Raw genomic sequence first — 72,089 nt, forward strand, 5'->3', positions numbered from 1 at the left:
AGGACATATAAATTCTAATTAAAAAGTATGATGAATATTATAAAGTAACTAAATGTGTTATTAAATTACCAATATTAGCTACTTTAGGAAAACGTGAATAAGGTTCTAATCCATGAAATTACACTTTACACTTTGATTAAGTCGTTAGTGGAGCGTGTGTGGTTAACCGACACACTAACATGGAATTACCAAGGTAGGTAAAGGGTGACTTAAAGTTTATCATAGTATCGGTGGAACGTTTGTGGTTAACCGGTGTAACATCCCGAAATATCAAGAGTAGAGTTGAAGGGCTAAAAGAGTAAATTGGGAAAGAGCGACTCGGCGAGTCCATGTGTGGTCTCGGCGAGTAGAGTCGCGACTTGGTCGCGTGTTAATTGGCCGACTCGGCGAGTCAGTGTATTGGACTCGATGAGTAGGCGTTGAGTGGAGAAAACCCTAATTCTCGGGGTTGAGCCTTATATAATGATCATTATGTCTTCCTCCCAGCCTCTTTATCACCCCTTGAGCCCCAGAAAACCCTAAATCGCGGAGAAGCACCATTTTTGAGTGGATTGGAGCTTGGAGAAGTAATGGTTGAAGGAATTTTGGGAAGATTGAAGGCTTGGAGCAAGGGGCTTTGCTTGGATTCGAATTGCATTGCAGTTGGGGCATCACTTAGAGGTAGTATCTCGTTTTTGACCTGTTGATTATGTTGTTTCTTCATTTTGGGGTTTGTGAGAAATTGTCTATGGATGAAATGGGAAGTCTAGAGGTTAGATCTGAGGTTGCTACCTCAGATCTGGAAGGGAGAAGAATCAGAGAGCATGAAAGTCCCTGTGTTGGAGTGTTTAGTGAAGCTTGCATGTCCCAAACCCTAGCCCCAATGTGCAAACAGCTTAGATCTCTTTGGATTCACGTAAAGTTTGCCACTTTACGTGATGGATGAGTGGTAGGAGGCTAGATCTATGTCTTGGAGCAGTTGCATGGCCTGGAATGCTTCGGAATGTATTCAGACCGGCGGTACTCGGCGAGTCACATGGGTGGACTCGACGAGTTGGATGAAGATGGCCTGGAACTCGGCGAGTTGTATGAACAACTCGGCGAGTAGGTTGAAGATAGCCGTAGACTCGGCGAGTCTGTTCTTGGACTCGACGAGTCTTGACGAAGAGTCCCAAATATTTCCTGGTTGAGTCGAGAATCGGTGAGTCAAGGGATGACTCGGTGAGTTGGGTGTGAGTGGACTCAGAGTTGTGGGACTCGGCGAGTCTCGTGGTGACTCGACGAGTTGAGTCGCGATATGGGGAAGTTCTGATTATGGGAACTCGACGAGTCACAGGGTTGACTCGGCGAGTAGAGTCAGTCAAGGGTTGACCTAGACTGAGGACTTTGATTTCGACCAAGGGTTGGCCGTTGAGTTTTAGGGTTTAGACAGCGATGTGGCCTTTGGGCCAAGAGAGAGGTAAAATAGTCTTTTACCCATAAGAGGGTGTTATGAGAGGATTTATTCTAGCCTCGAGAGTTATATTCATGAGAGTATTTGCCTTACGTGTTAGGCGGTGGCGAGTTCGAGATTCAAGTGTGGGGATATCTGCTTTCTGCTTGCCAGGTGAGTCTTCTCACTATACTTTACCTTGAGTAGGTAACCAGAGTTATGTGATTAGAGTATTTGTATGCTATATGTACGTGATGTGTTGTACTGCATTATTTCTATGTGATTTATGTTGTGCATGTTTATAGAGTTGGAACCGGAAGGTTCCCAGAGTTAGAACCTGAGGGTTCACAGAGTTTGGGTGCACGGACCTACAGAGTTATAGCCTCGAGTGGCTAATATGTGTTATGTGTGGTATTTTGGGGAACTCACTAAGCTTTGTGCTTACAGTGTTTTGTTTGATGTTTTACAGGTTTCTTTCAGTATCACGGGACGGCACCGGCTTGATTGTACACACCAGAGAAAGAGTCATATTTTGGAGGATCTTGGTTTTCTATGCAAGTGAAAATGGAGTTATGTTTTGTAAATCGACTATGAATAAGATTTTAAACAAGTGATTCTAAGAGTAAAATGATTATTTTAAATGAAAATTTTGTCTTGAAATTTACGGTGTTACAAGTTGGTATCAGAGCCTTGGTTTGAGGGATTCGGATGCGCCTTCGGGTAAATCTGGACTCAAACTGAGGAAGTACGAAAAGTTTTTAAAGAAATAATTTTCTAAAAGTGAATAAGAGTTCAAAGAGAAAGCAAGAAGGAGCAGTGTGTACAATCAGCCAGAGCCCGAACGTTGATTTCCCAAAATACCCTTATTTTTGTGTTATGAGATATGTATGATGCACTTTATGAGATATTATTGCATGCTAGAGACATGCTAGGTATTTCATATGTTAGGACTAGAGTGGCCTGATTTGTGATGCCTTAGCCTAGGACTCATTGTTATATGTGTTATGTTTTAAGTATGTGATGAGTGAGAGTATCCAGTTAGAACCCATGAGGGGTAGAGTTACAGAGTTCGGTGGTACTTTCGAGGATGAGCTGAGAAGGTGGAGTTATCACAGAGAGGGAGTCCTATGTATCCTTCGATGCTCGAATGCTGCTTGCTTTGTGCTTTGTGGAACTCTCGATGATGGGAGTCAGCTACCAAGTGAATATGACGATATTCAGGAGGTAGATGGCTGGCATCATTAGGAGCTCTTCAGCAGCTGATAGCAAAGAAGTGGGAGGACGACGGAAGAGCCTAGGGAATAACCCTATCCAGATGAGTGCGCTTGTAGAATAGAGAATTTCGCTGGGGAGCGAGCACGCGCGATGGGATTGGTGAAAGAGCAGGTCGAGCAGCTATTTAGAAGCTCTGGGATGGTCCGTGTAGAAAGTATGGGTAGATGTGGCAGGTAGTATGGGCCCATACTACTGAAAGCAGAGGACCCATACTTGATACAGGGAGTATTCTGAAGGTTCTAAAGAGCAGATTGAGGAGTGATGTTATGGTTTGAGTACCATACATCGGAGCGGATCGAGGAATGATGTTATGGTTCGAGTACCATACATCAGGGCAGGTTGAGGAGTGATGTTATGGTTCGGGTACCATACATCAGAGCAGATTGAGGAGCGATGTTATGGTTTGCGTACCATACATCAGAGTGGATCAAGGAGTGATGTTATGGTTCGGGTACCATACATCAGGGCAGATTGAGGAGTGATGTTATGGTTCGGGTACCATACATCAGAGCAGATTGAGGAGCGATGTCATGGTTTGCGTACCATACATCGGAGCGGATCGAGGAGTGATGTTATGGTTCGAGTACCATACATCAGGGCAGGTTGAGGATGATGTTATGGTTCGGGTACCATACATCAGAGCAGATTGAGGAGCGATGTTATGGTTTGCGTACCATACATCGGAGCGGATCAAGGAGTGATGTTATGGTTCGGGTACCATACATCAGGGCAGATTGAGGAGTGATGTTATGGTTCGGGTACCATACATCAGAGCAGATTGAGGAGCGATGTCATGGTTTGCGTACCATACATCAGAGCGGATCGAGGAGTGATGTTATGGTTCGGGTACCATACATCAGGGCGGATCGAGGAGTGATGTTATGGTTCGGGTACCATACATCAGGGCAGATTGAGGAGTGATGTTATGGTTCGGGTACCATACATCAGGGCGGATCGAGGAGTGATGTTATGGTCCGGGTACCATACATCGGAGCGAATTGGGGAGTGATGTCATGGTTAGGGTACCATACATCGGGGCATATTGAGAAGAGATGTCGTGGAAGGAGTACCATGGTTCGTAGTGAATGATGTTTGTGGTTCTCCGGTTATTCGGTCACGAGTAAGTTCGAAGAGGCGTCCCTTGAGAGGGAGATCGAGAGTCCCTCAGAGTATTCTAGTAAGGAGTCAGTGGAAGGGAGAATTTCGATCTGATTTGAGTGATCAGTCGATAAAGGAGATGTCACCTCCTATGATCGGGGAGGTACTAATTATGTAAGTGTGAGAATATGAGAAGCATGATGTTTTGGTTTTGGGTTTAGGGGTAAACCCTGCAGGTCGTCATTGATGATGATTTCCCCCAGAGTATCAGGTAACATGTGTGCCGCGAGGCAGGGATCTATCATGAGCAGATAGTCAGTTGGGGCTAAGATAGTCGAGGGCCACGCTATACCTAATTGAGTATAGTCGGGTGTATGGTAGTGGTATCAGTGGGGAGTTCAGTCGAGTTTAGCGGTGCAGAGAGTTTTCTATCCATGGGGTGTTGAATATGGGAGTGGGTCCTTGTTCGTGGGGTGATCCCGGTGTTGGAGCGTTGGTTGATGAGTTGAGGTGAAGGGTACGGTGATTTTATGGTTCAGTCTATGAGCCAGGGATGTTATTGAGCAGTTGATTTGTTGGTACTAGATTGGTAAGATATTTGGAACGATTAGAGGCAGACGTGACGAGAAGTTCTTGAGGAGTTCATCAGAGGTTCAGAGTATATGAAGTCGATTCATTTCCGTAAGGGGGATTATCGGGCGTTGTGTAGCACTTTCCGGGGGCAGGTGCGATTTTGCTGGAGAATATAGTTATGGAATAGTTATGTGCTATTTGGTGACGGTTTGAACCCTAAGTGGGGGAGAACCGGGTGCCGTATGTAAGGAAGCAGAGATTTGTCAGGAGCAGTTATAAGTGGAGTATAGAAATATGCGGTAAGAAATCATGAGACCAGAGATGTCGGTGATTGAGGAAAGGGTTTCGGAGAATTATCAGCGTATTTCGTAGCGTTAGCGTTTCTTCGTATTGCAGTTGGAAAATTGAATACACCGAAGTTGCAACTTGGGAAAGATGAAGATCTAGTTATGGGGTTCAGAGGGAATGTATTATTGCATCTATATGGTGCTTGGGGTAGGAAACCTGTGGTTGTGGCAGGATCTTGTGATGATCGGTGGGGGTGTTCCGAGGTATCCGGGTATTGATATCTTTATTTCGAAGTTATTCGTGAATCTTGAGTTGAGACGACTTGTGGTATATCAGGTATCTATGGAACTAGTGATAGCCCTTCGAGTATGGGCATCCAGGGAGATTACTTGGGAGAGTGGATCTTCGCAAGGGTGGGCATCTGTTATGACGATTACCTCCAGAGTCTGTGATGAGTATTCGAGACGAGTATGGGTAGCCGCCTATGATAGTCTGTGGAGCACGAGCTAGTGGAGTCAGAGGGTGTTGTGATACTGCGGGGAGCCGTAGTACTCACTAGTCAGAGGGTGTTGTGATACTGCGGAGAGCCGTAGTACTCACTAGTCAGAAGGTGTTGTGATACTGTGGAGAGCCGTAGTACTCACTAGTTAGAGGGTGTTGTGATACTGCGGAGAGCCGTAGTACTCACTAGTCAGAGGGTGTTGTGATACTGCGGGGAGCCGTAGTACTCACTAGTCAGAGGGTGTTGTGATACCGCGGGGAGTCGTAGTGCTCACTAGATGGCAAGAGAGTGTGATGATGGAATGTTCTCCGATCAGTGTATGATGTGGAAGAGTTTTGGGCTTGAGTAGCCCTAGTATTGAGTTTTTGGAGTCTGGATGTTGGACCGGGGGCGAGACTGGGGTCCCCGTCTCTGTCGGGGAATGTGGTGAGATGGCAAGGGATATGCGCAGCAGAAACCAGAGATCAGAGTGGAGACGATCCTCGGTTGGATTGTACTTTCTTGCATAAGGAAAATAGAATTTCGTGACTTGCGTGTCACGGGGCCGGGTTAGTGGTCACGGGGAGGAAGTTAGTGGGATATTTGGATCATGATTTGGGTGACCTTTGGAGGCTCAGCTGTGGAGTCAAAAGCTGACCTGGTGCTCAGTCTCGAAGAGGGATATGTGATGAGCTAGAGCTTATCCTGATGATGTCGGAGGACACCTCAGAGGGAGTGAACGATTCAGACGCTCAAAGACATGCTTCGGGCATGTGTATTAGATTTCGGAGGGTGTTGCGGCACGTATTTATCCTTGGTTGAGTTATCCTATTTCAACAGCCATCATTAGTGCATTGGTATGCCACCCTTTGTGCTGTTGTATGGGAGGAAGTGTTGGATCCTCATTTACTGGGGAAAGTGTTGATTCGCGGAAGTGAAAGTTGTAGTGAGAATGGATGATTTGGAGTATGGTGGTCGAACATTGTGTCTGTGACAGTGGTATGGAATGACATCATGATGGGATGTCTGCTGAGGACGCGGAAGGATTCCGCGGGTGTAGAGCCAAGAGTCTCAGGATGGATGTAGGGATGGAGTCTGGGACTCCCAACTTGATTCTGATCGAGGGTTGTGTGCGTAGTGGTGGTTTCTCCTGGGGATGTTAGAGACGTCATCATTGTGACGGGTTTTCCTAACCCGAGAGTGCGAAGGTTGGTGCGGCATGGGTGTGTGATTGCAAGAAGAGGACTCATGGGAGTTGCTCTGGGATTTAAGAGTGGGTCTTTCCGTCGTCACGAATTGGATAGAGAGGGATTCGAATCGGGGATCCGATGGTTCATGTCTTCTAACCCTTATGGGTCGAGTGATTGTTGAGATTTGGGGCAGTGATACTTCATGGGTAATTCTCGGATCGATGTGTGTGGTCATCAGAGGGTGCATCCGGTGCCCGGTTCGAGACAATGGTCAGGATACCGTAAGGAAAGGGAAAGTGTGTTCGAGTTTCGATGGGTATGCCTTGTGAGATCTGGTCCGATTAAGGCCAGGTGGCACGTTGTGGGAGTAATTCTGGATTTGAGTTACTGTAGGCTTCGAGGGCGAAGCCTAATTTAAGTGGGGGAGAATTGTAACATCCCGAAATATCAAGAGTAGAGTTGAAGGGCTAAAAGAGTAAATTGGGAAAGAGCGACTCGGCGAGTCCATGTGTGGACTCGACGAGTAGAGTCGCGACTTGGTCGCGTGTTAAGTGGCCGACTCGGCGAGTCAGTGTATTGGACTCGGCGAGTAGGCGCTGAGTGGAGAAAACCCTAATTCTCGGGGTTGAGCCTTATATAATGATCATTATGTCTTCCTCCCAGCCTCTTTATCACCCCTTGAGCCCCAGAAAACCCTAAATCGCGGAGAAGCACCATTTTTGAGTGGATTGGAGCTTGGAGAAGTAATGGTTGAAGGAATTTTGGGAAGATTGAAGGCTTGGAGCAAGGGGCTTTGCTTGGATTCGAATTGCATTGCAGTTGGGGCATCACTTAGAGGTAGTATCTCGTTTTTGACCTGTTGATTATGTTGTTTCTTCATTTTGGGGTTTGTGAGAAATTGTCTATGGATGAAATGGGAAGTCTAGAGGTTAGATCTGAGGTTGCTACCTCAGATCTGGAAGGGAGAAGAATCAGAGAGCATGAAAGTCCCTGTGTTGGAGTGTTTAGTGAAGCTTGCATGTCCCAAACCCTAGCCCCAATGTGCAAACGGCTTAGATCTCTTTGGATTCACGTAAAGTTTGCCACTTTACGTGATGGATGAGTGGTAGGAGGCTAGATCTATGTCTTGGAGCAGTTGCATGGCCTGGAATGCTTCGGAATGTATTCAGACTGGCGGTACTCGGCGAGTCACATGGGTGGACTCGACGAGTTGGATGAAGATGGCCTGGAACTCGGCGAGTTGTATGAACAACTCGGCGAGTAGGTTGAAGATAGCCGTAGACTCGGCGAGTCTGTTCTTGGACTCGACGAGTCTTGACGAAGAGTCCCAAATATTTCCTGGTTGAGTCGAGAATCGGTGAGTCAAGGGATGACTCGGTGAGTTGGGTGTGAGTGGACTCAGAGTTGTGGGACTCGGCGAGTCTCGTGGTGACTCGACGAGTTGAGTCGCGATATGGGGAAGTTCTAATTATGGGAACTCGACGAGTCACAGGGTTGACTCGGCGAGTAGAGTCAGTCAAGGGTTGACCTAGACTGAGGACTTTGATTTCGACCAAGGGTTGGCCGTTGAGTTTTAGGGTTTGGACAGCGATGTAGCCTTTGGGCCAAGAGAGAGGTAAAATAGTCTTTTACCCATAAGAGGGTGTTATGAGAGGATTTATTCTAGCCTCGAGAGTTATATTCATGAGAATATTTGCCTTACGTGTTAGGCGGTGGCGAGTTCGAGATTCAAGTGTGGGGATATCTGCTTTCTGCTTGCCAGGTGAGTCTTCTCACTATACTTTACCTTGAGTAGGTAACCAGAGTTATGTGATTAGAGTATTTGTATGCTATATGTACGTGATGTGTTGTACTGCATTATTTCTATGTGATTTATGTTGTGCATGTTTATAGAGTTGGAACCGGAAGGTTCCCAGAGTTAGAACCTGAGGGTTCACAGAGTTTGGGTGCACGGACCTACAGAGTTATAGCCTCGAGTGGCTAATATGTGTTATGTGTGGTATTTTGGGGAACTCACTAAGCTTCATGCTTACAGTGTTTTGTTTGATGTTTTACAGGTTTCTTTCAGTATCACGGGACGGCACCGGCTTGATTGTACACACCAGAGAAAGAGTCATATTTTGGAGGATCTTGGTTTTCTATGCAAGTGAAAATGGAGTTATGTTTTGTAAATCGACTATGAATAAGATTTTAAACAAGTGATTCTAAGAGTAAAATGATTATTTTAAATGAAAAAATTGTCTTGAAATTTACGGTGTTACAACCGGCACATCGATTGAGTGATAAACATTAAGGGTACCAAGTGATTTGCATGGTTACTTCACACCTCGTTTTGTGATCCTCAGTATCCCAGTCACAAAACTTGGAGGGCGCACTCGAGATTGAAACATGCCTTTCAAAAGTCTATTGAATCTCAAAAGAATCTTGGAATATCTAAGAACCAATTAAAAACCTAATAGTTTATATTTCGTTTTTTGGTGGAAATTGGTGAATCGTCATTCACCTACCTTTCAAATATGTTATAGCTTAGATTATGGCATACGTCTTCTAAGTTATAATATATTGTGATTGGATCCTAGCCTTAATATTACATTTGGGTGTTTTATTAAGGACTATCTTTATATCTAAACTAAACTTGTTCTCTTCTTTTCAGATGTGTTCCAACAACACTGCTTCTGGCTCAAACCCTACCGGGTCCTTTTCCCTTATGAACCTATGTGGGAGGGTCATCTTCGATGGTTCCAACTTTACGAATTGGATCTGTAACATCCGGGTGGTGACTCGCTATGAGGACAAGGAATATGTCCTTGATAAGGAGCTGAAGGAGATCGATGAGTACACTGCTACTCCTTAGGAGATCGCTGACTTCTGGACTCATGAAAGAGATGCCACCAAAGTGGCATGCATCATGATGGCCACCATGACAGCTGAACTCCAGAAGTCCTATGAGGACTACTGCCCTTTTGAGATACACCAAGATATGATGGAAAGATACCATCAGAGTGCTCGTCAAGAGCGGTATGAAATAATCTCCTCCATGATAACAAACAGGATAAAGGACAGAGAATCTGTCATGACCCACATGTAGAAAATGCAAAGGTATGTGGATCGATTGCTGAAACTTAATGTGAACTTCCCCGAGGAGCTTGCAATAGATTTCACTTTGCACTCCTTACCTTCATGTTATGATCAATTCCACATGACATACCACATGAATAAGGAAGAAGTCACACTCAGAAAACTTCAGGGACTCCTCAAGACCGCAGAAACAGGTCTTAAAGGTAAGTCGGTTGTTAACACTCCTACTCCTACTCCAAACTCCGCCCCTGTCTTGGCAATCAGGAAAGGTAGAGGGAAGAAGAGAAAGAGCTCTTCGAAGGGTACTAAGGCTAGGACCCTTGATGGCTCTTCTTCAAGTGGAACCAAAAAAGGTTTCGTCACTCCTTCTTCTGACCCAAAAGAGGCTGAATGCTTCTATTGTCATGAAAATTCACATTGGAAGTGGAATTGCCCAAAGTACCAACAAGATGTGAAGGATGGGAAAGTCAAACCCAACCATGCAGGTATTTACACTATTCTATCTAATAACTCACCCTATTCTAACTCTTGGGTCCTTGATACCGGTTTCAGTATTCATATATGTTCTGATTTGAAGGGACTAAGAAGAAGTGAGAATGTGGAGCATGGAAAGATAAACTTGATCATGGGGAATAGGAAAGCTTCACCTATTACCAAGATTGGAGTTTATTCTTTATTGACAAGTAGTGGGTTAATTTCAGATTTGAATAAATGTTGTCATTGTACTCGATGTAAACAATGTATGTTGGTATATTACATGTGTGATGATGATTATGATATGTTTCAATTATATACAATGTGATGATACTACAAGGATGAAGTCACAAACGAGCTCCCGGACGTTTCGTCGTCTGGTTCGGGGGTGTGACAGTAAAATTCCCACTGTATGTCATGAAATCCTTACCTTTATGGATACTTCATCAGGATTTCAACAAATCAAAATGGAACCTTCAGACTAGGAAATCTTATAAGGTACACAATCCTCTATATGTTCATTTTGAGTTTCATTGTTAGAGCATACTTTCTAAATTTTTCTAAAAATACTATTTTTTGGAAAATAGTTACTATTTCCAAACATGTAACCATTCATAACCAATGATTACTTGAAAAATACCATGCTCCCATGAACATACAAAATCCTAAGGTAAACTATTACATGCCAAATAGTTTTCAAAATCTACCATTATCCAGAAATCAACATATTCAGCCTAGCTTAGTAAACCAATTCATTCTTCTCCCGAGGAACTTTCAGTATCTTGATATTCCTATTCTACTACAACCAGTTAGGTTGTAGCAAGGGAAGTGATTGTAAGACTATGGTTTGATCATAACATTCACATAGGTTGAAACATACACATAGGGTTGGGTCCATTGTCATGTATAGTATATGGTATTTTGGGGAACTCACTAAGCTTTTTGCTTATGATTTTATGTTTAAATGTATCAGATACCTCTGGTTCTAAGAGGAAGGGACTGACTTGATCGCACTGCATCTCTTGGAATTTTCCGCACTATCTATTTTATGACTCTACTTTGATGTTTTGAGAATATATTATACTCTGATTATCTTTTAAATGATTGAATGAATGGTTTTGATTGTTTGAAAAATGAAAATTTTACCTTGCGTTTTTGGGACGTTGCAATATTCATAGAATCCCTGTATATGTTTATTCAATATTCATACAAAAAATGAGCAATAAAGCAAATGAATCGGGACATGATATTTTCATAAATGTAAATAGAACCTATAAAAAGCTAAATCATGATCTCTTTTTTTTCTTTCAAAAACACATTTCAAACATATTAACATTTGTAGTTTCTTCTATACTTATTTCATCAATGTGAAGAGAACTCATCAAAACACAATTCTTATTTAAACACATTTCAAAAACATCAAAATTCACAACAATTTTCTTTTAGTACGAAATATACAACATTCACCTAAAAAATTCTCTTTGTTTGTATCTTTTTCTTCCTTTTGCAAACGCACTTTCAAGAGATAACACATCAAAATTGATGACCGTTTTCTTTCGGCTCTTAATATACAACCTTGACATAATTCTTCATCATCTTCAAATACCATAAACTTTTGTATTCGCTCCTATACACAAAAAATTCTAATGGAATTTTAAGAAAATATAAGGAAAAAAGATATGGAAAGAAGAAACAAACTTATTTGAAACTTGTTTATTCTTATGCATTCTAGATAACAAAAATGAAAATAAAAGATAAAACAAAATTAAAAGAGATGAGAAGCAAGTGTTTTTTATATAGGCAAAATATTTCAATTAAATAATCATTTAAGTAGCATATTGTGAAGAGTTTAAGAGTTTCAAATTAGTATTGTTCGATAAAATGATATATCTTTAACCATATTTATGTGAATAACATCCTTTACAAGAGATAGATAAATTTATTTAATTACAACTCAAAAATATCCTATGTGATATCTTGGTTCTTTTTTAGTAACTTGAGATTTCTTCTATAAATTAGCTATTTTCCCAATTTTAACATTGTTTTTGTTCCAATTATTACAAACATACTTATTGATATTTCAAATCAAGTCAAGATTACTAAGCAGTTTGTTGAATATCCTGGGCACGACTAAGAACTCTGATGTATTTTAAGGTCCTAAGCATTTCATAGTCTAATATTTTATTCTAAAAATCAAATAATACTAACTAATTTGGTTACAAAATTAGTTTATCAATTTTTGACAAAACATTTTAACCAATTATTTTGTGATTGCTACTAATTTATTATTTGATAAAATAAAATGTTATTGAATCTACCTAACCTAATAAATAAAACACAAATATGTCACATGTTATCTTTTTAAGTATAATGATGTTATATGTCATTTTCTTAGTATTTTTTTTTATTTCATTTGATATAAAATCTCATATTTTAAGGAGTTAAAATTTTTAAACTTTCAATAAAGGAATAATAAATCGTAAAATTCAAAATTTAGCAATAAATTAAGAATGTGATATATTTTCTTTTTATTCTGATTTGCCAACCGTATGGTACACGAGTTTATAACCTAATATATAATCAAATAAATTAATTTTTTTTAACCGACAAATACGAAAATATAATCTACTCCTAAACAAATATTTAATTTCATCTACTTCAACGACAAGACTTGAACCCTCGACCTAAAAAATGAAGGGCACCACTTCATATCGCTGACCTATAAGTCCTTTAATAAAAAATGACATAGATTTTATACACTTACGAGTGTAAAAATAAATAATATTGAATGAAACCAACTAGACGTACAAAACAAATTTCCAATGTTAATAAATGAGGTAATCCAAAATGCAATAAGTTCTAAAAGCTCTTATGATATAATAAATAAAGATAATATCAAAATCAAAATAAAATACAAAAACGCTTTTAAACCTAAAAGAAAAAGCATAAGGACCAAAATTGTAATTTAGTCAAACTAAACAAATAAAATAAGCATAATTAATCCACCCACACTTCCTCAAACAAAGGATCCTCCAAACTCATTGGAGAATAAACACACCAGTACACTTGTAGCTTTTTTCTCCACCAAGAACCGGAGTTCTAGAAAAAGAGGGAAAAAAAAAAAAAAAAAAAAGACCCACTGTGTGTTTTCGTGTGTGTTTGTGAGAGAAACAAAGAGGACAAAAAGGGCTTTCCATCATGTTACCTGCTCTCCTTCTTTGTGCTTAATTATATGCTTATTTATTGATTCCTCTCTCTAAAATAGAAAAACAAAGACATGGTTATGTATAAAAACCATTAATCCCCATTTCTTCTCGTTTTCTGACTTGGGATTTTTCCATTCTTTCTGTTCTTCATCGTCGTTGATGGATTCACGAGTTGTGTTCTTGATCTAAAAGCATGAATATGACTTTTTAGTGTTTCTAACAAAATTCTGCACTAATGGGTAATGTTAGTGGTAGAGAAGTAAAGAGTAAAGAGTTTGATCAAGCTGATTACTACATGGAATGTGGCCATCGACCGGCGCAAGTTAACAGTAACAACTGCTATCCTACGCATATGCTTCACCCCCCTAGGGCTTCTCAGTTCCCCATGGCTATCGCTCCTCAGGTAACTCAAGCTTCTACATAGTGGTTGAATGGGTAATTTGTATTTATAGGTTTTGTTTCTTGCAAAATTGGGTCTTTAATGGGGTAAATCTTTATATAAACATGAGTAAGAAAAATCATATAATAGAATTGTTTATGCTACAATTGTTGATTTCTAAAAGTCGTTTCTTTCTTGCAAAATATAGTTTTTTTTTTTTTTTTTTAATTCTTCGAGAATTAAGATTCATTTGCACAAGTTACATTTTTGTTGCATGAAGTTGTAATAGTCACATTATGATGGTGTTTAATATATCAAATGCCAATTAATTTTGTTGCAACTATATGTATATACAAAATTAGTAAATTAATAGGTAAAGTAAAGTTATCGAAGTAATATAATCTAAAAATAATCAAAGAGTTACATACAAAAAGCATGTTACGAAAATAAAAACGGATTAATTACCATATAAAAACTTGCAAATGCAGAGTCAAAGAGGCGAATTCAACCCAGATAACAACATAAGCATACCAGCAGTAATCGATTGGACTCATGGTGGAAAGCATGTTGCAATTGAAGGATCATGGGATAACTGGAAGACGAGGTTGAAATGATATTTCTTATTCTCTTTTTTTTTTTTTTTTTTTTGATGAGAAGTTTTATAATTTTTTTTGTCGGTTTTCTTGAATCTTTTTATTCTATCAGGGAGTTATTAGAAGGTTCAGGCACTCATTTCTCAATTCTTAAGGTGCTAAATTCTGGTGTTTACCATTATCGTTTTATCGTTGATGGGGAATGGACTTATTCTCCTGATTTACCACACGAAAGTGATGAGTTTGGGAATATTTACAATGTTTTGGACTTAAAGGTATACTTCTTTAGTCATTCTACTATCATTATCTCTGTCACTGTCACTGTCAGTCTTCAGTGCCAGTAAGTAAGGATGTAACAGTAAGGATGTGAGAATCTAGAGAAACTTAACGTTATGATTTACCGCTCTATGTTGACACCCATGGGGTTCATTTACCTTTTTTGGTTGTGGGACCGGTTGTTAGTTTGGTATTGATATTTACTTTTTTTGTAATGTTGGTTGTGGGACCCGTTGGTAATTTCACCCATGGAAAAACATTTACCTTTTAGTTGTGTGACCAAAATTGCATTTATTTTTCTAGAAAACGTTTTGAGAAAATAGAGTTTGAGTTTTAATATTCAGATTTCAATGAAAATTTAGAAAACGCGTTTGGTTTAAAGTTTAAACTAGTGGAGTTTTTTCTTTTTCCATTTTAGAAATTTAAAAAACTTTGGAAAACTATAAAAATCGTTTTTCTAATTTACATACGATTTGGAAAATATTTTGAAAACTGAATCAACAAAATACGTTTTCAAAATTTTCATTTCCATTTGAAAATTTTCATTTTCACTTGAAAATTTTCCACAACCAAACGCAACTTAAGATTTTGTCTTTTTAATATTTTGGTATTTTTCAGGGTTATTACAATGAAAACGTGGTGAGCGATCAAGAAACCGAATACCCTTCTTCCCCAATCTCAAGCTACAACAATGCATCCTTCACTTTAGATGATTATAGTGAGAAATTACCCGAAATGCCCCCGCTATTACAACATATGCCTTTGAATCAAGCATCTTTTTCCAAGAACTATGAAGGGGTTTTTCAGAAACCTTTATCAGCCAATTTGGACCATTTGTATATTAAGAGAGATGATAGCAGTCAACCCGTTGTTGCTCTGAGTTCTTCCCAACGATTTCGGTCAAAATTTGTGACAACGGTGCTTTACAAACCATTTAAAAAAGCAAGAAAGTAAGAAAGTAAACAATTTTATTTTAATGTTTCGTGTTCTTTTTTTTTTTTGTTTATTTTGGGCTTTTTAGATCAGAATTTGTGTTTTGGAGGCCATTGAGTCTATAGTTAAGGAAAAGGTAAGATCTTGATTTATAAAGATTCTACTATATGATTACTCCATTTTGTAATTGGAATTTTTTTTTAGTATATATGATTAGAACCATTTATAAATCGGTTCTCTGTTTGAAAGGCCACACATAATACCCCGTTTACAAGCCAACATTGGATACCTCTTTTGAATTGTTAAAAGACTTTCAAGCATAATTCGATCTACTTTAATTAAAAATTAATTTTTTTTCTGTTTTGTTTTTTATTTAGGTAATTAATTCGGAGCTGATTGTACCATTTAACAATTTGGATTCCTATACATAAAATTTATAATTTATTAACTTGTATGATAGTTGTAAAGTGTTGTACTTTACGGTGATGGATCAATTTTTTTTTATGTGGAAGACTACCCGATTAGTTTGCTAAACATTGTAATTTTTTATTATATAAATGTATTTATATATTAGAAATCAACTAGTAATTGAGTCTCCCTTTGGCAGCGAGTTTTTATGTGTTTTTCTTGCGTATTAGGAGTGAAAAACGAATGAGTAAAACTGATATTTTACAAAGTTTAAGGGGGAAGGGGTAAAAGTGATATTTTAAAAAGTAAAATGATGAAAAATATCATTTTATGATATACAATGATTGCAAGTAAAAGATTATACGAAGTTGAAGGATTAAAGTTGCATTTTAGGTTGCAAGTAACCATTACACAATGTTAAGGGTTAAAAGTTGTATTTTACGCCAAATGATATTTTTTGTTGAGATGATCAAAGTAACATTTTAAAAAAAATAGTGAAAAATACATTTTGCAAAGTACATGATGAAAAAATCGTATTAATATATACTACGGGATAAGTATGGAAGTTCAGAAAACGAAATGGATAAAAATGATATTTTACAAAGTTGAAGATGCAAAGGATAAAAATGATATTTTAAAAATTAAATGATGAAAAATATCATTTTACAAAATAAAATGATTAAAAAGGACATATTGTATAAAATTGAGAGATTAAAATTATACTTTACTATTAACATGTTTTTACACCATGCATTACAACTTGTCCTATTATTAATAGTAATTTTGTTTCACAACCATAAAAATTGGAATTTAGTTATATTTATAATTACTTTATTTTTATTGATCTTTTAACTAGTTTATATACTATGAGTGTTTTGTTTGGTGGCTGAAAAACCAAAAGTTGTAGCTTTTTATTGTGCAAAATTTGTGGGCAAAAGCTATAAGGTAAAAACTATTAAAAGTTATGTCTTGAAAGATACTTTTTTAAATTACAAATATAGCTTAATCTCTTAATTACTTTGTGAAAAATAGTCAAAAAAAAACTTAAACCATTTGCGATCTTACTTGTCCATCTGTGAACGTATAAATCGTTAAAGCACATTCGTGCTTTAGTGAGTTGTATGTTCGCAAATTGACTAAGTTCATCTGTGATTTCGCGTCCATTTGTGATTTCCCATTTTTTAGGGGTATAAAAACGTAATTTTTTTTCTTTCATTTTTTAAACTCTTTGTTGGAGAACTTTCTCTTTAGAAGCATTATGGACGAATTCATTTTATTAAAGAGGTTTTAAACAAATTTGTTAAAGAAATAACAATTAAAGTGATAATTTTTTTGCAAAACTTTATACATAATAAGGTTGTTTCGTAGTCAAACCCTATTAATGTTTTAGTTAAAAAAAAAAAAAACTAAATTAAAAAAAACGCAAAATCGCAGTTGTGATGAGAGGAAATTGCAGAGATATTATGTACAAGTCGCTATAAAGCATAGTTGTGCGTTAACGACTTGTACGTTCATAGATGGCTTAAAAAATAGCAAATGAGCTTAATCTTTTTTTTTTAAACGACAAATCTAACCTACTCCTAAACTACACATTAAAAAAAACGCAAAATCGCAGTTGTGATGAGAGGAAATTGCAGAGATATTATGTACAAGTCGCTATAAAGCATAGTTGTGCGTTAGCGACTTGTACGTTCATAGATGGCTTAAAAAATAGCAGATGAGCTTAATCTTTTTTTTTTAAACGACAAATCTAACCTACTCCTAAACTACACATTAAATCAACCTATGTCACGATAGAACTTGAACCCTCAACCTCAAGGAAGGAGGATAACACCAAATATCACTAGGCTAAATCCATGTGCAATTTTGGTAGCTAAAAATGTAATTTGAGTTTTTTTTTTTTTTGCTATTTTCCATAAACTAATTAACATATTTGGCTAAATTTACAATTTTCTCAATAATATACATTTGAGATAACATTAAAATGCATGTTTGAGATAACTTTAAAATTCAGACATACGAATTAACTAAAAGATGATATCTAAATTTTTTAAAATAAAGAGATACAAATTAACTTAAATATAGATATATAAACAAGATATACTTTGACACACATACATAATTAAATAAATAAACAAATAAACATATCATTTTTTTCATTTAAGCGTATATTAATTTGCTTTTCATATAAATTTCTTTGCTATTATGTGCTATGACATAGTTGATTTTTCTAATTGCCAATTTTCATTTTTGACATTCTTTGTTAATTTTTTTGACATTATTCTTTTTCAATTTGACCGCTAATTTATCACCATTGATTATTATATAATCTATTAATTAATAATTATTTATATTGTAATTAAGTATAATGATATGAATATATTATTGGGAAAATGATTTCTAAGGGTAAGTAAGTTTTAATATCGCTCCCCTCTTGCTATTTCCTAGTATTACTACATTGTCCGTGTATTGTTTTGAGAGGTATGATGCATTAAATAAAAATAGATTGATATTGCTTGTATATTACTTTTCACATTGTTAAAATGTTTGAAAGAATAGGTCTGTGGTTTTTGAAAGGTATGTATATGCCTTATTCTACCATTTTGTCTCATTTGTTTAGTATAACATCTTACTTCCATTTATTGTTATAACAACAATGTAATTTGAGAATTCTAGAGTATAATGCTATAATGACTTAATTATGCATGCATCTATGTCATATGCAAGAAAGACCAAATTGCCACTGTTTACCCTTTGTTTTTTGGCTAAAATATTTCGACATTTTTTTAAAGAAATTAACCATAGTGCATCAACTCCACTAAAATTAAGGAGCATAAATTAGATGTGAATTACTTTAATGGCGAGATCCCACCAGAATTTATGAATTGTAGCTCTTTAGAACATCTTTGTCTACATGCAAATCCTTCGAATCTTGTTTAATTCAGTGTTTCCTTGAATCTAATTTCATGAAATCTACCTGATTTCTTTCATACATTTCCAAATTTAAGCTATTTTCTGCTACTCATTCGAATAATCTTTTTGGTACAATACCCCCTTCGTTATGTAATTATGGAAGCATTTCTTCGTTTATCTTAAGAAACAATTTGCTCATTGGTTCAATTGATCTAAACTACTCATCAATGATAAACCTTACGTTCCTTGATTTAGCTGATAACAAATTTCTATGTGCTATTCTTGATAATCTTCTTGCTTGCCTAAAATTAAAAATGATCGATCTTGTTGGGAACAATCTCACTCGACAAATCCTAGAAACCTTCAAAAGATTCAAATCTTTATTTTATCTTCTACTCTCAATATGCAACTTGAACAACCTCTCTGGTTCCTAAGACGGAGATTTATACAAAGACCTGAAAAAACGATACTCTATTTTTCGAATCATTTTAAAACAAACTTATCATTATAACTCATTTTTCCTATATTATTATATAAATATTAACTATAATTGATATATATTTTTGAATGAACGATAGTAAGGCACACAACTACAAAACGAGTATAATTGCATTAAGAAGGGATAGGACATGTTAGGTATGTAACTTTTGAGAACTTCAAGCTTTTAACATCTACAAAATACTTCAAATCAAAGACTATTTCAAAGAGCGTTTCATAACTTTGCAAATTGATTTAATTATTTTTTTTTTGAATTTATGTTTCTATTTTATATTTTAGAAAGATGTCATTTTATGTTACTTTATATGTTTTAAAATTTTCTAGCTAATTTTAACGAACACTCATATACAAATAAAAATTATAGCTTCCAGTTTTTAACTACCAGCCGCCGCCCATTAGCTACTACCTATCAGCTACCAACAATAACAAATCTATAATAGAAACACACCTAGTTCCTAATTAAGTGAAGCGAAAAAAACAAAGAGTGAACACTACATGTGATGGACCGAGTCGAACCAATAAAAAAAGATCTAGATTTACAAAAACGCGAGTTCAACATGACTAGTTAAATGCCTTAAAAGGAGTAAAAAGTGCCTACTTGATGCTTAAACTCGGACTTTTGCAAATAATAATAATAATAATAATAATAATAATAATAATAAATAATAATAAATAAAATAAAATAAAATAAAAAATTTCACAAATGGATTTTTTTTAACTCATTTGCAAAAACCATTTTTTAAAACCAACAATATAGAAGGGTTGTGTTGTTTTTTAAGTCTCCGTATAAAACTTTACAATTTATTTTTATAACATCAAACAACTACATCTCTTTCTTTTTATTTCCGATGTATGATGAGTTTTGATAATATTAATCATTTGATTTGCAAATTTAAATATAAGGTTCACCATGTCTTTTATTTATTTGTTTCTTATTTAGTCCAATAATATAAAATAAGTCCTAATTTTTTTTTTTTAAAAAAAAAATAGATCCTGAATTTTTATTATATAAATATCATATAAAATTTAAAACTAAATGGGTAATACACAATTTTATTCACAATTTTAACGTTTTGGGTTCAGTTCGGGCCCAATCAATTTAAGCGAGTCCAATTTTTAAACCGATCATATGACATTATTATTACATCTTAAATGAGCAAGAACTTTAAGACATTGTCATGGGCCTCATGGCCTCATGGGTCAGGGAAACACATATGAGCGTGAAAATTTTGTTTTGTGTATCAACTATTATTAAAGCATGCCTAATAATATACTTATCTAACCTAATAAAATAAAAAATTTCTAATATAATTATCTAACCTAATAAATAAAAAAAATTCTACTTGCTATATATATATATATATATATATATATATATATATATATATATATATATATATATATATATATATATATAAAGTTGTGGGAGTTGTACGTTATACGAGTTGGTTAAAACAAAAATTTTAATATGAAAGTTTATACAGAAATTTATTTAAATTTGAAATTTTAGATTTAAAATTTAAAATTTAGATTTTTAATTTAAAAAGAAACATATTAAATATAATATATGAGTAGTTAAATTGTAATTTGTTTATTATTTTCAGTTAAGTCAATTATTAATTGAGGTGTAAATATTGTGTAGGTGTTGTCATCCCTCATTAAGGTCGAGGGTTTAAGTCTTGCAATGGACATAGGTATAATAATTTAAAAGTAGTTTAGTTTATTTGTTGTTTCGAAAAAAAAAATTAAGAGAAGATAAAACAATAAGAAAATCACACATGGAAAAAATTTTATTCAAAAATATTAGAAAATGCCATGTGTTCAAATAAATGAAAGAATGACATGTGGTAAAAATATTTTGATTTATTAGGGAGGATATATTTCATTCTGACACATGTCATTTAACGCCCTATTCTGAATCGTTACCCTTTTGGGTGTGGGTGATGTATACGATTTTGGTATTCAGGTTGGGTTTTAAACCAAGGGGTATTTTGGTAAATTGGTAGTAGGCTTTATGAATTTGGGTTTCTGTTCGGGAAGTTTTAAGGTGAAGGTGAGCTGACAGAAATGTAGGGCTTCTCGTCACCTTTCTGTGGATATAAAGTTTTAAGGTGAAACAGACCTAAGACGAGGGAGTTATAGTTGTTTAAATAATTGATATATATGACCATTAATGGAAAAGATTTGCAAGTCGGTCGCATGCATGCAAGGAAGAAAACGCGTCTCTGTGCGAGTACGCCCCGCGTAATTGGCAGAGGGCCAAACCCTAATTTTTAGGGTTTGAGCACTATTTAAATATCCTTGTAAGCTCAAGGGCTCTCTTATTTCTCAGCCTCCACTGACCTTTAGCCTCATTTTGGAAACCCTAATCTCTCATTTAGTGTTTGTGTGATCTAAGTGTGCATTTTGGTGTGCTTTTGCTCATTATCAAGGAAAAAGGTGTTTGGTGCTAGCTTGTGGTTCAAAGGAAGACCTATAGATCCATACTCTTGGCTTTATTTCCAGCTCAACTTCATTTCCAGCTCATTTAGGGTATCAAGTTCATACCTTCGCTTCTTGTTTTGGTTTATGGATTTAGGGCTAGATTTGTGCTTATTTAAGGGTGTTGAGTCCTCCTTGTGAGTTTGAGCCACTCCAGGAACTAGGATTGCTAAATCTTGTGCTTTTCAAGTTTATATGTAACACTCAATAATTTCCAGGGTATTTATAGTAATTCGGGTTAATTAATTGTTATGATTTGGACCTTGATCCATTAGATCCTTTCTTATTTGGCTTAGGGGTGCAGTACACGGGCGTAATACCCTATGTACATTGGATGTACTGGTGAGGAATGAACGCGGGTGTCATGCACATACACGCTGCGTACAAAGGAGTACGCACAGCGTACATGGTCAGTCCCTAAAACCCTAATATTTAGGGTTTGAGCATTATTTAAAGAACATTATGACCTAAATATCTTCTTTACCAGCCTCCATCTAGTCCCTAAATAACCTCCACAAAACCCTAACCCTAATGTTGAGTGTTCTTGAGCTTGAAAGGTCCTTTGAGTGCATTTTGGTGTATTTTGTTTCATTTTCAAGGAGGAGAAGTTTGGAGCAAGGTGGTGGTTCAAGGAGAAGCTTATAGATCCATATTTTATGCTTCAATTCTAGCTTGTGCAAGGTATAAAGTCTTGATCTTGATCTCTAGAAAATCAGATCTCTATGTTTTAGCTTTTGGATTCTTTTTGCTCCTATAGATGAGTCCTTATGGATTATTTCAGTTTCTGAAGCTTAGAGTTGCTACTCTTGGTGCTCTTTGAGTCCTAGAGTCATATAAAGTTGCAACCTTTGAAGCTTTAATCCAACCATGCATGAGTAATGGCCATTTACATGGAAGTAGATTGTTATATTTTGAGTTTAGGCCCATTTGGTGCATGCAAAGCCACCAAGATGTCGACTTTATGGGTTAATAGGCCGTATATGATTCAGATATGTGTTTGGGACTCCTAAACTTAAGTGGTTAAGGACTTAATGAAGAAAAGGCTTAATGGGTGAGTATGTTAGGCGTACAAGCTTGTACGCGCAGCGTACAAGCCATGCAGCTTGTAAGATTGGCGTACAACGAAGTACACACCGCGTACTCAAGCAGTTTGGCTTGCCATTGTTTAGGCCTTGGTTTGGCCTAGTTTCTTGGACATTGTTGCTTTGGGCTATAGTGGCCATCTGAAATCAGGTTTTTGGACTATAGATATGTTTGGGCTATAGGGTACAGCCCATTAGAGGGGTTTATGCATATTTGGAAATTTGGGTCATAAGTTGGCTATTAATGGGCTTTGGAAAATTATTTAGTTTGGGCCTTAGTGGTATGTGGTCTTGGGCCTTAGTTGTGGATCAAGCTAGGCCAGGGGTAAAATGATCAATTTACCTCAAGTATGGATTATTGGTTATAGTTGGAACCCATGTAGTGATTGGGTGTTATTTTTCTCTGATAGCTCGAGGAGTCGTCAGGGTAGCAACTATGGATTTCTTTTTGTGAGATTCAGCATTTGAGGTGAGTGTCCTCACTGGGTTTAGTGGGTCTAAGGCACCAATATCGACCCTTATTAACTATGATAGGATACTAGGAGTCTGTGTGACCCTTGCATGTGTTTTTTGCTACTATGTATACCGAACGAGGCTCGATGTCGGGCGAGGCCCGAGGACTAGATCAGATGTTAGTGTTTATGATCATTATATTTATTAGCATGTTTATGTGATATATTGTATGTGTATAGTGGGCGAGGCCTAGTGACAAGAAAGGCCTAAGAACAACAAATCTGTAAACTGAGCGGGGCTCAATACCGGGCGAGGCCCGGTGTCGGGCGGGGGCCCAGTATGTGATTTATTCTGTATGGTATAGGGTAGTTTGGGGAACTCACTAAGCTTTGTGCTTATTGTTTTCAGATTATGTTTCAGGTACTTCCGGTAGCGAAGGGAAGAGCTCAGGTTGACTGTATCGCACACACCATTGGGATTCCGCATACGATATTTTACTCTGATTTTCATGACATTTGATACATTGGATATTTTGAGATGTATGGATGATATTTGGAAATACTATTTTATCTATTTTAAAAATGAAATTTTTGGGACCATATTTTGGGATGTTACACTTAAGGGCAAGGTTTCATTCTTGAGCAACCTACTTCACCACCAAAAGCACACTTTAACACTCAAAATCTCCAAAAAAAAAGGCAAGATGCATTAGGTTTGCTGATAGGGTCGTGAGAGAGGATGGAGGCTAAGGTAGGGGAGGGACTTAGGCCATAATGGGGTTTAAATAGTGCATAAACCCTAAATATTAGGGTTTTGGTCTGAGCCTCGTACGCCTTGCGTACTGGAGTACGTGCAACGTACTCAACCAGGACCAACTACACTAAGTATACAAGGGTGCACACCCCACGTACACGATTAGGACCAAAACTGCGAGATTTTCACTTCGGGGACCTAATGTGCAACAAAAACGAACTTTAAAGGTTCAAAAGAAAATATAATAATTTCTAGATGTTACAGATTATGTCTTATCAAAATCCATTTGGATAACGACCCTCCACCGTACAAGAGAGTGGTGGGTAAGAGTGAATACCAAATGGCAGTCATTTTATAGGCTGCTTCCTTAAACTCCCCTTATAGTATGGTTTCGTAAATAAGGCGTACTAGCGATTTGACTGACTTGTCTTATACATATATTATATTAATATTTTAATTATATATAGTATAAGATGTATTTTAAAACTTTTCTAAAATACTAGGTTTATTTTCAAATTATCAAAATTAATATAAAATAAATTTAATTTAAAAATAAACCAATTTTGATTTAATCTTTTGTCTTTTAATTAAGCAATTAATTAATTTAATTTAATCAATATGGATCAAATAATTATATATAATTAAACAATTAATAAAATAATTCAATTTAATCGTTATCCTAAGCCTTCTAGTTTTCGAAAATAGACTAGGGTTTATCATGTTTTAATTGTTGAAATTTTAAGGCTTTTAAAATAACAAACAAGAAAACAAGGTAAACCCTAAAACGGTTCCTCAAAATTCAAAAATTAGGCAAACAACCTAGGGTGTCTAAAACCCTTGCAAACTTCGAAAATAATAGGGTGGAGGCTAGGGTTTCAAGAACCCTATGAAAATTTCGAAAATACCTCCTTAGGGTTTAGTTTATATAAAATCTAACTTTGATCTATTCAAATTTGTGTAAGATCAATGAGAACAATGAATCTGATACCACTAATGGGTTTTATGTATTACAAAAAAACTATTTTAGTGGAAAAACATAAACCCTAAGTTCACATGCACCCTAAAGGATCTATGTTCTCACTATGATTTACAAACAACTATTGAATATCAAGAACCCTAAAAGTATGTTGCTATTTTCGAAATTACTAAAGCATTCTTAGAAAATACATACCTTAGTTTATTATTGTAAATACACTAGTAATTCTTCCTTGTTGGTCTTCAGAAAGCAAGCATCAGAAGTCTCATGCCTCTAATGGCTCACACTCAATCCCTAGCAAATTGGAGACTAAATAGGAGAGAAGGGGAGGAAGGAGATTTTCGGTTTTCTCTCTTAGGAAAGGGATGGCTGAAAATCATAACCCTTAAAGGGTTTATATAGGTGACTAAGAAATGCTATGATAAGGTAGTGTCCTTGGATAATCCTTATCCTATTTCTACGTCAGACACATCGGAATCCTAATCCCATTTTATTGCCACCAGAATACACCATTGACTCCTGGGATACCTAAACCCACTTTATTTTTACTCATAGAACCACCGATGAAGACATCCACATCCTTGTTCCTAGGACATATCTAAAGTCACTTGGGAAAACTACGATAAAATTCGTCAACGTTTTATGGACTTCTAAGCCAACAACTACTACTTTGATGAATTTTATATGTTACAAAAAAAACTATCTTGGCAGAAAAACGTAAATCCTAACTTTACATGCACCCTAAATGATCTATGTTCTCAATATGATTTGCAAACTATTGTATATCAAGAACTCTAAAAGTAGGTTGCTATTTTCGAAATTACTAAAGGGTTATTAGAAAATAAATACTTTAGTATATTATTGTAAATAAACTAGTAATCCTTCTTTGTTAGTCTTCAGAAAGCAAGCACTAGAAGTCCCGTGCCTTTAATGGCTCACACCTAAACCCTAGCAAATTAGAGGCTAAAGAGGAGAAATGAGGAGGAAGGAGATTTTCAGTTTTTTCTCTTAGAAAAAGGATGGCCAAAAATGATAACCCTTAGAGGGTTTATATAGGTGATTAATGGATGCTAGGATAAGACATTTTCCTTGAATAAGTCTCATCAATTTTGCTTTCCTATAAGGTATCTAAGTTTTCTTAAAGCCCAAGAAAAGCTCTAGAAACCATCAGAGAACTCCTCTAGAACCTCCCATACTGTCCCCCTTATGGGAGGTCCTAGAATTGCTCAATGCTCAACTTTTAAACATTGTCTCCTTTAGTCTTTCCACTTTTAATTAATCAAATTAACCCCAAAATTAATTCATTTAATTTCTGATTAATTTTTAATTAAACAATACTATTTCTAATTGGTATATTATTATCATAATATATTAATAAATTATTTAGTTTGATTTCTAATTAATTTATTAATCATATAAAAAATTAATAAATCTTTCTCTCTCTCTCTCTCTCTCTCTCTTTCTCTTTCTCTCTCACTCACTATCTTTCTTTCTATCTCTCTCTCTCTCTCTCTCTCTCTCTCTCTCTCTCTCCAAATAACATTCCAATCCATTACTAGGTTTTAGGGTAACCGAAAAGAAATTTGCTAATAATTCAAGATTATATTAATTTAGTTATTGTCTTAGACACCTAATCCAACATACTTGACTAAGCTCAACGACGAGTTTGTTGCTAAGGGTGGGGCAATTGATACAAGACCAATTAGTGAATCCAACAGTCCATGAGTAAGTAACCTATTAGATGACAGAGCAAGGCCGAAATGAATAACCTGAAAGCCTGCCAGGTTTCGTGATTGATAATAATAGCACATAAGGAAGAATTAATTAGTCGTATTGTTAGAAGTATTAATTCCTAGTTTTTAGCTTTACATGCATAGAGTAAATTGCATGTTTCCCTTCCAGAAGGTTCATAACCAATTTAGTTTAGTCATGCATGCATATTTAATTGATTATAATGTGTCTTTTTATGATTGAAGGAAGAAAAACGGAAAACTTCTCCAACTCTTTATCTAATTTCTTGGGTGATTTGCCATCTTGAATCGACACTTATCATCCCCTATTTTGTATTATAGTTTTTTTTTTTGTGACAATGTTAGTGTCATGTATTTAGCTTCTAACTCAGTTCAACATCAAAGAACCCAACATATAGAAATCAACTTACATTTTGTTAGGTAACACGTTTCGATTGTACATGTTTAGGTTTTGCATTATCCATCTTACCAATTTGTAGACATTTTTACAAAGGATCTACGTAAACATTTATTTTTGGGCATTAAAAACAATCTGAACATTCGTAAACCTCATGCTCAAACTAAAAGAGATTGTTAAAGTATAGTTCATTATATATTGCTCCTTATCCTTACACTTATATATAATTCAAGGTCCCTTTTATAGCTTATTATATTATTTATATTCAGAATCAATGTTCTAAATAACGTAAAACGTGACTTGGTGGCAATGTCAAACCTCAAGCTTTTCCAAGTCTGGCGAGCCACGTCGTTTGTAAATCGTGACTTAAGGTGACAATTTTATATATAATTTATATTTTATATGTATTTTCAAGTATTATTTATTTTTATACAAATATATGAGTTAATGCGACATTTTGGTAAAGCTTGACGGCATGTACAAGCCTTGAAGCCATGACACGACATGACGAAACCATGACGAACTTTTTAGAACCTTGTTAAGAACTATGCAATGAAATCCTAAGCAGATTTCCATATTTCAACAAAAACGACTACTCCCTAAAGACAAGGACTTTATTCCAACCCTTTCTTTCATAATACCATATCTTCACAAAATGGCCTCTCAAATATAATTTAACTACTTTAAATAATATGCACAAAAATGAAACGAAACAATTTTCAATTAAACCTGGATACCATGAATAATAGGTGCAAGATTTTTCTATATTACCCCAATAAGGAAAAGGAAAAGAAAAGGAAGCCTCCGTGACTCTCTAGTCTTGGAAGGTCCCATGTCTACAATTGTCATCTTATATGGAATACTTTTTAAATTCCAAGTCAACTTTTTACCTTCATACCAAATGTCTTTCTTTATATTTTATGAAACTCTAATGATTAAGTAGACATTTAAACAAATGAAATTAGTTAACTATTTATAATAACAATAAAAGTAGACAAACAACAAAAAAAAGAGAAAGATAATGGACATAAACGAGCCGAGTCAAATCGAGCTTCACGCTAATCCATTAATACGCGTTAAAAGCTATAGAGGCTCGAGCTTGAGCTCATTTAGAGTCTAGTGACTTGAGCTCGATCACGGCTCGTGAAGCATAATATGAAGCTCGGATCGGCTCGTTAATTGATGTTTATCTTTGAAGCTCGTTAAAGATCCGCATCGGCTCCTTATTAAAAGGTAATTGTTGCATTTGTTTGGGTTTGTAGCACTAGTGTATGTCGACTCGATGATTCCAACCTCATTCTTTCTCTCATCTTTGTTATGAATTCCGCACATTTCTTGTTCAATTCCTTTGTTTCTGCTGCTTCTTTCGACTCCACTGTTTCTTGTACATCAATGAAAGCAATAAGACTCTCGGCCTTTTGATATTCAATCTGATCATGCATGACTGAAAGAGAATTACGATCTCCAAACACAAAAACCTCATTCTCAACTTGTTCGATTTCATTATCTTCGTTTCTTATTTGTTGTTGTTGTTCTTCTTCTTTTATAACAGCGGCTATTGGTTCCATGGCTGATGGGACTAGCAGAGGTGGGGGGTTGATGTCACTTGTGACGACTGACTGAATCTCTTTTGGTGAAGAAACGTGGTTAGGATCGAAGTTCATGATGAGAAAAACAAGGATTCCGTTGCAGAGGAGGAAGATGTAGTGTCTATCGAAAGAGGAGAAATGGTGAGTGTAAGAAGAAAGAGACACAAAAGATGAAAAGATGAATATGAAGATAAAGATGGAGAAGATGTTGTTGAGTTTGATAAAATGGGTTTTTGGTGTCCCTTTCTTAAAGTATTCCGACATATTCTCCATTGTTGAAGAAAAGAAGGAGATGATATGATGAATGCGAATAAGCGACGCTGATGATGGTTACTGATGGAATCGTGGAATGATGCTTATATATATATTTTTTCAAGATTTGAGTGAATTTACAAAACTGACCTCAGGGGACATTTTCTTGAAAACAAATTATTGCTACATGCTACGTGTAAGAATCTAATAATATAAAAATTTTAGTTATAAATATTAAATAGTTAGGTAGAATTTTATATTTATTCTTAATATTCATTTTTGTCACGACGAAACTTCGCAAACATTTCTTTCTACCATAAAAAAGAAAAAAAAATCATAAGTATCATAAAAAAATAAAATTGTTACTCCTTGAGTAACGAAACAACAACCAACCCGGAGAAATAATACAAGAAATAACAACAAAATTGTTACTCCTTGAGTAACGAAACAACCAATATAGGAAAAAAAAGGTATACAACAAAAAAACGAACAAGTAACTAAATAAGACAAATGAAATAACACGTTATTTTATTATATTATGATTTACATAATTACATTTGTTTACTACAAAATCATAGACATACATTTTTTTTCCAAAATGTCTAACTTTATATTTCCATAACTGCATGTTACATTTAAAAACAATGTTCCAAAGTTTTGAATCGTTTGGTTGTTTCAATAATTTTTAAGTAAGCATAAGTTGTTATTCAATGAAGTAAACAATTTATCTACCATATGCTAAGTCAAAAGTCTAGTTGGAGTCAATTTAAAAATATTAAAAATTCAAACTATTGGATACACGGTGGGCACAGAGCGACAGTGGGCCAGCGAGACTCGGTTCGAGTAGACGAGTGCCGTGGAGACCAATTTTTTTTGTTCACATTACGTGATTATATATATATATATATATATATATATATATATATATATATATATATATATATATATATATATATATATATATATATACATATATATATATATATATATATATATATATATATATATATATATATATATATATATATATATATATATATGAGCCAATCAAATTTATTTATTTCAAGAAAGTGATTAATATATATATATATATATATATATATATATATATATATATATTATTGAATTAAATATAATTGAAAAATATCATCTTAATTAATTACAAGGATAATGTAATCAATTAATATAGATTTAATAAAGGAAAATTGCATTTTTAAAAGATCATAGATACTATTAATTTTAAGAATCCGATTTTACGAATTATAGTTCTTTAAATTCGAACATTCTGACATAATATGTTTATGACTATTATTAAAAAATAAAAATATTCTTTAACCATAAATAATAAAAATATTCTTGAACCTCTTTGTTGATTATGAATTTAAAAATTTCTTGTAGAATAATAAATTCTTGAACAGTCAATTGAAGAATAAAAACAAAAAAATTCATTATTTTTTATAGAATACGGGTAACAATTGTTAAGAATTACATTTATTGTTAAAGAATAAAACTAAAAAAACTTTCAAAACGGGAAAGAAAAAACATCAAAATCTGACAACGACTACTACATTCTATAAGAATAATGTGGTGCGTTTCAATTTTGCAGCCCATTCTTCAAGCATCAACTTCTGTGATTCCAACATAATTGAAATTAGTGATTCCATTCCAACAGAATTAGAATTCGTGATTCCATTCCAACAGAATTGGAATCTCACCAATATCATCCATTGAATCATCTACATAAACATACTTGATACCTTTTCAGTATTCAACCTTGTCAAGATCATGCACTGTCCATATAAATGAAGTGTTAAATAAGCAAAAAAAAACATATATTAAAATATGAATCAATTCATAAAATGCAGCCAAAAACTACTCATTCTTATATGTATATTAGTCCCAAATAAAATTAAACCACTAAAGGATGTCATCTGTGAACTAGAAATAAAAAAAAAATCATAATCTAAAAGTTAATATTTGTTCTTAACTCTCTTTCAATTGTTGAGTTCATAGCAAAACGATAAAGTTGTGTCAACTGAAACATCATTAATTACTAGTGTGTGTAAAAGAAGGGCTAGTCGATTTCACCAAAATCGGCCAGTAGTGTGTGTAAAAGAAAAATCAACTAAAACATCATTAATTACTAAGCATCATTTTATTCACCAATATCAGCCACTAGTGTGTGTAAAAGAAGGTCTAACCGATTTCATAAAGTGTGGATTTTTCTCTAAGTTATTCCAAGAGCATTTGATGTTGTGTGAGCCATTTGAGATGTCACATTTGAGGCACTAGGCACTCAAGTCCCATGGAGTCAAGCTACACAGAAGAGGTATGTATTCTATCTATATTATTACCCAAGTATTTATGATTGTATGCTAGATAGGGTAATACCTTGGAATATTAGTATTTGCATGTATATTAGAAAAAACATAAATCCAAGGTATTTAGGGTTGCATGTACACCATAGGAGTGTTAGAATGCTCAAAACCCAACAGTGGTATCAGAGCCTAGGCTTGTTTTCTTGTTATACTTGCAAAATTGGCTGAAAAATTGAAGTTTGGAGCTGTCTGCAAAGCAGACTCGCCGAGTCCATGAAGGGACTCGACAAGTCTAAGGGAAAAATCATCCAACTCGTCGAGTTGGTTCATGCACTTGACGAGTTGGACCCTCTGACAGCTTATATTCGATTGTTTTGGCTGGAATTGGACTAGAAACATTACCCTAAGATGTTTTTGAACTTAAAAACTTGTTTTTGATGTGGTAATGTTCATACTAATCCAATTCCAAAGATAATTGTCAATAGATTCATGTGTTGTATTAGTTTAAAAGTTATGATAATTACATGAAAAAGTTTGATGTGTATTGTCTTTATTCATATGAGTTGCTTAGATTAATAGATAAGTTAATTGATCATGTGTTTTCAATCCATTTTAATCTAAGAGAAGATTCTAAAATGTGTTTGTGTAACTTGTCCTCAAGTTACATGAAAGATCACATTTAAGTTTCTTAAAACTCATAAAAGATGGCAAAGGTTACAAAATGAAGAGTCTTGTTTTCATTAAATGGTTTTATGACTCCATAACTTGTCCTCAAGTTATGGAGGTTCAAGAGTTACTTCATTAGGTAATAAAATGTGTAACCTTAATTAATTTCATAAGTTACAAAATAATGAAAATGTACATTCTTTTATTAGTTTAAAGTCTTCCATAACTTGTCCTCAAGTTATGGAACTTGAAGAGTCTTTTAATTAAAACTACTTTAAACACATAAGTTATGGAATTAATTAGTTTTGAATAGTTTCAAAACTTGCCCTCAAGTTTTGGAATTTGAAAAAGTTTTCACTTATGAATACTTTAATTCCAAGTTAGCCCTTAGAATTTTAAAAGTTAAAATTCAACCCTTATACTTTATAATATTATAAGTTAATAGCATTTATATATACGTATAAGAGTAAAGTAAGTCTTACCGTTAGTAGGCCTCATTCACGAAGTCGGTCTATAAGGGGGGTATAAGGTTACTGCCTATAAAATGGCTGTTTAATGGGTGTCCACTCTCACCCACCGCTTCCTTGACCGGTGGAGGGTCGTTAGCCGAACGGGTAGGACAAAGACTATAAATTCTCCCTTCATTAAAAGTATTAATGATAAATACTAAGTAATTAAACCTTTTATAAATACCCAATCTTAGTTACTTAGGAAAATGTGAATAAGTTTCTAATCCATAAAATTACACTTTGCACTTTGTTTATGTCGGTTAGTGGAGCATGTGTGGTTAACCGACACACTAACTCGTATTTAACAAGGTAGGAAAAGGGTAACTTAATGTTTATCATAGTATCGATGGAGCGTGTGTGGTTAACTAGCAAATCGATTGAGGGGTAAACACTTAAGGGTACCAAGTAATTTGCATGGTTACTTCACACCTTGTTTTGTGATCCTCAGCATCCCAGTCACAAAACCTGAAGGGCACACTCGAGATTGAAACATGCCATTGAAAAGTTCAATGAATCTCAAAAGATCTAGGAGTTTCAAATCCAATTAAAACCTAATAATACATTTCATTTATCTTGGTGGAAATTGGTGAATCATCATTCACCTACCTTCAAATATTGTATAGCTTGGATTACAACATCCCTCTCTTAAGTTATAAAATAGTTTGTTGGGTCCTAGCCTTAATATTTTATATTGGGTGTCATATTAAGGACTTTAGATCAACTATGTTGAATATCTCCCAAAAGATGTCTAAGTTCAGACATCTATGATCTTCCCAAATCTCTTGGAACTTTACTTATTTCACCTCCTCCGATTATTCTCCCTAACCCACCAGTTCTTGAAAAGTTTAAGGTCACTCAATCCCTATTTGCAAGCAAGGTCTATGTGTGATCACATCTTGGAGATGAAGTCATGTATTGACAAGCCGGTAGAGTTGGGTGTCAAAGTCTAGAGGAAGTGGATGTTCAATCACTTTCTAAGTCACATAGTGAATTCCTTTGGGACTCCTATGAAATAGATTATGACAAGACCCTTAATGATCTTATCTATTTGCTTGGTGCTGCTAAATCAAAAATGATTTGGTGTACTAGTAAAGCAAATTTGATTAGGAGATCAACTTCCCAAAACTTTATGGATAGGGACAATAGTGACACCAGAAATCCAGAAAAGCATTCCCTTCCCAATGGAAAGGGATTGGCCATAGTCAACTTGGTTAACCAAATGGTAAAGAGAAAGGCTAAGTCTGAGATAGTCCCATGTAATATTACCTAAGGGTCCATATGTTTCTATTGCCAAAGGAAGGGGATTTGGTTATGAAGCTGCCAAACTTACCTAAGGATGGTAAAGTCAATAAGTTTGACTTTATTTCACGTAAAGTCCATTGTATAACTCTATTAAGTTCCTACTTGGAGTGTCACACCCCCGAACCAGACGGCGGAAACGTCCGGGGGCTGTTGTGACTCAATTGAATACCATCACAATGAATATACATGAAACATAACATTATACATCACCAAGCATTGGAATGATACAACTGGTAGCGTTTACCTCCATTACACTGTCTCAAAATATTACATGCCCAAAAATAAATTGTTCATTGTTACTTAAACAACCGCAAAACATCATAGAGTACAATCCTTTCTTCACTTTATCTGTTACCTGAGAATACAAGTATTTTGGAAAAAACGTCAACATATGAAATGTTGGTGAGTTCATAAAAAATGTTTAAAATCCAATGTTTGTATTGTTTTGAAAACCACCAGAAAATCCGATATTTTCTGAAAATAGTATAGCGTAAAAATATGTGAAGATCCGTGAGTATGCTTGTTTGAATTCTATAGATGTAAGCGTACGAGTTGTGAAAATTCGGCATGTAGTTCGTAAGTGTACTAGTTGAAAACCCTAGGAAAACCCGACGTTTTCCTATCACTTTGCTTTACTTAGTTTGTGTACTGTTATTTCGTTGCGTTAGAGGTGTTCGTTGAGCTCCGGAGGCATTGAGTATACAGTGGGTGGTGAATTGTTGTAACGTCCGTTAATGAAAACGTCCATTCGACAACCGTACTAGCGATCCCTTAGGCGTCACTCGCACTTATTCACACAACTCAATCCTCCCGGACTTGTGTAGTCCCACGACCGAGGAGAAAAAGTGAAGGTGCGAAACCCTCGGTATTTCCCTACGTCGTTCAAGACCATTGCAATTGCGAAGGGCCCGAAGCCCAACCCGCAATCGTGAGTTCCCGACTTTACTAGCAGCACTGAAGGACCCTTGGGGACCAGCAGCATGTTTGCCATTGAAAGTCCTTTTACACGCGGTCGAGTCGTATTAGACCCAACTACATGTAAGCAAGTGTCCTTTGGGCCTAAAGATCATGTCATCGGGCTAGCTAGGCTCGACAAGCATGATTTGCAACTTTTGGGCCTAAGGAGTGTACGTCGACGTATTGAGTAATTCCACGAGAGTAAAGAGTTCCAAGAGTTCCATATGTGTATTGAGCGTTGTAGTGTTAGTAGTTTTGGATTTATTATTGATTCGAGACCGAATCAATTCGTTTGGTAACGATTGTTGGTAATATTGTGTATTGTAATTCATCGAGAGTCGTAGTGTCAATCTTTGTTCACAACGAGTGTATTGAATTATCATTGAAAATTTTCTGTTTACAACCCCTCTTTATTGTGTAAATTTACTTTTTCACCCCTTTTGGTAAAATAATTTCCGGTTTAGTCCTTAAACCATTTTTCTTGACATCTTAGCACCAAAAATTATTGAAATTAATATTTTTCAGCATATTTTTCATTGAAAACAGTTTAAGTCCGTGAAATTGCAGTTTTCTCAGTTGTAACCCCTCTTTTTCGCAATTTTTACATTTTTGGCCCAAATTGGAAATTTTTTGCAACTTTGGACCTTTTTAAATTTGAAAAGCATTTTAAACCTTTGAAAAGTACTTGTGACACTAGTGGTCCATTGTTTTACAGAAAAACACAGTTTTGGCCCTCCAAAACAGAAAATTTCGCATAATGGGCCCTATTGGGCCGAAATTGTCATTTCTAGCCCATTAAGCTTGAAATTTATGCTTTTAATCCTCCAAATAGTATATTTTCAGAAAATACTTTATGGAAACTGTTTTGACTCATCTCACCCATCAGATTTCGAAATATTTCATTTTAGGCCCTTCAACTTTGTATTTTTAACATTTTGTGTCAAAAAAATGAGTTTTTAGCCCAAAATAAGTGTTGTCAAGCCATTTGGCTATTTTTCTTGGTATACTTTGCATGTAGTAGTATATTTTATGCTAGTATAAAATATATCTCGATTTTTAGCAATTCATAACTAGATCTAGCATCAAAATCATACAAAACATACATATAAGCATAGAAATCAACCAAAACATACACATAATGATAGATCTACACCTTTGCTTGTATTCTCCCCCACAAAAACTTATAAAAACTGAAAATAAGGGGGTATGAAGCTCACCTTGGGTGTTGATTCGGTTTTTGAAGAAAGGATGGAAGAAATGAAGTGATTTTTGGCCTTAGCACCCTTTGATGAAGATCTCGAGTTTATGGAGTTTTCTAGGAGTATGATCACCAAACAAACTTGTTTAGAATAAGAGATCTCATGTGAGGGGGAAGTTTTGAAGCTTAGACATGGAAAAACTTACCAAAGGATGATGATAAACTTGAAGAATCCTCTTGAAACACAAGCCAAATTTCGAGATTTTAGATGGAGAGGAAGAGAGAAGTCTTGAGTGATCTAGAGAGAGTTTGTGAGAGATTTGTGTGTGTGTGTGTTGCTTACGGCCGAAACAAGAAGAGAGAGAGAGAGAAATAGACATGAAGTGATACATGCATGGAGATATGAGACATGTTACATGGAAAACCAAGAGATAAAAATGAGGTGGCATGGTAATAGTCAACATCTCCTCTTGGGCTTGTCTTGGGCCGAAAATTTGGAAAGGAAAAAGGTTTTTGGGCTTTTTGCCCCTAAGCCCAATATTAGAGTTAGTTTGAGTGAGTTTTAACCTAAAAAAAATATAATATGATTTTTACACTTTGTTGGGCTAGTTTAGGTTAATCATGGTTCATAATTTTGAATTTATTTCATTCTAGGCCCAATATGGCCCAAAATGTTGAAATAAATAGATGTGGGTCCAATTAGAGCCCATTTAAGGGTTCTAAGCCCATGATAGTCAAATTGGAAGCTTATTGGTCCATTTAGGTCCAATAAGGAAGTCCTAGTCCAAAATGGACCTAATCAAGAACTTCTAGGGTTTCCAATTGCTTGATGTAGTGAATTGGGGTTTAGTTTTCCATTGAGTAAGCATCATACATGCTCTTGAGTTTTTGAATTCAACATTTACTTGAGTATAGTGATTACAAGACACAAAATTTCTAGTTGTGACATCATCCCCCCGTTAGAGGGAATTTCGTCCCGAAATTCTGTTTGAAAGCTAGATTTGAGAATGCTAGAATAGGTGAGGGTACTTTTGCTTCATTTGGTCTTCGCGTTCCCACGTGAATTCTGGCCCACGGTTTGCGTTCCACCGTACTTTCACGATCGGGTTGCCACTTTGCTTAGTACGCTTCACCTCCCTGTCCTTGATTTCAATTGGTTCTTCAACGAACAGGAGATTCTCATTGATTTTGATTTCGTCAAGAGGAATGACGAGTGTTTCATCTGATAGACACTTCTTCAGATTAGAGACATGAAACACGGGGGTGTACACCGTTTAGCTCTGCGGGTAGTTGCAGTCTGTATGCTACCGGACCTATTCGGGCGATGATTTCGAAAGGTCCAATGTATCGTGGGTTTAGTTTTCCCCGCTTCCCAAAACGAATAACTCCTTTCCAGGGCGAGACTTTTAACAGTACTCGATCACCGACATGAAATTCTAAAGGCTTTCGCCGTTTATCAGCGTAGCTCTTTTGTCGGTCACGCGATGCTTGCAATCGAGCTCTGATTTGAACGATCTTTTCCGTGGTTTCACGGATGATCTCCGGTCCCGTTAGTGCTTTGTCCGACGTATGTGTTTTTGCTAGCTGGGTGTCACCTACTTCAGCCCAACATAACGGTGATCTACATTTACGCCCGTACAGTGCTTCGAAAGGAGCCACCTTGATGCTCGAATGGTAACTATTGTTGTATGAGACCTCGATTAAGGGTAGGTGGGTATCCCAAGACTTTCCAAAGTTTATCACGCATGCGCGGAGCATATCTTCGAGCGTTTGGATGGTTCGCTCGCTTTGACCATCCGTTTGTGGATGATAAGCAGTGCTCATGTCGAGGTTTGTTCCCATCGCCTTATGGAGTGATTGCCAAAATCATGACGTGAACCTACTGTCCCTATCCGAGATGATAGATGTTGGTATTCCGTGGAGTCTCATGATCTCTCGAATGTATAAACGCGTCAATCTCTCCATCTTGTAAGATTCTTTAATTGGCAGGAAATGGGCAGATTTCGTCAGTCGGTCGATTATTACCCATATGGTGTCTAATCCATCCGACGTTTTGGGTAGCTTGGTCACGAAATCCATAGAAATCCCCTCCTATTTCCACTCAGGGATTGCCGGTTGCTGTAACAATCCTGAGGGTTTCTAGTATTCCACCTTTACCTTGGCGCACGTAAGGCACTTACTGACGTAGGTCGCGATTTCCGCCTTCATGTTAGGCCACCAATAGTGTTGTTTAATATCCAAATACATCTTATCGGAACCGGGATGAATGGAGTATCGCGTCTTGTGGGCTTCCTTCATGACAACATCTCTAAACCCTCCAAGTTTAGGGACCCAAATACGGTTCATGAAATAGTATACTCCATTCTCCTTTGCCTCCAGGTTCTTTTCCATTCCGCGCAATACTTCGCTTGCTCTATTTTCCGTCTTCATGGCCTCTGACTGGACTACTGCAATTTGAGTGGCCAGGTGAGATTGAATGGTTATCGAGAGAGTTTTCGTACAACGATTAGAGTACTCCTTCCGACTTAATGCATCAGCTACCATGTTGGCCTTGCCTGGGTGGTACTTAATCTCACACTCTTAATCGTTTAGCAATTCAACCCATCTTCGTTGCCTCATGTTCAACTCCTTTTGGTTCAAGATGTGTTGGAGACTCTTGTGATCCGTGAAGACGGTGCACTTTGTACCGTAAAGGTAATGCCTCCAAATCTTTAGGGCAAAGACTACAGCTCCCAACTCTAGGTCATGGGTCGTATAGTTTACTTCATGCGTCTTTAGTTGGCGGGATGCGTAGGCTATCACTCTCCCACGTTGCATGAGAACGCAACCTAAGCCCTGATTTGATGCATCGCAGTAGACTACAAAATCTTCCGTTCCTTCAGGCAGAGATAGTACAGGTGTGCTACAGAGAGCTTGTTTCAAGGTTCGAAACGCAATCTCTTGTTTGTCTGTCCATTTGAATGGTACGCCCTTTTGCGTAAGCAAGGTAAGTGGCTTGGCGATCTTAGAGAAGTTTTGAATGAATCTCCTATAGTAGCCTGCTAAACCCAAGAAATGACGAATTTCTGTGGGCGTTGTCGGGATTGCCCATCCTTCTACAGCTTTGACCTTAGAGGGATCCACATGGATTCCATCTTGGCTGACTACATGACCTAGGAAGTTCACACTCCGCAGCCAGAACTCACACTTGGAGAGTTTGGCATAAAGCTTTTCTGATCGCAGAGTTTCTAGGACTTGTCGAAGATGTTGGCCATGCTCTTCCTTGCTTCGAGAATAGACGAGGATGTCATCGATAAAAACAATGACAAAATTGTCGAGGAACGGTCGGCAGATTCGATTCATTAGGTCCATAAATGCGGCAGGGGCATTCGTTAGACCGAAGGGCATTACGACAAATTCATAATGTCCGTAGCGAGTTCGAAAAGCGGTTTTTGGAATATCCTCTTCCCGGACTTTGAGTTGGTGGTATCCGGACCGTAGATCTATTTTAGAAAAATAACTAGCTCCTTGGAGCTGATCAAGTAGGTCATCAATTCGTGGGAGTGGGTAGCGGTTCTTGATTGTGAGTTTATTTAACTCTCTGTAATCGATGCACATTCTAAAAGATCCGTCCTTCTTTTTGACAAAGAGCACCGGAGCTCCCCATGGCGAGTAACTAGGTCGAATAAATCCCTTGTCCAAAAGTTCGCTGAGTTGGCTGGATAATTCCTACATCTCGGCTGGAGCTAGCCGGTAGGGTGATTTAGCGAGAGGAGTTGCTCCTGGAATGAGGTCGATTCGAAACTCAACCTGTCTCTCTGGGGGTACTCCCGGAAGATCTTCAGGAAACACGTCCGGAAATTCACACGCTACGGGAATGTCTCGAACGTTAATCTCCTCCTTGGTTTTATCCACCACGTGAGCCAGGAACGCCAGATTGTTCCTTCGTAGATATTTTTGTGCCTTGATGCACGAAACAAGGTGAAGGTTCATGCTAGATTTGTCTCCGTAAATTACTAGGGTTTCGTGATTTGGGAGACGAAGACGAACGGCCTTCTCGTGGCACATAATTTCAGCATGGTGGGGGCTTAACCAGTCCATGCCGATGATCACATCGAAACTCCTAATTGACACTGGCATTAGATCTATTCGAAAGACGTGTTAATTAAGGGTTAGGGTACATCCGGTGTAGATTTCCCCAGTGGATTCGGTTTTCCCATTGGCCATTTCCACCGTATAGGTTTCATTTAGCTTTTGGGGCAGTTGTTTTAATAAATGCTTAAACTTATTGCTTACGAAACTTCGCTCCGCTCCAGTGTCAAATAAGATGCATGCATAAGTGTGGTTTAAGGGAAACATACCGGTAACAACAGAGGGGTCTTGAATAGCCTCACCCTGACCCATGGTCAACATCCTTCCTGTTCCTCCGTTTCTTAAATTGTTGTTGTTAGGACAGTCTCGGCGGATGTGTCCAGTCCTCCCACATCCGAAGCAGGTGTGGCTAGGCCCTGCGTTATTGCCGCCGACATTGATGTTGTTGTTGCTGCGATGGTTGTTGTTGTTGGTTCCCTGATTTTGGTTATGGGGAGGGTAAGTCCTGCAGTACTTTGCAGTGTGTCCCCTTCAGTTGCAACTGGTGCACTGAAAATCCTTGCATTCTCCATTGTGGTGGAAACCGCACTTGTTGCATTTGGGAAGATTACCGGAATAAGGTCTGGAAGCATTTGAAGTGGCTGAGGTTGGAGCATGTGGTGCGGTTGGAACCGGTGCGGTAACAACATTAACCGCCACTGTCTGCTGCTTCTTGGAGGTGTCGGGGCCCTGGCGCCCCTTCCTCTTATTGTTCTTTCCCCTCTTGCCATCACCTTCCTTCGTTTTCTCAGTCTCCACTGGCTTCTCTCCCTTCTTGTTGTTATGGTCATACAGCTTCTTTGCCAATCTTTTCGCACTGTCAAATGTTTTGGGGTTTGCAGCTATCACATTCCCTTGAATTGGTGATGTTAATCCCCAGATGAATCGCTCAATCTTCTTTCCTTCCGAGGTGATCATACCCGGGCACAACAGAGATAGTTCGCTAAATCTCGATATGTAGGCATCGATATTCGCATTCTGCACAGTGAGGTTCCATAGCTCTTGCTCCATCTTTTGTATTTCGCCTCGTGGGCAGTACTCAGCCATTAACATTTCTTTCATCTCTTCCCACGGCATAGAGTTGGCTACAGGGAGCGTCATGGATTCTACATGTCCGTTCCACCAGGTGAGCGCTTGATCCACAAAAGTGCAGGCCGCGAACTTCACCTTCATGTGCTCAGGGCAGTCGCATATCTCGAATACCGACTCCACCTTTTCGATCCATCGCTTCAGAGTGATCACCCCTCCAGTGCCATTAAAAGTTCGTGGTTTGGCGTTTGTGAAGTCCTTGTAGGTACATGTCTTGGTGGGTCCTTGATTCATTCTGTTGTTCGAACTTCCGGCTCCTTGCCCATTGACTCCTCCATTGTTCCCTTGATGAATTTGCGCAATCGCTGCAGTGACTGCTGCAGATACAGCTGCCTGGAACGCGGCTGAGTCAACTTCAGGTGGGGTTGGTCCTGGGTTTCCGCGAGTAGGTCAGGGAGGCATCTTTCTGTCACAAAACGGAAAGATGTTGAGGGTATATTGTTTCTGTGAGGTCGTGATCCTACTGACTAGGTTCATGGTACGAACTTAAACACTACTACCATTGACCAATCAATCATAATTTCTCAACACATAGCAATTTGTAATATCGTAACAAAACACGTAAAAATTTATTAATATTATCCGCATTTGATACATGAAAATTTTGCTCGTAAGAGCATACATGAGTGATACTAGTTCGACAGCATAACGGCCCTATGAGTAGTGTAGTCACTTAAACATAGAGTCGAGGTACATAGCATAGTTCCTAACGACCTACTAAGATAAGTCTATCCCTAACCGCGATGAGCTGCGTCCTACTATAACGGTGAAATCATATGCCGAAGTGCTGAGCCATCTCAGTCATGTCTACAATGACCTCATCCCTCTCATGCTCTGCTTGCACGGCACGTGCTTCCATGGCGAACAGTTGTTGCCGCAAGTCGGCAATCTCAGCTTCTGGGGAGCGATTCTCCCTCGCGGGATTCACTGGTGGGACGTGGTGATCCTGTTGCACTTCGCTAACAGGAGATGCGACGTGATCCATGTCCGGGGCCTGATCCTCCTCCATGTCATCGTCGGTCTCCTCAAACTCGTAGTCGGTGTCCATGTACTCGTCAGGTTCAACGCCGTGGACTCCCTCTTGATTCCCCTCTGGTTCGTCTTCGAGTATCCCGTGTGCCCCTAGGGCTTGGTGAAACTGAATGCCCTGATGCTCTCCCTCCATGAAGACTGGGAGAAAGTATACGAATAAGCTATCACTTTCCTATGACTCTACCGCTATTGCACAAGCTAAACAGGCGTTCTCTTTTCGGTGGTAGGGGTATAGTTTTAGATTTCCTAGCTATCCTGATCTCATCAGGATGTGTGTTAGTTATACTTTGGAGAGAGTGTAGTTGATCAGGCTACATCCACTCCTTGGTACCACTAAGAACAGTCATGAATTCAACCGAGACACTAGTATTATTTTTGTTTCGTTTGGCGTTATGTTCCTATTCCTAATGCAAGCAAGGGTGTTTTATTTACTTGTTTTGTTCAGAGTTATGTTAGTCCCTCTTTTTGGTTTATAGTTGCATATCAATGTGTGGCTAGATATGCTAGTTCACTATAAACAAAGCTCTGATACCAACCTGTCACACCCCCGAACCAGACGGCGGAAACGTCCAGGGGCTGTTGTGACTCAATTGAATACCATCACAATGAATATACATGAAACATAACATTATACATCACCAAGCATTGGAATGATACAACTGGTAGCGTTTACCTCCATTACACTGTCTCAAAATATTACATGCCCAAAAATAAATTGTTCATTGTTACTTAAACAACCGCAAAACTTCATAGAGTACAATCCTTTCTTCACTTTATCTGTTACCTGAGAATACAAGTATTTTGGAAAAAACGTCAACATATGAAATGTTGGTGAGTTCATAAAAAATGTTTAAAATCCAATGTTTGTATTGTTTTAAAAACCACCAGAAAATCCGATATTTTCTGAAAATAGTATAGCGTAAAAATATGTGAAGATCCGTGAGTATGCTTGTTTGAATTCTATAGATGTAAGCGTACGAGTTGTGAAAATTCGGCATGTAGTTCGTAAGTGTACTAGTTGAAAACCCTAGGAAAACCCGACGTTTTCCTATCACTTTGCTTTACTTAGTTTGTGTACTGTTATTTCGTTGCGTTAGAGGTGTTCGTTGAGCTCCGGAGGCATTGAGTATACAGTGGGTGGTGAATTGTTGTAACGTCCGTTAATGAAAACGTCCATTCGACAACCGTACTAGTGATCCCTTAAGCGTCACTCGCACTTATTCACACAACTCAATCCTCCCGGACTTGTGTAGTCCCACGACCGAGGAGAAAAAGTGAAGGTGCGAAACCCTCGGTATTTCCCTACGTCGTTCAAGACCATTGCAATTGCGAAGGGCCCGAAGCCCAACCCGCAATCGTGAGTTCCCGACTTTACTAGCAGCACTGAAGAACCCTTGGGGACCAGCAGCATGTTTGCCATTGAAAGTCCTTTTACACGCGGTCGAGTCGTATTAGACCCAACTACATGTAAGCAAGTGTCCTTTGGGCCTAAAGATCATGTCATCGGGCTAGCTAGGCTCGACAAGCATGATTTGCAACTTTTGGGCCTAAGGAGTGTACGTCGACGTATTGAGTAATTCCACGAGAGTAAAGAGTTCCAAGAGTTCCATATGTGTATTGAGCGTTGTAGTGTTAGTAGTTTTGGATTTATTATTGATTCGAGACCGAATCAATTCGTTTGGTAACGATTGTTGGTAATATTGTGTATTGTAATTCATCGAGAGTCGTAGTGTCAATCTTTGTTCACAACGAGTGTATTGAATTATCATTGAAAATTTTCTGTTTACAACCCCTCTTTATTGTGTAAATTTACTTTTTCACCCCTTTTGGTAAAATAATTTCCGGTTTAGTCCTTAAACCATTTTTCTTGACATCTTAGCACCAAAAATTATTGAAATTAATATTTTTCAGCATATTTTTCATTGAAAACAGTTTAAGTCCGTGAAATTGCAGTTTTCTCAGTTGTAACCCCTCTTTTTCGCAATTTTTACATTTTTGGCCCAAATTGGAAATTTTTTGCAACTTTGGACCTTTTTAAATTTGAAAAGCATTTTAAACCTTTGAAAAGTACTTGTGACACTAGTGGTCCATTGTTTTACAGAAAAACACAGTTTTGGCCCTCCAAAACAGAAAATTTCGCATAATGGGCCCTATTGGGCCGAAATTGTCATTTCTAGCCCATTAAGCTTGAAATTTATGCTTTTAATCCTCCAAATAGTATATTTTCAGAAAATACTTTATGGAAACTGTTTTGACTCATCTCACCCATCAGATTTCGAAATATTTCATTTTAGGCCCTTCAACTTTGTATTTTTAACATTTTGTGTCAAAAAAATGAGTTTTTAGCCCAAAATAAGTGTTGTCAAGCCATTTGGCTATTTTTCTTGGTATACTTTGCATGTAGTAGTATATTTTATGCTAGTATAAAATATATCTCGATTTTTAGCAATTCATAACTAGATCTAGCATCAAAATCATACAAAACATACATATAAGCATAGAAATCAACCAAAACATACACATAATGATAGATCTACACCTTTGCTTGTATTCTCCCCCACAAAAACTTATAAAAACTGAAAATAAGGGGGTATGAAGCTCACCTTGGGTGTTGATTCGGTTTTTGAAGAAAGGATGGAAGAAATGAAGTGATTTTTGGCCTTAGCACCCTTTGATGAAGATCTCGAGTTTATGGAGTTTTCTAGGAGTATGATCACCAAACAAACTTGTTTAGAATAAGAGATCTCATGTGAGGGGGAAGTTTTGAAGCTTAGACATGGAAAAACTTACCAAAGGATGATGATAAACTTGAAGAATCCTCTTGAAACACAAGCCAAATTTCGAGATTTTAGATGGAGAGGAAGAGAGAAGTCTTGAGTGATCTAGAGAGAGTTTGTGAGAGATTTGTGTGTGTGTGTGTTGCTTACGGCCGAAACAAGAAGAGAGAGAGAGAGAAATAGACATGAAGTGATACATGCATGGAGATATGAGACATGTTACATGGAAAACCAAGAGATAAAAATGAGGTGGCATGGTAATAGTCAACATCTCCTCTTGGGCTTGTCTTGGGCCGAAAATTTGGAAAGGAAAAAGGTTTTTGGGCTTTTTGCCCCTAAGCCCAATATTAGAGTTAGTTTGAGTGAGTTTTAACCTAAAAAAAATATAATATGATTTTTACACTTTGTTGGGCTAGTTTAGGTTAATCATGGTTCATAATTTTGAATTTATTTCATTCTAGGCCCAATATGGCCCAAAATGTTGAAATAAATAGATGTGGGTCCAATTAGAGCCCATTTAAGGGTTCTAAGCCCATGATAGTCAAATTGGAAGCTTATTGGTCCATTTAGGTCCAATAAGGAAGTCCTAGTCCAAAATGGACCTAATCAAGAACTTCTAGGGTTTCCAATTGCTTGATGTAGTGAATTGGGGTTTAGTTTTCCATTGAGTAAGCATCATACATGCTCTTGAGTTTTTGAATTCAACATTTACTTGAGTTTGTGATTACAAGACACAAAATTTCTAGTTGTGACATGGAGATTCTTATTACATGATGTGATTGGGTCACTTGTTGATGTTTTAAGAATCAAAGAAAAGTAAAGAAACTTAAAGGAAGTATATGCTAATTCTGATTGCAAAGATGGATTTCGATCGCATGGTTCGGTGATCAGAATTTGTGATTTGTTGTTTAAGAGTTATGATATATTGCTTAGGTATAGATATCAACAAGGTTTTCATATGGATTGTAAGGATAACGTTTTCCGCAAAGTTTTAAAATAAAAGGAAAATTTTGATTTCATTTATTTTAGGTATCCTTACAATGGCATTTGTGGAAAAATTGTTTCTTATAAGATTCCATTGATAGCAATATTGAAAATGGATTTGATTCTTTCGTCTGTGGTAGTGTTTAATTTTACCAAATAAGGAAAGATTCTCATCACCCAAGTTTAAATTGGACCGAAACTTGGAAACATGCAAGTTGTATAGTATGATGAATGAGAATTTTCATCTTTGGAAAATTAAGACTAATTCCTTGTTCACATGTATATATTAGTCAAGGGAAGGACAAAAGGATCGGGTACACTTGGTTGTGTGCTGGTCAGGTCCAACACAAAGAATATTCATCATGATTTACTAAAGTTTAGTAAATATGGTTATACTTACAAGTTTAAGTATAATTCTGAAACATTGAAAATGCTTCAATGTATGGTAGAACGAATGAGAAGAATCAAATTTGGTAGAAAGATAAAAGTTTCTCAAATCTGAAAAGATGGAAGAGTACTTTAGTATCATGTTTATGATCATCTTGATGATTAAGATACCATTTCACAATTGATCCTCTAATTTCATCTTAGTGCATTCTTATGACTAAGAAGAGGAGTCATGAATTGTTGAAATGGTTAAATCAAAAAGATGAGTCATACTTCGTTCCAAAACAATTCTTAGAGTCATACTCCAAGATTGTAACTTGAGTGATATATCTTAAAAGAAGGTTTATTAAAACTAGTCAGATGTAAGAGTAAAAGGTTATCTACTCTCGTACATTTGAAATTGGTAAGTTGTGATGTTTTGGATAAAACAGAGACCAACTTAGACCAATTGTGTGTAGTGTTTGTCTTGATAAAGAATCCGCACTATCTCTTGTATATTTAGCAAGTGAGTATTATATGTCAAGAGGACAGTGGGAGTCCTAAAGCTCTTGAAATTTTCAAGATCTAATCAAGAATAAAACTTGAAATTCTTCACTAGCACACGACTTGAGGTGTATAACCTATCGTGTTGAAATTTCTGTTCCTATTCAAGTTGACTTTGCATAGTAGTTCTGAGAGTTCTCAATTGGTTGCACATCTACTTGGAAGCTATGGCAGGCTCTTGTGCTGCCATGTGGCAAGAACTTAAGATTGCATAAGTTCAATCAATATGAGTTTGGATTTGTCACTAACCTTGTCTTGTGATTATGGTTTTGACAAATTCATATGGGTAGGAACTCATACACCATAAAAATCTAAGTGTCATAAGGTTTCTCTCTGATTCATGAAAATGATGGTGAGGAAACACTTTCACTAAGTAGATTTTTTTAAATAGATAGCAATTGTGATATTTGCATTCTCAAAGTTGTTAGTGGAGCGTGTGTGGTTTACCGGCACACTAACATAGACTTGTGAGAGGTGGCAAAGGTCTAAACAATTGAGACTATGATTACGACATCCCTTTTCATATTTCTAAAACTGTGTAGACACATCTGTGAGCTATCTAAGATAAGGTGTATGATTATGATAAAGTCTTATCAAAGCAATCTAGTATCAAAAATCGGAACTATGGTAAGAACGTGAATAAAGTATTGATTTCTAGAAGTTCAGTTGATTTATGAGTACATTTCAAGGCTAGTGAGAGCATAAGTGTTATGCTAATACTCATCATGTTAGTGGGAGCATGATAATTATGATTAGTATTGCAAGTTAGCAATGTTAAGTATAGAAAACAAAAGTTCAACTCGTGAGGTTGCAAGGCTTGAAAAAGTTGTTTTGCTATTATTAAGGAGAGGAAGTTATACTTCATTTCAATTCTGAAAGGTTAGATTGAGATTTTAATCATTTTAGTCAAGAATATATATATATATATATATATATATATATATATATATATATATGAATTTCATGTTGGATTGGTTCAACTTATGGAAATTCTATATATTGTGTTCTCAAAATCCGGTTATGATTACGACATCCCTCTTCATAGTCAAAATTTGAAAACATGGAAAACAAAAATTATTGTAGCAAAAGACTGGTCTAGAATCATGTCTTTATGTAAGACATCATGAATCGTGTCCCGTTTGCTTTGGGTACAAGATCGATTGGATGTGCTATAACATTTATCCTTTCTAAATTTTCCAAATGCCTTGGGGCATTAAGGGGGAAAAAGGTCTAGAATTGGATATGACTAAAGTGATTAAGAAATTATCGAGGATAATCTAAGGTTTTACCAAAGATTGGTTGCTCAAGGATAGTTGGAAGTACACTATTAATATTGGAAGGACCATATTGACATATTCTGGAAAAGTGACAACTCTTGTTCAGAAGTAGTAGTCAAAATAGGAATATGGAGTTGTCTCCATAGATGGAAGTTATATGTGTAAGATTAGGAAACTTAAGGCGAGAAGGATATTCAAAGCAATGTTCTTTGAGACTTCGTCTCCATGGAATTGATCTCCATTGGAATAACCTCTAATGACGGTCGACAAGTCTTTGTGACTTTCTACATATTCATTACAAGAGGATCAATGCATATAAGTTTAAAATCTAACAGATTTCGATAAATGATAGGAGTTTTGAATTCTTAGATTTTCGATAAGGATTTGAGAGTGTGAAATTAGAATCATTAAAATTATGTTCAATTGGTTTATTTCACAAAGTAAGGATCATAGACAAACGTAGAGTGCATACTTGATGTGTGGCAAAGCTATTGTTTAGAAAAACATAGTGTACATGCTTGGAGCATGGGACAACTAGTGTTTATAATTCAAGTATAAAGTTGATAAAACCGAAGCAATGAATAATGAGTAATCAATATGGTGATAAATAAAAAGTGTTTTATTTATATTCATAGTTTTGATATCATATTAGATTCATTTATTCTTGTGTTTCATTTTGCATGTTTTGACTTCCAGAATAAACTAGGTTATTCTTCCTGAATGACTAAGTTATTCAAACCATCCACAGTCGGTCATATGTTGGAAGTAGATATGAATCAAGATTGTCATGGGTTGGCTTGTAGAGGTCCAAGTTGGTGGAAAAAGTGGTGCTACAACACTCATGGGTGCTCATAAGTTATGAGTATTGGATTCAACACATGCTCATTGGAATCACTTCATGGATTTTATCACGAGTGATCATGAGACGATAATATCTTATATTCTTCAAACCTAGAGATATGAGTTGTTACTATAAGTTGATAGTACATTGATTGCACGAAAACGCATTGGTAACTCGATGTTATAAAACATGCCTTTGTGTATGACTCAACAAGTAGTAGAACAAGCCATATGAGTCGAAGTTTATTCATTCCTTTTACCTTCGGGATAAAAGCGATATTTGTGTGTCCCTCGATGATGTAGTGATGACACATGTGAGTGCTTGGCCAAGCCAGGACTGATTTGATCTGTTCAATCAGTCAGTCATCATAAATCGAAAACCGGGAAACAATAAATGGACGTATAGAATGATTTATAATCCATGTCTCTCTCCATATGATATCTAGAATGGAGGAATATATGATCCCTTATCTAATGGACAAGTCATTGACAAGGTCAGAGTTCAGTTACAAGGTCAGAGTTCGACAGCAGCTTTTGAGTGCTACGATTGCTAGTTGGGTTTCGAAGTCATACGCAATAATAGTTTTAGACTTATCCAAGTGGGAGACTGTTGGATTAATGTCTAAGTCCATAACTATATTTGGTATGTACTTGACCTAACCCGACATGGTCCATTTGGGTTGCATGGCATCATGCACTTGGATAGACTAAATGAGAGAAATAAGACACTTATGGTTATTAATATATTATAAGTTATAATATATTAATAACAAGAATAATAATATTTAATTAGTATTGATCAAGAATTAATTTAGAATTAATTATGTGATCAAAAGAAGACTAATTAAATATATGGGTTGATTGTGTAAATCATCCATAACTTATATAGTGGGCCAAAGTTCCATGGGTAATCAAGTTGGGTTAAACCCATAGGATTCTCCATGGATGCTCCATGGAGGTTACATAACCCATGGGTCATGGAAATGAAAGGTCATGACAATTAGGGATTACATGGTGTAACCCTAATTGTAACATACTATATAAGCATCATATTATTCACCAAAATTGGCCACTAGTGTGTGTAGAAGAAGGGCTAGCCGATTTCATAAAGTGTGGATTTCTCTCTAAGTTATTCCAAGAGCATTTGATGTTGTGTGAGCCATTTGAGGTGTCACATTTGAGGCACTAGGCACTCAAGCCCCATGGAGTCAAGCTACACTACAAGAGGTATGTATTCTATCTATATTATTACCTAAGTATCTATGATTGTATGCTAGATAGGTTAATACATTGGAATATTAGTATTTGCATGTATATTAGAGAAAACATAGATCCAAGGTATTTAGGGTTGCATGTATACCATAGGAGTATTAGAATGCTCAAAACCCAAAAAATGTAAGTACTCAGTTGTCTTTTAAATTGACATCCAGGCGTACTGATTTCCTTAAAACGTGTTTGTTTTATTAAGGTTATAATGTGAAGGCTAGTAACCATACTATATGCTCTCCCAGTGAAGATATTCTGGGAACCAAACGCGACTTCCGCAAACCAGTTGCTAGGCTGTGTAATCCACATTAAAGTTATGTGATCATGTATACCGAATTTAACTATCACCTTTTGTTTAGAACAATGAGTTAGTGATTCATTGGTATAATTAGATCATGTAGTTGTTCCATGCTATAGCATCTTAGTATATTCATTATGTTATAGTATCTTAGTATGTTCTTTCTGTTATCGTGTATTGTATCTAGTATGAACTAAACCCCTAAACTATACCCCTTATAGTTTACTAATGTTTTACTTGAACTGTTGTTGAAAAGACTCATTTTACTACTAAGTTATGCTTGTACTTTAAAAATGGAGTTTTGTTAAACTAAAAAGTAACATAACCTTAAAAAGAGTTTTTGAAATGTTTTGATCACTTATAAAAGACATAAGCAATCTTTTGAAAGATGTTTATAACAAACATTTACACAATTAACATTGTGTTCAACTTGTATCACCCCCCCCCCCCCCTTAAAAGCATTTAAAACAGTTAAATGATTCATTACGGGGTATGAACTCACCTGATGTGGGTGATTCAAACGAATATGCGCGTAAGGATGAGAAGCTCCATGATATGAACTCCCGAGACACAAACGGGTCCTAATTGACATATATGGCAAGTATTTTCATGAATATAGCGTTTATAAGCAACTAATATGCTAAGAAACACCCTTAGGGACTTGGACTAAGTGTTGAAATTACATGTGATTAATCAAAGGGGAGTGTACGGACAGAAAGAGAAGTTTACGGCCATGGGTTTATGGCTATGGAGTTTACGACCGTAAACTCATGGTAAAAGGTGCATAAGAGGGAGTTTGAATGCTAGAGAAACTTGGGAGACCATTGCTCTACACAAGGATGAGAAAAACCAACTTAATGGAAGGTGTTGAGGTGTTTACGGCCACACCTTAAAGTGTTAGGCCGTAAACTCTCTAAATGGTCTTATTTTATGCCCTAAAGGCAATGAGTTTCAAAGGTTCAAGTGTTCCAAGGGTTAGCAAGGGTCTAGACGTGTTTAAGGCTCAAATCATGACAACTGCAAGGGTTTACGGCCATGGTGTAAACTCCTGGCCGTAAACTCTCTTTGATGTTGAGTTTGGTGATGTTTCAAGGCTATGATCTAGTGTTTAACATGTACTACTAGATGATAGATGGAATACTCACATTTTTAGGGCCTTTGATGAGTTTTCGGCCACTAAGAACAAGTGTGTGTTCTTGGTGAAAGTTGAAGATCTAATCAAAAGTTGATTTCCATGGATGAAATCAAAGAGTGATTCATGATTAAAAAGGATAACAACCACTAGAGGGAAGAATCACTTACATTTTTTGGAGGATTTGGATGAAGAACTTGAAGATACTTGAGAGAGTTTGAAGAGATTTCGGCCAAGGAAGGAAAAAGTGAAGAAAACGGCCAAAGCTTCATACTCATAGGCTAGAGTTTTCGGCCCTGGTTGAGTTTACGGCCGTAAACTCCATGTTTATGGCCGTAAACTCCACATGATGGAGATTAGGGCTTTAATGTTGTATAGTGAATCTAGCAGGTACTTCCTAACACTCATTCCTTGAATGTATAAGGCTAGAACACTTAGACAGTCCCTTATCAAGGCTAAAAGGTAGCAGAAACGAGTCTGACTCTAGTTTTACTATACTTATAAAGCAAAAAAAACCGGGTTGTCACAAATACATGTTATACGTGCTTATTATTTATGTTCCTGATATCTATGCTAGCTTAACGATTTATACATGTTTACGCGATTTAAATGCATATGTATTTTTATACTTATAAATATGTATTGGCTAGTAACGGGTGATGAGAGATAGGTGATGATAACTAGGAGATGATAAATATGTGATGATGAATAGGTGATGCGAGATAAGAGATGATTAGGATATGCCATAACCTTGACCAACGATGATGCGATGTAGTCATCTACCAGAATATAGATGGCGACCACTGACTAATCTAAACAAGTCATGTGGAAACACTAGGTGGCTCATAACCTATAGGTTATTAATTATGAGTTCAAACGATGTAATAACTATGTATCCATGCAATGATACTCTAACCCTTATTGGACACGTATTGGGGAGTAATCCCCAAATTAGTACTGTCTATGCGATGTAGGCAATGATCCTTAGGAAAAAACATATAAGGAATTGAAATTTCAGTAGATAAGAGGTAAATACGATGTAGGAGATGAACCTTAGGATAAATCTTTTTGGGAAATTAAATAAAGAGAGCAAGGATGGGTAATCGGGTTAATTGTTTTACATGAAATATGTGAATAAACAAATTAAATATATTATTGTGGGTTGAAAACCTTATGTACTCATCAGGTTTCCCAACCTTACCCACTCAGTTTATTGTATCACAAGTGGCTATATGAAAGATACATTCTATTGAGAGATTCAAGGAGTATTAGGCCACTAGTTTAATTATTGTAAGGCTTATAACATTTCGTTATGATTATGTATTTGTATTGACGATGACATCCCGATGTTTTAAATAAAATATACATTTCTTCAGAAATGCTTTGATAACATCTTTATCGTATTTTCTAGGAATAAATTCCGCAATACTATTTTTCACAAAAAATACTCTGATTTTTAAATAAGCATAAACAAATCGGTCTTTTATGGCTGTAAAAATGGGGATGTTACATGAGTTTACTTCTCCTGAGTTTAATTCATTCTTTTATCAAAATGGAGTCAAACACAACCTTACCGCCCTATATTCACCGCAACAAAACGAAATTGTGGAATTAAGAAACCAAACACTTATGGACATGACACGAAGCATAATGAAGGAAATGCATGTTTTAAACTACTTAAGGGGAGAAGTGGTAAATCACTCTACTGCAGTGTGTTTAAATTTAGTATTAAGATGGAAATCAAGAACTCATAGCGTTAAGATCAAAGATGTAAATAGAATCTATTTGGCATTTTGATTACGTTTGAAAAAGTACAGGAATACCAAAGAGTACAAGCACTCAAGCTCTCAAAAAGTTCACAAAAGTTACTCTCGGCCCTATACTTACCCTATTTATAGGGTGAACAGACGTGTACAAAAATACATAAGGACTTGACGTGTTAGCTTCGACCTCTAGCTATGCCTTATGTAATACATACATTTGAAATACAACACCTCGACTTTGACACTATCTAGGCCTAACTGAACTTTGACATCTCACTGCATACTTCGAACCTTACATCTACAAATCTAATAAATCACATTTATACATGACTCCTTGGTGATATAACTCTATACGAAAAGTTGTATAAAAAAAACCAAATTTCGAAAATGTTTGTATATTTAGGTGTCTAGCACATGAAAAAGTTGAACAGGTAATTCTCAAGAAGTTGGTTGCAAGATCAAGACCAGTAGTACATCTTGGTTCCCGAATTGAGTACTGAAGCTTGTCAGCTATTTAACCAGACAACACAAAACTTAATCGTGATTCGAGACGTTATTTTTTATGAAACCAAAGGGTGGGATTGGGTTAAAGAAGAAATAACCAATAATTAAGTACCAAGCACATTCATAATACCATAGGACTACCCGGAAGACGAGGCGAACAACAATCAAGGAAACTATGTAAAAATGATCCAATTGAACCGGTTGAATCGGATCACGAGTTTGAAGACAGAGCAGAAGTACAAGATTATGCACTAGCACCTTCATCAAGTTGATTCATTGTTGGTGTCTCAAAGGTTGCACATTCTTCATCAACTTCCAAGCCTCCCAAGAGGACCCAAAGATCTACAAAGTTTTTCATTTCTTCATCCTTTCTATGGTTGGTATTTTAATCTTTCTATAACATGCAAGAATCTCGTTGGTGGGTACAAAATGTTATGTTATGTTCAAAATTTTAAGTCTTCCGTTGTCATATTTTTCTTGTTTATGAAACTATTTTTGAACTAAAACCCAACAATTGGTATCAGAGCCTCCATGCAAGTTTTGTTAGATTTTTTGATTCTTGGAAATCTTAGTCTTTGGAGAATATGGATAACTTCTTTTTGTATAAAAATAAGTTCATACATATTTTCTATGACAATTTTATGACTGTTATTTTATGTGACAAAAGTTTTCATGCATATTTGTCTTAGAAAAACAAAGGTTGTTTTGTTATGTATGTTGATTTGTATGATGTGCATAAACTAGCCGATGACCATTATGATTGTTTTGTTGTTGTGGTGTTGTTTTTGTTATATAAATGTTTGTAATAATTTATTTATTCATATGGTATGTAATAATTAAATAGATATGAAGTTGGAGCCATTTTTTGTTATAAAAATGGTTGTAATAATTTATTTGTACAAATATGTAACAAGAAATGAAGTTGGAGCCATTTTTTGAATACAAAAAGGCAATTTTCGTGTCTAAATAAGTGATGGGGAGAAAGATGACACTTTCTGAAAAGTGTCATGAATTCTTTCAACAGTAGCCTTTTCTTTAAAGGGCTATTGACCTAATACAACATTTTCTGCAACCTTTTTCTGAAAAGTGTTGCATGTGGCTAAAATTTTCCTTTAAAGAAGATTTTCCGATCTTTTGCAAGCAATGGGTGTTTACTCAAGTGGGAGCTTCTACAACAACATTACAAGAGGATTTTTAGTCCCCTTAAATGTCCATTTAGGAATGGACTTGACATCTTTTGTGTTGGCTCACAAAAATATCATTAGTTGGTTATTTTATACACATGTTTTTATGCATGTTTGTGTTGTTTATTTTATGCAATTATTATGTGTGGTTGATAAATTAGTTTTTCGCATGTTGAAATAATTTTGGACAAAATAAATATCACATGGAGTTTGTTTTTCAAAATTGGACATAAGATGTTACAAGTTATTGTTTTAAAATAAAACCCGGTTTTATAAAAATTCTAATAATGGCAAACTTTGAAATACTCATTTATAAGTTTTAAATTTGTGATTTCGGTAATTTATACAAACTCCAAATATATAAATAATAAAAGAAAGTTTTATTAAAGATATAAAAGGTTTAAATGCACTCAAACTTAATACTAGTTATTAAAATTGAATTGCATCATATGATATAAAAAAATTATTTTTTATATAGAATCTTTAAAAGTGATTTTTTCTTCTGAAAAATTGATACCATGGTTTATTAAATGGATGTAATAAACATGATATCGTATGTTTTTAAACTAGAATTATAAAACATATAAAGACCTTTTTTTATAAACCACAAATCTATGCGATAGTTTTGAAGTACACTGGCACCTATCTTGTATGCACTAATGGGATAAAGGATACCTAACCGCTTAGTGTTATCTTTTGATGCTCGGGGTGTCTTCACGATTTATAAAACCATGTTAGAGGCCAATTACACATGTTTTTCAAATTAGATTATTTGATTGGAAATCATTTGTGATAAAGGATACATAAGCAGTGAGTTCTGAGGCATAGATGGGATCAAACATGTCTAATTAAATTTTTTATTAGAGATCCCTTAAATCTAGGAATTATATAGCAAGATATAATTGATAATCGATATCTACCGGGTTGGATTCAAATGGATGAGATAAAGAATACCTAACCATTTATTTGTTTTGCAACTTGGATCCTAGACTTTGATAATTAATGTTTTTGAAACTAAAAGGGTATTAATTATTGATGATTAAATATTAAGAATACTAAATGAATTTTGTTAAAATTTTGTAGTTAAATAATTCATTCTCTTTATCATGAATTGTGTTTTTCTTTAAAGACTTAATGAAACAATAACATTTAATATATACAACTCCAATAAATGGGTTCATGTCTTAAGAGACAATCTCGTGAGAGATATGAAATTGTATACACTTAAAGGTTCTAGTCCTAAACTATTTGCTTTGAGCAATAAACCAAAACATGATACCTAGTAAAGGCATCACTGTGATGTTAAAGATGCTTCTAACCTCAATCTAGGAATAGTTATTCATGACTTCTAGGAGGTCTTGGATAATTTAAACATATATCTGATGATATAACAGGTCAAGTAATATTTCAATAAATACAGTGATATTTTATTTAAAGCTAGTTTAAATATTGGAATAATGCAAGGCTAAAAGAGACACCTAGTGAGATCTAAGAGGCCCAAATTTTATGAACTGAACACCTTTAAGCCCAAGAAATCTACTAAAGCCCACATAGATGGATCTTGTTTCTTTTGGGAAGAAACTGGACACGGAAGAGGTTTTACTCCTCTTATTTGCAAAGAAAGTCTGGAAGAGACTAGTACTTGTAGTATCTACTAGATAAAACTCATACTATTCATATAACACTTAGGCACTTGGTACTTAAATGTTAATCTAATATTTGTAAATGGATTTCATATATTTACTGAAGAGTAACCAAGTTGAGCACAACCAAGTTGAAAATACACTCTCAGAGTTTATTTTATTATTTATGCTTAGAACATAAAGTACTTTCAATGTAAAACAATATTTTTTTTGGAACAATGTATGTTTTAATTTACCATGCCTAAATTTATGTCTCAGTTATTTTATTCAAATGTTTGATAATTTACTCAATCATTTTTCATAACGATAATATGCATATACTAAAATGATTAACTTATATTTATGAGACTAGATATCTTAATTGAATTATAAAGTAAATATCAAAATTTTATAAACAAAATTAAGTTCTATATGCAAGCACTTTTGACTTAAACTTGTTTTAATTCAAACTCATATTTGACATTGTTATCTTTATTATATAAATGGCATTCACATATTCCAACTTCAAGAATGGGATCTTTGAAGGAAAATAATGTAGTTTATTTGAAATATGTGAACCTTATTTATATGTAAAGGATTCCTAATGATATTCTCACTAAAGTGTAGAGAAAATAATTATTAAGGAACTATACACTTTGGTGTGTAACTACCTTTCTAACGAATGTCTGAGATTAAGCACAAGATACCAAATCAACTTTATTAACAACTATAGTAGTTTTAATTATATTTTACATGTTAAAGTATAATTGTGAAATCTTTGTTGAAGGTTTCAAAAGTTGAGATACAAACCGGTAAGAACCATATAAGGCCTTAATGATAATAAATGATGAATTAAATCTTACTTGGTATGATTTACTTTCTAATCAGTAGAAATATCCTCCTTTAATCTTTTTGTGATAATACTTCAATCACTATTAATTGCACCTTGAGTACAAATACCAACTAATAAGTAGATTAAAAACTTTAAGATTTAGTATGGAAAGGCTCCATCCTTATCTTACTAAATGTTTTGTGGATTTGAAGTTGATGTTGGACTAAAGCTTCTAAACCCAAAACCTACTAACTACATATTTGTATAATACTATAAATGTGGCTTAGATAATCATATTCAAACCCACCAAGAATAATTTCTCTTATTATTATGAAAGCTAAGTTAGTAGAAATCAAGCTTCTAATGACAAAGCAAGTGGGAGGTACATGGAACTTGAAGCAGCTCAAGAGCTATAACCTTATGTAGTAATAGTTGGCACTAGTCTTAACAAGGATTGTTAAAATTGAATAATAGCTATTCACAAACACAAATTGTTCGCATTAGTGGTAAAAATCAACTATGACTTGATAAATGCGGAATCTCTCATTGATGAGCTTTTATTGACGGTTTCTGGAAAATTCATCAAGTACCAAGACGCTATGTCATTTCTCTAATATGATAAATGACTTAGAGTCATGAACATGAGATGTAATCTATGTATGAGAATCAAGTATTGGCTTGATTAAAATGTATCCCTATATCAAGACTAGAAGGATAAAATGATTCTTCTAGAATGAATAAATTACATGGATAATCATACATATTTAAAGCAAGACTTTTTGTAAAAGGATTCTCTCATACTCATGTCATTGACTATGGTACTCATCATACTCATGGCATTGAATGTGATCAAACCTTTTTCACAAGTATCTATGGTTAGATCAACAAGCATATTATTTACTATAAATATATAATCGTAATACGAGATATAGCAAATAGATTTCAAGAAAGACCGCTTTTCTTAATAGACATCTACTAGAAGATATCAATATAGATTAGCCTGGAGGTTTTCTTAATCCTTGTTATCCTAAAAAAATGTGTAGAGCTTGAGATCCACTTGTGGACATAAAGCAAACATCTCAATGTTACAATCATCATTTCATATAAAACTACAAAGTGTGTTTTTATGTCAAAATGGGTAGAACATGTGTGTTTACTAAGAACTATTGGGAGCATAGTGAAATTCCAAATCTTGTATGAAGGAGACACACTTAATCATTTGAAATCACATTCTGACTAAGCAAGGTCGTTTTCACCTTGACTTGGAAAGTGTTTATAAAATGAAAGAATTTGGAAGGAGAAGATACATTCTTGGAACGTAAAATCCATAAGGGATAGATAAAATGAATGTTAAAAGTTTCATCTCCTTATACATATATTGGCAATATCTTGAAAGGGATCAAGACACAAGAGTCTTTTGGAGAATTCTTGGCATTGTTATATGCAACCATTTTGAGCTAGCCTCAAAAATACAATAGATCATAGGTTTGAACTAGATGAAATTGTTTATATTCTATTTGCTTGGCAAATGAATTCATCATTTACGTCATATTATGCATAAGATATGGTATTTGATCATGTTGTAAGCATGTCATAGGATACTAATTGAATACATGGTTAAGTCACTAGATGACTAAGAGAGCATTCTAAGAGTACTTTAGAATAACTAAGAGAATGTATATGAGAGAATCAGTTTAGAAAGGATCTTTATGGAAGGAGCTACACAAGATGTTAATTTCTTAACAGATACAAATAATTATGAATTATAATTGGATTTTGACTACTTTATGGAATGAAGGGTAAGTCTTGTTGGAATGAGGTCCAAGTAAGACATAATGACACAATCTACTACAAAATAAAAAATACACTACTTTACAAGTTGAATTCAAATATGTTTGGATGAATGAGATCATTGAAAAACTATGTTGATTTCTGTCATTCAAGGATCACATAGAAATCTTTGTAACTCCGAGGGCATACTTAATCAAGCTAAGAGAATCTATGTCACGAAAGAAAACCAATCATATTCTTCAAGATATTTAACTATACTTAGTGGATGTTTGGTGAAACTTTTCAAAACAGCTCATTAGTTTTTTAGCTTTTCAAAAAACTAATAAGCTAATAAAGTGTTTGGGTAGTTAAAAAGCACTTTTTAAAATAGCTTTTTGGATATGAAAAAATAAAGCTTTCAAAAAGATGGAAAATCCTAGATTTTTAGTTTTTTAACCATTTTACTCCTGAAAAACAGTTTTTCTTATCCAAATACTTTTTAAAAACAGCTTTTCCTAAAAGTTATAAGCTAATAGTCACTTTTCTTAAAAATCATTTTTACCATAAAAAAGCTAACCCAAATACACCCTTATAGTAAAGTTAAGTATGGAGATGATAGTATTCACAAAATTCAAACAAATTAAACATTGTCAGATCCATTGATAAAGTCATTCTTTTGAGCTAAATATGAATGGTCACACTTCAGGTATAAGACTTTATTATTCTAGAAATGATTTTTTGATTTGGATTTAGTATTTGGATATTAGAACATTATAACAACTATTAGAAAATGTTATGATATATTGGGATATAGTCATCACATTCATACTTGTTGTGTTCTATAATAACATGTTTAATCCGTGAATAATGTTATTATTCTAAAAGTTCATAGTCGGATATGATTGTGGGAGCAATTACAAATTAAGGCTAATATGAATTGGATTGGTTGACTCTTACTAGATGAAAGTAGGCATGTAGTTGTAACCAAGTTTCATAGGTACTTACGAGAGAACTAGTATTGAACTGACTGACATCATTGATCGCTATCATGAATGATACTTGATTAAAAGGTACTATGTTTGTATCCTTAACACCTGAGATACATAGTGGACCTTAAGTGTAGGGAGTACTATGATTTGATATGGTCAAATTTTGTTCCTTAACTGGGCAGTTATAAAAGCCATTTTCAGATATGGTGTGAACTATACAACATACTTATATAGTCAAGATGAGATTTGTTCCTCTATATCAATCTAATATGAATCTTGCGCAAGTGGATGATTGAAATGTCTAGTATGCTCAAGAATCATATTAAAGAGATCTTCCTAATTAACATATGATATTAATGGGTCACACTAACAACAACTTGATATAATTGAATATTTATTAGAATTTGATTTTAATAAATATTCAATAAAACTCTAATAATTAAAATTGGAAATTATTTATTTCATAGAAATAATAATTTTCATTAGCAAGTTATGTCACATAATTCATATGGTATGAATTAATAACTTATGCATAACATTTTGGACTAGACAAATTCTTTTTTCTTTTACCAAAAAGTTAAAGTTTATATTTTATAAACTTGGTTTATAAAATATAAAGTTTTTGCCTTCTTCCTTTTATTATTTTATAAAATAAGAGTCAAAAAGGAAGATTATGGCTTTTTGATTATTTAAATGAGAGAATGGTTCTTTGAATATTTAAATAAGAGTATGACTTTTTGATATTTAAATAGAGAATGACTCTTTGATTATTTAAATAAGAGCATGGTCTTTTGATTAGTTTATTCAAAAGTAGGGTATTGTTTATACTATAAATACAAGACTTGAGACTTTCATTTGGTCTTGGATTAGATACACCAAAACCGTAATATATATATATATATATATATATATATATATATATATATATATATATATATATATATAGAGAGAGAGAGAGAGAGAGATGTCTCTCATCTTTTGTTCTTACCTTGAAGTTTACTTGCATTTTCTTACTCTCTTTGGTTCATATTTTGATATGAACTAAAGCTTAAGGGTTCTTAATAGTTTATGGACAAGCGCCTTTATCAAGTTGAGTTATTGTTGATGTCTTAAAGGTTCAACATTCTTCATCAACGTCGAAGCCTTCCTAAAGGACCCAAAGAACTACAATGGTTGTCATTTCTTCATCCTTTCTATGGTTGATATTTTAATCTTTCTATAACTTGTAAGAAGATCATTGGTGGGTATAAAATGTTGTGTTATGTTCAAAATTTTAAGTCTTCCCTTACTATATTTTCCTAGTTTATGAAACGATTTTTGAACTAAAACTCAACACTTAAGCCTAAAATAGATAGGTTATTTGAAAATATTTAATTGGATGGTTCATAGGAAACATAGATTTCATATTGGCTAAAATTTATGTCTTCAAACCCAATTCTAAACGTCCCAATGTAAAATTTTCGTCTTGGTCTTTAGCTTCTTGATAAAATTTTCGTCTTGGTCTTTAGCTTCTTGATAGGGTCTTATTTTGGGTTTTATGAAATTCAACCGTTCTAAAAAATAAAAATAAAAAATATTTTTTTTTATCAAAACATACCCCAATCGCAAATAAAGAAAAAATAATATATAGTTGTTTGATGCTATAAAAATGAATGATGAATGGTTATAATGAAATTTAAAAAACAACGCAACTTCTCTTTGGTTGTATATAATGATTGTTGCACATGGATTTTATAAAAAGGAAACAAGAGTCATTCATGTAATGTAAAGTAATTGTTTTTTTTTCTACAAAAATTTTGTTTTGGGTTTCATGTAGGCCGTTTTTACTAATTTGTCTGGTGAGTGACAGCTTTAAGTGAACCCGGCTTTTTACAAACTGACCATTTTTTTTATTAGTTCGACCCGACACGTTACGTATATTATTGAGTCTTTGGTTCTTTGAACTGCACTTAATTAGGAACTGCATATTTTTATATTCCAAATTCGCCTCTAAATATCATCTAAACAAGCAACATATGAAATATTCATTTAATCTTTCACATATACTTTTTTCAAAAATTTAATCTTTCATATATTTTTCTCGTCAAAATTTATCAAGTACTTTTTCTAGTTGAATTTGTGTGAAAAGTACCTAGCTGGACCTCTTAAATTATGATTTAGTAAAACATTATATTATTGTTGATGTAAACCAGACATGTATATTTCTTGTTGAAATAGATTAAGGTCCGAACCAAATTATGTGCATGGTCCCGTGGTCAACGATTGAACATGGTCCTAAAGTAAATTGTCATTTTTATTTATGTATTTATTTATTATAATCTACTATAAATAAAAATCATTTTTATCATTTGTCTCATTTTCATACTTTTTTTGACACGTGTAATTTAATGGTTAATTTTTAAAAATTAATTTTCATTTGTCTTTTTATGATAATTTTTTATTTTCTTAATTAATTTATTATAATTTGCAGTCATTAAAAGTAATTAATGTATCACTAATTTGTTTCCTTATATTTTTAGATTTTAATATGTTTCATTTAATATGCATAATTCAAAATTTACATGTTTCTTTCAAGGTTCATTATCATTTTAGGTTAAAATTGTTTACATAATAAAAATGATAAAACTTTGTTGTTTTTCATTTATACAATTAAAAAAGGTGGTTAAAACACAAATATTATCAAAATATAATTATTTCACTGTAGGTTGTTTTACCAGTATAAATTTAATTAATTATTTATTTATCATTTTGTTTATATTTATTTTGAAATTTTATTTAAAAAGTACTAAATGCTTACACCGTGATATTTAACATTTTCTTTAAAAAAACGCTTAGTATTTATATCTTCATATAGAAAAAAAATAATCAACTCGTGTTGTACACAGATCTTGCACATATTTTGTATATAATATATACCAGTTAAGAATAGCGTTGAAGTAGACCAAGGCACAACATACTTGTAAAGCAAAACCCCAATTGAATCTTAGTTTGAAGAATAAAAGATATTATAATCTTACAATTACTCATGAATTGATCCATTAAGTAACTTTTTAAGTGCGGGTTGTTCCAATACTTGAATTTCTATTTCAAGTACTAATGAGTGTTAGTGTAATCTCTATGTTCTGCCCAATCTCTTTAGCCAATCCACCAACACTTATGAGAGTCTGAAATGACTACTTACCTCCAAGAGTATAATCGAATGTGGATGTTTGATGAAATTAATACTCGTGAAGTGTGTTTAAAATATCCAAAAGGAGAACGTAGTGATAAACTATGAAATGACAAATCTTCATCATATATTAAGATCACTACTTAATAACCGTTAAATCAGATAAAGGCTTATGACAAATTTGCAAATTTCGTCCCTGTGGTATGTCAAAAATTGGGACTTTGGTCCAAAATATTTTGGAGTTGCACCACTGGTCTAAAATAAGAATTTTATTGCAAGTTTGATACAAAAATTTATGAACTTTTTATAATGACGGATTTTCCTTTAATATTTCCTTTCTTCTATTTTTTTAATTATTTTTGTAGTTTTTTAATTAAGAAAAACACAAAAAGAAACACTCCACTTCTACCCACCTACTCACTCCTTATCTAACACCTTATACCCTCATCCACTTAATCAGCTCTGGGAACATCGGCACCGGACACCACCACCATCGTTGGACACCACCTCCGCTGCTGGACACCACAAAACACTCATTTTTTTAGATTTGCAAGCTCAATCATGGAACAACTATTTATCTGAAAACCCTCATCCCTCTATGGCTCGATTTCTAGCTGACGATGTAACATCCCGAGATTTAACAGGTATTCCCGAACCCTCTTCTATCATTACATTGCCATTTATAGTCCTTGGGGTTAGAAATGAAGAGCCAAGATAAGTTTAAGGACCAAGTTTGCAAACATTGGCCAAAAGGGAGTACATTGCGCGTACATAAGAGTACACTAAGTGTATTAAGGCCCGCCTTAGTATGTTGGGGGTACACATGTGTATGCTGGGCGTACTAAGGTATGGGTGAAACCCTAATATTTAGGGTTTGGGGCCTATATAAGCAACATTATGAGCACCAAATCCTCTCTTACCTCAGCATCAACATATTACATTCGTCCTCCCCAAACCCTAGCCTCTCCTTTGTGTGTTTAAGGTTATTTGGTGTGTTCTTAAGTGCTTTAAGAGGAAGGTATTGCATCAAAGAGTTGGAGAAGAAGATTAAGCTTGTAGATCTGAAGTTAGCTTGTGCTCAAGAAGCCCTAGAAGGTATAAAGTTCCAACCTTTATGAATGTATGCATAGATCTCATCATTTTACTTTATTAGAAGCATTTCTTGTCCCAAAATTCATAAGGAGGTGCATGTTGTGATTTGGATGAAAAGAGTTGTCCTTCCAGACTCTTGAAGGGACCTTGAGTGATAAAAATGAGGTCCCATTAGTTGTATGTGTCCCATGCAAAGAGAAATAAGGTCTTAATGGATTAAGACCAAGGATTAAGAACTTTATGGACGTCCAAAGTGACAAAGTTCATGACTTTATGAATCCTAGGCATGTTAGGTCTCTGGATCTGAAATTTGGGCTTAAGTGCTTAAGCCATTAAGCACTTAATAAGGTTTTGGCAAACTGTTGAGTACGCTAAGCGTAAATCCAGTACGCTGAGCATACTGGGTCAGCCACCCCGATGGTGGTCAACATCTGGTCAAGTAATCCTCTATTGGGCCTTTAACAAATAGACTTTAGATTTTGGGCTGTTATGGGCTAAATAGGAATTGGGCCTTGCTGAACTTTGTAAATAAGATATTTTGGGCCAGATAGTGATAGTGGGTCATGTGGTTAGGACCAATTAGGAGGTTGGGACCAATTTAGTAAATTGGGCCAATTATGGGCTTTATATATGAACTTTCAAGTCGAGGACTAGGTAATTGGGCCTTGGCCCAATAAAAGGAATGAGCTTAATGAATGGTGTGGACTTTTAGTCAAGGAGGTTATTTTGGGTATTAACTTAGTAATTATTGTGTAATAGTTTGGGATTCCCGGTGAGGTAACAGTCAAAGATTTATAGTATTTCGGCACTACTTGTGAGGTGAGTTATTCTCACTATATCAATAGGGTCTAAGGCACCAAGGTCGACCCTTTATGGTATGTATCTGGATTATGGCATGATATGTTTATTGATTACATCCTGGTAGTTAGGATGATGATATGCTTATGCTTAGTGACCTTGTTAGGTCGGTGTCCTGGTTATAGGATGATACTATGTTAGTGACCGGTTAGGTCTGTATCCCGGTTATTGGGAAGTTGCTATGATTAGTGATCTATTAGATCAATGTGATTGTTATATGATATGAGCTAGCGTATGATATGTATGTGCACTTGTTTGTTCGATTGGGGGTTGGGTTGAGGAGGTCCTGCTTTGTGTTGTAGGCCGACATACCCAGCAAGCGGTCCGGAAAGGATGTTGGCCCTACGAGGCGGTCCAGTCATGTCGAAGGCTCGAGAGCGATCCATATAGACTTTAGGCCCTATGACGCAGTCGAATCATGCTGAAGGCTCAATATGCATGTTGTTCTATATTTGTTGTAATGATATGATTATGGTTCAATGAGATTGGTATTTTGGGGGAACTTACTAAGCTTTCAGGCTTACAGTTTCAGTTTGTTGTTTTAGGTACATCAGGGGATCGTGGCAAGGCAAAGACATGATCGTACAACTCCTCATGTTTTATTTATGTCTCTAGGAAAACTCTGATATTAGACTATTTTGGAAACAAATTTGTAATAACTACTAGTTTTAATTGTTTTGAAAAAGTTATAAATTGGCTTGAATTTTATGGGTGTTACAAGACGACGACAGTGGTTTCATGGTGGTTTCAAATGGTTTCCTCATTTCTCAAATCTATGTCACCACCTCAAATCAAAGCAAATGAAGACGTCACCACCTCAGATTGGAGCAAGGGTTTGCACATATTTAAAAATCTGCTACTCCGCTCTTTTTTCCTTCTCCAGTGATGTTAGTGTTGGATATAGTGTCTACTTCCATAACTATATTTGGTATGTACTGATGGGTTTTGGTCATAAGACATCCTATGTGCTCATACAAACCCTAATGCTTGGATCTAGGTTTCTCTATTGTACATGCTTTGAATCCAAGACTATAAACCCTAATTCTAACATATGGAAATCGACATTAACATATAATTAGGTTTAAGAACATACCTTGATTGTTATATAGCAATAACAATCACAACTCCACCTTGGATTGACTTTGGAATGCTTAGAGTCACAAGTGTCACTCCTCTAATGGCTTACAAACACCATAAGCAAATGGAGAAGGTATAAAGAAAGAGGTGAGAGGTTAGAATTCGTATCTAGGACCTCTTGGGAAGGGATACACGAATTCATGACCCTAGGGGTGTTTATATAGGTGTAGAGATAGGGTTTCAGTCATTATCCTTATCTAGTTGATTATCCATTAAGCAACCAATAAGATAATCCTTGAATCCTTATCATACTCGAATTCTAAGGCTTTCCAACCTTAAATTCGTCCACCATATAAGATAATCCTTACCTTATTTTGTAACTATCACATAATTACAAATCAGCCCCTCTAGTTTAATTAATTACATTTGATCACAAAACTAATTCTTAATTAATTATTGACCAATATTAATTAAAAAAATATGATTTCTCCTTTAATATATAATTCTTATAACATATTAATAAATCATATTATCCTCTCTCTCTTTATTCATTTCTCCAATCAAGTTGCTTTGGTGAAGGCAACCCAAAAGGACCATGCACCATCGGGTCAAGTACATACCAAAATAGTTATGGACTTAGACACTAATCCAACAGTCTCCCACTTGGATAAGTCTAACAACTATTCTGCGTATGACTTCAGATCCTGATCTGCAATCGTAGCTTTCTAAAGCCGCTGTCAACTCTGATCATATCAGATACGCGTGTCCTTAGATAAGGGATCATATATTCCTCCATTCTAGATATCGTATGAGATATGATTTCAAATCATTCTCTTTGTACTATATCTCGATTTCCGATTTATGACGATAGACTAACTGAACAAATCAAATTAGTCCTAGCCCGACCGAGCATTTACGTATGTCATCACTAAACCATCGAGGGGCCCAAAGATATCGCTTTTATCCTACTTTGGATAAAAGGAACGGATAAACTTTGATACAATGCTCGCTTGCACTCACTCACCAAATTACACACAACAATATGTTTTATAACACCAAGTTACTGGTGCGTTTACATATTATCAATGTGCAACCGATCAGCAAGATACAACTCACACATCTCGGTTTCAAGAATATAAGATGTTATCGTCTCACCAATCACTCGTAATACAATTCATGGAGTGATCCAAGTGAGCGTGGGTTTAATCCAATGCTCAAATCATATTCATAAGCACTCATGAACGTTGCAGCAAACATTTGCTTATGTCTAATACTTTTCTAGACAATCCACACACCAATTCACGACAATCTTCATTCATATCTACTTCCAACATATGAACGATTGTGGCCCGTTTGAATAATTCGATTATTCTTAATAAACTCAATTATTCTGGAAGTCAAAACATGCAAGGTGAAACACAAGAATAATACTAATCCCATATGGCCTCAAACCTTTGAGTATAAACAAAACACGTTTTATTTATCACCATATCGATTACTCATTATTTGATGTTTCGGGTAATCAACTTCTTACTTGAATTCCAACACTTGTCCCATGCTCCTAGCATGCACACAATGTTTACCTATGGTTCTTACTTTGGTGAAATAGACAAATTGACCACATTTCCAATCATTCTCATTTTACAACTCCAATGCCATTTTCTTAAGTGTAAGAATATCAAATTCTTGTTACTTATAGAATATACTAGATTCTAACACTTTATGCAACGATCCTTTTGTAATGTCACTGCACCAAAGTCTCAAAGACTATTGCCAATGATATTACAAAGTCCTCTAACGTAGATTGTTACAAGACAATTCCTTAGATATGATGTCTCTCTCTCGAAGTACATTCCTTTGAACATCCTTTTGCATAAAAGTTTCTAATCTAGACATAGATTTTCAATATTTACTTCCCAATATGGACACGCTTCCATATTTTCCATATGACAACTCATTCTTAATAGAATCTTATCTATTCGTAATTATGTCAATATTGTCCATCCAATATGGAAACATTTCCATAATTTCCAATACTATACTTCCAACTACTCACAAGCGACCAATCCTCGTCGAACTTTGGATTGTCCTTTGATAGTTGTTTAATTATTTTAGTCAAAACCAATTCTAGTCCCTTTTCCCTCTAAATGCACTAGACATTTGGAAAATTTTAGAATGGTCAAACATTAAATCATTTGCAATCGATCCTATACCCAAAGCGTATGGGACACGACGCACAATGTTTTATTTTCTATGTTCTCAAAATTCGAATTGTGAAGAGGAATGCCGTAATCATAATCGAAATTTTAAGAATATACTATGTACCTTTGACTAAATTTATAACCTAATCCTTTATATTTGAAATGAAGCTTAATATTCTCCATTAATTATAGCAAAACAACCTTTCAACTCTTACAACTTTGCAAAGTATGACTCTTGTTTTCTATAATTAATATTGCCAACTATGCAATACTTGCCTTAATAATCATACAATCATAACATTTATGCTCCCACTATCATGATGATTATTATAAAACATAACACTTATGCTCCCACTAGCTTCGACATGTATTCATAAACATCTTAACTTTTAGAAAAAAAACAATACTTATTGAATTTCTTAAGTTCATGTTTCTAATACTTAGTGCTTTGATAATCAAGGCTTCTTGAACTTATACACTTTTGCCTTAGATAGTTCATATGTGTGTCTTAACAATTAAGACTAATTGCCAAACCTCACAATTCAAATTATGGAAAGGGATGCCGTAACCATGATCGAATTCGAGAATGCAATTTTACAATCACTATCTTTTAAAATCTTTCTTAGTGAAAGCATTTTCTCACAATCATTTTCATGAAGGAGGAAATCTTATGACACTTAGATTTAAACGGTGTATGTGTTCCTATCCATGTGAATTTGTTAAAATCCAAAGTTTACGAGAAATTCAAACTCATATGGATCGAACTTTCTTAATCTTGATTTCTTGCCTTATGGTAGCACAGCTGCCCACCACGACTTCCAAGTAGTTAAGTAGCTCACCTTTTCCTATCAATGTACTTTCCATTGATCACGGTCCTTGCCTTTTATGCATTCAAATGAGAACTCATAGGACTCACATGCATAATTAACTCGATTGGATTGGCACAGAAACAAAATAATATCTTCACGATAGGTTGTAAACCTCAACTCGTGTGCTAGTGATGATCGATAAGGCTTATTTGATTTGTTCTTGAAACTTTTCAAGACTATTAAGACTCCCACTGACTCCTTGACATATATGATTCTCTTATCAAAACATTTCTTGACAAACAAATATTCAAGAGTTAGTGTAGCTTATATCAAAACAAAACACTTCATAATTTTGGTCTTAGTTGGTCTTTGTCTTATCCAAGACATCACAACTTTCCACAATTGATGAATGTTATAAACCTTCTTAATACTATTCACTCAATGTCACAATCTTGACTTTAAGACTTGTTTTGGAACGAAGTATGATTGACTTCTTGATTTGACCATTTCTTCAATCTTTGATTCCTCTTCTTGGACATACAATTGTACCAAGACTCATTAGATGATCAATTGAGATATGGTTCTTAATCGTTAAGACCTGTCATAAAGCATAAAAGCTACTCTCCCTTCTTCTTAGAATGGAGAAACTCTTATCTTTCTGCCTACTTGATTCTTCTTATTCGTTTTGCTATTGATCTAAACCCTTTAATCAATTCAAAATTACACTTAATCTTGTAAGTGTAATCATATTTACTAAGCCTTTAGTAAATTATGACGAATATCTTTGTTACTCTTATGGTGAACTTGATCAACACACAACTTTGTGTACTCGATCTCCTAGTCCTTCACTTGACACTTTGTCAATGAATTAGTCCAATTTCCAAATACGAAATTTCTCATTCATCATGCAACCAAGTTGCATGATTCCAAGTTTCTGTCCAATTGAAACTTGGGCGATGAGAAACTCTCCCTATTTGGTAAATTCTCGACATTTCCATAAATAACATAACTAAGAATCATATCCATTCGTTGTAGAAATATGCAAACATCACTTTTCACATAACGATTTCATTGCAAGGAAGTAAACAAATAAATAAATAAGTCAAACAAAATTTATTTTATTTATAAAAGCAGCAGAAAAGCATTTGTCCTTACAATGCACAATCTATTGAAAACTATGTAAAAAGAAAATTTCTAACAACTCTATCATAACTATCTAAGCTCAAAATCCAATCTTCAAGTCCATGAGATCGAGATCCATCTCTTGTGATTAGATTCATCTTGCTCTCTTATCAAGCTTCCTTTCTTTTCACCGATCCTTCAAAACATTCAAATGCAGTCTTATCACATCATTTATTAAGAATCAATGAATAGGAACTTAATGGAGTTAGATAGTGGATTCTTACCTAAAGCGTAGTCATACTTTTGACTCTCCCATCTCTTAGATCTCTTAGGTAGATAGGGCAACTTCGTCTCCAATGCCCCGTCTCTTGGCAATAAAAGCAAATTGACTCCTTTGGAACAACACATGGAACTACTTCAGACATCGCCTTTCTCTTATGATCAAACTTTTCGATCATTGCATGTCTTTCATTGCCATTGTCTATATCCATAGAGGTCTTGAAGGCAGATTCACCAATCAACTTTGCTTTTCTATTGCACTACACCATTGTTGATTCAGCAGCAATAAGCATGTAGGTGAGATCTATAAGCGTCACGTCGTGGTTCATCATATAGTACTCTCTTACGAACTTACTATACGAGTTAGGAAGTGACTGAAGAACCCAATCAACAGCCATCGCTTCACCGACAACGGATCCCATCATTCTTATTCTATCAATGTGTGACTTCATCCCTAAGACGTGTGCACACACCAACTTGCCCTCTTTATGTTTACTTGCTAAAAGGGCTTGAGTGATATTGAACCTTTCAATTTTACAATCTTGTGGGTTAGGGAGAATAATTGGAGGAGGAGGAGGAGGAAGTGAAGCATGATTTCTTGTTCCTCGATCGAATCGTGGAATATCATCTTCATGTGGAATGCTTGTTCCACGGGATTTGAGAAGACCATAGTTGTCGAACTTTGACATCGGGAGAAAACCGAATTCAAGTTAGTTGATTGATTGAGTCCTTGGTAAATCACCCAAATGAAATTCCAAGGCTAGGACCCAACACAGTCTTCTACAACTCGGGAGAGGGATGCCGTAACCCAAATTGCAGAACATTTGAAGGTAAGTGAATGACGATTCACTAATTTCCACCATGAAAAACGAAAAATAATTTTAAGTTTTAAATCTATGCAAACTCCTAGATCCTTTGAGATTCATTGAACATTTCAATGGCATGTTTAAATCTCGATATGCCCCTCTTGTTTGTGACTGGGATGCCGAGGATCACAAAGCGGGTGTGAATAACCATGCAAACTACATGGTGCCCTCACATGTTACAATCACCTATTCGATGTGCCGGTAAACCACACACACTCCATCGAACTATGACAAACATTGAGTCACCCTTTGCTACCTTTGCTTAGAACCATTTAGTGTGCCGGTAAACCACACACGCTCCACTAACGTCTTCGCAAGGGCACAAAGTGTAATTTCATGGAATTGCATCGATTCACTTTTGCCTAAGTAACTAAGATTGGGAATTTGAAAAACATTTAGTTACTTGGTATTTCATTATACTTATAATGGAAGGTTTCGTCCTACCCTACCCGTTCGGCT

The 72,089-nt window shown here is 35.3% G+C and overlaps 2 protein-coding genes across 2 annotated transcripts; one reads left to right on the top strand and one right to left on the bottom strand.

The window, feature by feature from the left end:
• The first annotated feature begins 12,908 nt into the window (after positions 1-12,908).
• LOC145014345 (SNF1-related protein kinase regulatory subunit beta-2-like) lies at positions 12,909-15,635 on the top strand. The gene is made up of 4 exons (XM_078972728.1): positions 12,909-13,477; positions 13,942-14,057; positions 14,159-14,321; positions 14,941-15,635. Exons 1-4 carry the CDS (start codon positions 13,310-13,312, stop codon positions 15,274-15,276), a joined length of 783 nt encoding a protein of 260 aa, XP_078828854.1. The 5' UTR covers positions 12,909-13,309; the 3' UTR covers positions 15,277-15,635.
• Positions 15,636-27,913: 12,278 nt separating this feature from the next.
• LOC145014074 (uncharacterized) lies at positions 27,914-28,901 on the bottom strand. Its single transcript, XM_078972443.1, has one exon. The coding sequence runs from the start codon at positions 28,827-28,829 to the stop codon at positions 28,194-28,196; it is 636 nt and encodes a 211-aa protein (XP_078828569.1). The 5' UTR covers positions 28,830-28,901; the 3' UTR covers positions 27,914-28,193.
• Between the last annotated feature and the right edge of the window lie 43,188 nt (positions 28,902-72,089).

This window comes from Lactuca saligna, chromosome 9 (genome assembly GCF_052625555.1).
Source record: "Lactuca saligna cultivar CGN05327 chromosome 9, ASM5262555v1, whole genome shotgun sequence".
NCBI classification, from domain to species: Eukaryota; Viridiplantae; Streptophyta; class Magnoliopsida; order Asterales; family Asteraceae; genus Lactuca; species Lactuca saligna.

Bases quoted from the DNA above. Each gene is read 5' to 3' on its own strand.
- LOC145014345 (XM_078972728.1), top strand. From the start codon at position 13,310: ATGGGTAATGTTAGTGGTAGAGAAGTAAAGAGTAAAGAGTTTGATCAA. The intron at 13,478-13,941 runs GTAACTCAAGCT...TTGCAAATGCAG, and splicing joins CCATGGCTATCGCTCCTCAG to AGTCAAAGAGGCGAATTCAA. The intron at 14,058-14,158 runs GTTGAAATGATA...TTATTCTATCAG, and splicing joins TGGGATAACTGGAAGACGAG to GGAGTTATTAGAAGGTTCAG.
- LOC145014074 (XM_078972443.1), bottom strand. From the start codon at position 28,829: ATGGAGAATATGTCGGAATACTTTAAGAAAGGGACACCAAAAACCCAT.